The 72,089-nt window shown below is 35.7% G+C and overlaps 3 protein-coding genes across 6 annotated transcripts; 2 read left to right on the top strand and 1 right to left on the bottom strand.

Annotated features, from left to right (window-relative positions):
- The first annotated feature begins 39,286 nt into the window (after positions 1-39,286).
- TPP2 (tripeptidyl peptidase ii) lies at positions 39,287-48,756 on the top strand. 3 transcript variants are annotated; one of them, XM_078971133.1, is made up of 25 exons: positions 39,287-39,742; positions 41,432-41,510; positions 41,602-41,675; positions 41,760-41,869; positions 41,987-42,067; positions 42,140-42,226; positions 42,322-42,464; positions 42,540-42,690; positions 42,764-43,333; positions 43,457-43,578; positions 43,656-43,735; positions 43,844-43,905; positions 44,407-44,567; positions 45,405-46,215; positions 46,303-46,452; positions 46,525-46,610; positions 46,704-46,755; positions 46,841-46,975; positions 47,064-47,141; positions 47,250-47,342; positions 47,422-47,514; positions 47,600-47,698; positions 47,811-47,903; positions 48,007-48,219; positions 48,299-48,756. In XM_078971133.1, exons 1-25 carry the CDS (start codon positions 39,409-39,411, stop codon positions 48,455-48,457), a joined length of 4,116 nt encoding a protein of 1,371 aa, XP_078827259.1. In that variant the 5' UTR covers positions 39,287-39,408; the 3' UTR covers positions 48,458-48,756. The 3 variants fall into 3 exon arrangements, with proteins under 3 accessions (XP_078827259.1, XP_078827260.1, XP_078827261.1); XM_078971134.1 differs by having other exon boundaries at positions 39,288-39,742; positions 48,019-48,219; XM_078971135.1 differs by having other exon boundaries at positions 39,288-39,742; positions 48,016-48,219.
- An 814-nt stretch (positions 48,757-49,570) lies between these two features.
- Positions 49,571-52,893, bottom strand: LOC145008311 (uncharacterized). Of its 2 annotated transcripts, none has more exons than XM_078966932.1 (12): positions 52,737-52,890; positions 52,496-52,643; positions 52,203-52,321; positions 51,871-52,119; positions 51,521-51,676; positions 51,260-51,346; positions 51,011-51,122; positions 50,783-50,926; positions 50,570-50,700; positions 50,156-50,239; positions 49,930-50,076; positions 49,571-49,824 (listed from the first exon to the last, which is right to left on the bottom strand). In XM_078966932.1, exons 1-12 carry the CDS (start codon positions 52,803-52,805, stop codon positions 49,693-49,695), a joined length of 1,578 nt encoding a protein of 525 aa, XP_078823058.1. In that variant the 5' UTR covers positions 52,806-52,890; the 3' UTR covers positions 49,571-49,692. The 2 variants fall into 2 exon arrangements, 1 of the variants encoding a protein (XP_078823058.1); XR_013663356.1 differs by lacking the exon at positions 49,571-49,824 and adding an exon at positions 50,403-50,495 and having other exon boundaries at positions 50,045-50,076; positions 52,737-52,893.
- A 1,927-nt stretch (positions 52,894-54,820) lies between these two features.
- ADF7 (actin depolymerizing factor 7) lies at positions 54,821-56,182 on the top strand. The gene is made up of 3 exons (XM_078969252.1): positions 54,821-55,029; positions 55,360-55,619; positions 55,724-56,182. The coding sequence occupies exons 1-3, from the start codon at positions 55,027-55,029 to the stop codon at positions 55,872-55,874; spliced, it is 414 nt and encodes a 137-aa protein (XP_078825378.1). The 5' UTR covers positions 54,821-55,026; the 3' UTR covers positions 55,875-56,182.
- Positions 56,183-72,089: the final 15,907 nt, after the last annotated feature.

The following is a 72,089-nucleotide window of genomic DNA, read 5'->3' as shown; positions in this document are numbered from 1 at the left end:
CGATTTTGGGAAGAATAATATCTTTATATAGTGTTATAATTAGAGTAAACCCTAATTGTCATGACTTTCCATTTCCTTGGATCCATGGGTTCAAATACACCATGGAGCATCCATGGAGCATCATATGGGTTTTGGCCCAACTAGATAATCCATGGAGCATTAGCCCACTATATAAGTATGGATGATTTACACAATCAACCCATATATTTAATTAGTCTTCTTTTGATCACTTAATTAATCCTAGATTAATTCTTGATCAATACTAATTAAATAATCTTATTATTCTTATTATTAATATACTAGAACTTATAATATATTAATAACCATAAGTGTCTTATTTCTCTCATTATAGTCTATCCAAGTGCATGATGCCATGCAACCCAAATGGACCATGCCGGGTCGGGTCAAGTCTTACCAATTATAGTTATGGACTTAGACATTAATCCAACAAAAGGATCTAGGAGTTTTCATAGATTTAAAACTTAAATTTCTTTTTCGTTTTTCATGGTGGAAATTAGTGAATCGTCATTCACTTACCTTCAAATATTCTTCAATTGGGGTTACGGCATCCCTCTCCCGAGTTGTAGAATATTGTGTTGGGTCCTAACCTTAGTATTTCATTTGGGTGATTTACTAAGGACTCAATCTATCAACTAACTTGAATTTGTTTTCCTCCCGTTTTGTAGATGTCAAAGTTCGACAATTATGGTCTTCCCAAATCCTGTGGAACAAGCATTCCCCATGAAGATGATATTCCACGATTCGATCTAGGAACAAGAAATCATGCTTCACTTCCTCCTCCTCCTCCAATTATTCTCCCTAACCCACACGATTGTAAAATTGAAAGGTTCAATATCACTCAAGCCCTTTTGGCAAGTAAACATAAAGAAGGAAAGTCGGTGTGTGCACACATCTTAGGGATGAAGTCACACATTGATAGGTTAAGAATGATGGGATCCGTTGTCGGTGAAGAGATGGCTGTTGATTGGGTTCTTCAGTCACTTCCCAACTCATATAGTGAGTTCGCAAGAGAGTACTATATGATGAACCACGACGTGACCCTTATGGATCTCGCCTACATGCTTATTGCTGCTGAATCAACAATGGTTTGGCGCAATAGAAAAGCAAAGTTGATTGGTGAGTCTGCCTTCAAGACCTCTATGGATATAGACAATGGTAATGAAAGACATGCAATGATCGAAAAGTTTGATCATAAGAGAAAGGCGATGTCTGAAGTAGTTCCATGTGTTGTTCCAAAAGAGTCAATTTGCTTTTATTGCCAAGAGAAGGGGCATTGGAGACAAAGTTGCCCTAATTACCTAAGAGATCTAAGAGATGGGAGAGTCAGAACGTATGGCTCTACTTTAGGTAAGAATCCACTATATAACTCCATTAAGTTCCTATTCATTGATACATGATGTGATAAGATTGAATTTGAGTGTTTTTTGTAGGATCGGTGAAAAGAAAGGAAACTTGATAAGAGAGCAAGATGAATCTAATCACAAGAGATGGATCTCGATCGCATGGACTTGAAGATTAGATTTTGAGCTTAGAAAGTTATGATAGAGTTGTTAGATTTTTTCTTTTGTACATAGTTTTCAATGGATTTTGCATTGTAATGACAAATTTTTCCGCTGCTTTTATAAATAAAATAAATTTTGTTTGACTTATTTATTTAGTTATTTACTTCCTTGCAATGAAATCGTTATGAAAATTGATGTTTGCATATTTCTACAACGAATGGATATGATTCTTAGTTATGTTATTTATGGAAATGTCGAGAATTTACCAAATAGGGAGAGTTTCTCATTGCCCAAATTTCAATTGGACTGAAATTTGGAATCATGCAACTTGGTTGCATGATGAATGAGAAATTTCATATTTGGAAATTAGACAAATTCGTTGACAAAGTGTCAAGTGAATTACTAGGAGATCGAGTACACAAAGTTGTGTGTTGATCAAGTTCACCATAAGAGTAACAAAGATATTCGTCATGATTTACTAAAGGATTAGTAAATATGATTATACTTACAAGATTAAATGTAATTCTGAATTGATTAAAGGGTTTAGATCAATAGTAGAACGAATAAGAAGAATCAAGTAGGGAGAAAAAATAAAAGTTTCTCCATTCTAAGAAGAAGGGAGAGTAGCTTTTATGTTTTATGATAGATCTTAATGATTAAGAACCATATCTCAATTGATCCTCTAAGTGAGTCTTAGTACAATTGTATGTTTATGAAGAGGAATCAAGGATTGAAGAAATGGTTAAATCAAGAAGTCCATCATACTTCGTTCCAATAACAAGTCTTAAAGTTAAGATTGTGAGAATGAGTGAAAAGTATTAAAAGGTTTATAACGTTAATCAAATGTGGAGAGTTGTGATAAAACAAAGACCAACTAGGACCAATTTATGAAGTGTTTTGATAGAAGCTACACTAACTCTTGAATATGTGTTTTGTCAAGAAATGGTTATTGACAAGAGAATCTTATATGTCAAGGAGTCAGTGGGAGTCTTAATGATCTTGAAAGGTTTCAAGAACAAATCAAATAAACCTTATCGATCATCACTAGCACACGAGTTGAGGTTTTGCAACCTATCGTGTTGACATTATTTTGTTTCTGTGCTGTTCCAATTGAGTTAATTATGCATGTGAGTCCTATGAGTTCTCATTTTGAACGCATAAAAGGCAAAGCACCTTGATCAATGAAAGGTACATTGATAGGAAAAGGTGAGCTGCTTAACTACTTGGAAGACGTGGTGGGCAGCTGTGCTACCATAAGGCAAGAAATCAAGATTAAGAAAGTTCGGTCCATATGAGCTTGAATTTGTCGTAAACTCTGGTTTTAAAAAATTCACATGGATAGGAACAAATACACCGCTTTAAATCTAAGTGTCATAATATTTCCTCCTTCATGAAAATGATTGTGAGGAAATGCTTTCACAAAGAAAGATTTTAAGAAGATAGTGATTGTAAAGTTGCATTCTCGAATTCAATTATGGTTATGGTATCCCTTTCCATGATTTGAATTGTGAGGTTTGGCAATTAGTCTTGATAGTTTAGACACACATATGAACTATCTAAGGAAAAGGTGTATAAGTTCAAGAAGTCTTGATAAAAGATTATCAAAGCACTAAGTATTAGAAACATGGACTTAAGAAATTCAATAGGTGTTGTCTTTATGAAAGTTAAGATGTTTATGAATACATGTCGAAGCTAGTGGGACCATAAGTGTTATGTTTTATAGTAATCATCATGATAGTGGGAGCATAAAAGTTATGATTGTATGATTATTATGGAAAGTATTGCAAGTTGGCAATATTAATTATAGAAAAACAAGAGTTATACCTTGCAAAGTCGTAAGGGTTGTAAAGTTGTTTTGCTATAATTAAGGGAGAGAATATTATGCTTCATTTCAAATTTAAAGGATTAGGTTGTGAAACGTTAATAGATTTAGTCAAAGGTACATAGTGTGTTTTTAAAATTTCGATTATGATTACGGCATTCCTCTTCACAATTCGAATTTTGAGAACATAGCAAATAAAACATTGTGCATCGTGTCCCATATGCTTCGGGTATAGGATCGATTGCAAATGCTTTAATGTTTGACCATTCTAAAATTTTCCAAATGTCTAGCGCATTTAGAGGGAAAAGGGACTAGAATTGGTTTTGACTAAAATAATTAAACAACTATCAAAGGACAATCCAAAGTTCGACGAGGATTGGTCGCTTGTGAGTAGTTGGAAGTATAGTATTGGAAAATATGGAAATGTTTCGATATTGGATGGACCATATCGACATCATTACAAATAGAAAAGATTCTATTGTCATGAGGAAAATATGGAAGCGTGTTCATATTAGGAAGTAAATATTGAAAATCTATGTCTAGATTAGAAACTTTTATGCAAAAGGATGTTCAAAGGAATGTACTTTGATTGAGAGACATCATATCTAAGGAATTATCTTGTAACAATCTCCGATAGAGGACTTTGTAATATCATTGCAATAGTCTTTATGACTTTGGTGCAGTGACATTACGAAAGAATCATTGCATAGGATGTTAGAATCTAGCATATTCTGTAAGTAGCAAGAATTTGATATTCTTTCACTTATGAAAATGGATTTGGAGTTGTGAAATGAGAATGATTGGAAATGTGTGAAATATGTCTATTTCACAAAGTAAGAACCATAGGTAAACATTGTGTGCATGCTAGGAGCATGGGACAAGTGTAATAATTCAAGTAAGAAGTTGATTACCCGAAACGACAAATAATGAGTAATCAATATGGTGATAAATAAAAGGCGTTTTATTTATACTCAAAGGTTTGAGGCCATATGGGATTAGTATTATTCTTGTGTTTCACATTTGCATGTTTTGACTTCAAGAATAATTGAGTTTATTAAGAATCATCGAATTTTTCAAACGGACCACAGTCGTTCATATGTTGGAAGTAGATATGAATCAAGACTGTCGTGAATTGGTGTGTGGATTGTCTAAAAGAGTATTAGACATAAGCAAATGTTTGCTGCAACGTTCATGAGTGCTTATGAATATGAATTTGAGCATTGGATTAAACCCACGCTCACTTGGATCACTCCATGAATTGTATCACGAGTGATTGGTGAGACGATAACATCTTATATTCTTGAAACTGAGATGTGTGAGTTGTATCTTGCAAATCGGTTGCACATTGATATTATGTAAACGCACCAGTAACTTGGTGTTATAAAACATATTGTTGTGTGTAATTTGGTGGGTGAGTGCAAGAAAGCATTGTATCAAAGTTTATCCGTTCCTTTTATCCAAAGAAGGATAAAAGCGATATCTTTGGGCCCCTCGATGGTTTAGTGATGACAAACGTAAATGCTCGGCCGGGCTAGGGTTAAGTTGATTTGTTCAATTAGTCAGTCGTCATAAATCGGAAATCGAGATATAGTACAAAGAGAATGGTTTGAAATCATATCTCATATGATATTTAGAATGGAGGAATATATGATCCCTTATCTTAAGGACACGCGTATCTGATAGGATCATAGTTGACAGCGGCTTTGGAAAGCTACGATTGCACATCAGGATCTGAAGTCATACGCATAATAGTTATTAGACTTATCCAAGTGGGAGACTGTTGGATTAGTGTCTAAGTCCATAACTATTTTGGTATGTACTTGACCCAATGGTGCATGGTCCTTTTGGGTTGCCTTCACCAAAGCAATTTGATTGGAGAAATAAATAAAGAGAGAGAGGATATTATGATTTATTAATATGTTATAAGAATAATATATTAAAGGAGAAATCATATTTGTTTAATTAATATTGGTCAATAATTAATTAGGAATTAATTTTGTGATCAAGTGTAATTAATTAAACTAGAGGGGCTGATTTGTAATTATGTGATAGTTACAAAATAAGGTAAGGATTATCTTAAATATATGGTGAACGAATTTGAGGTGATAAGGCCTTAGAATTCGACTATGATAAGGATTCAAGGATTATCTTATGGGTTGCTTTGTGGATAAGCAACTAGATAAGGATAATGACTGAAACCCTATCTCTACACCTATATAAACACCCCTTGGCTCATGAATTCGTGTATCCCTTCCCAAGGAGTCCTAAGGATGAATTCTAACCTCTCTTCTCTCTCTTTATACCTTCTCCATTTGCTCTTGGTGTTTGTAAGCCATTAGAGGAGTGACACTTGTGACTCTAAGCCTTCCAAAGTCAATTCAAGGAGATTTGTGATTGTTATTGCTACATAACAATCAAGGTAACATTATAAACCTATTCTCATGTTAATATGATTATTTGTATGCTAATATTAGGGTTTATAGTCTTGGATTCAAAGCATGTACAATAGAGAAACCTAGATCCAAGCATTAGGGTTTGTATGAGCACATAGGATGTCTTATGACCAAAACCCATCAATAACAAGTAATCTCCTACCAGCATATAGACAGCCAGACCAATTATATGTCACTAAGCATAACCCCATCCTATCTACCAGGATACCAATCTAACCGATCATACTAGCATATAACCATCCTATCTACCAGGATACCAATCTAACAAATCATACTAGCATATAACCATCCTATCTACCAGGATACCGAGCTAATATATCACAATACTAACAATCACAATTAGCAAATCAAAGGGCCGGCCTTGGTGCCTTAGATCCTTGAGCATTGTGAGGATAACTCACCTCGCAAGTAGTGCTGAAATACTGCAAATCTCTGGCTGTCGTCCTACCGGGAATACTGAACTGTCACATAATAATAATAATAAATACTAGGTTAATACCGAATATCACTCCCTTGGTTAAGTGTCCTCATAACTTATCAAGTCCATCCTCTTTTGTTGGGCCAAAGCCCCACATTAAGTCCTTAACTTGAAGCACTACAAGAAAAAGACCCTTTTACGACGTGCAAACCACGACACTCGCTGATTTGTGTTACGCAAAAGAGAGTGACGTTAAAAAAGTGTCATCTGGTCAAAAAATTTAACGATTTAGGTCACGCTTTATTGCACGCCCTGAAATTAGTGTTATAAGAAAAAAATTAAAAACACGGAGGGCGCTCAATGTTAATTGGGCGTCCTCTATAAGTGTTGCTTTATAAATTTAATGAAACGCGCGTTTAGATACTGGGAAAACGAAATCCCAAAAATTTAAAAAACCCGCTTTTCTACCTTCTTTAATTTCTATCTTTCATATTCACAATCAATTCTACCCTCTCCCTCTTTCTCCCTCTTCTCCGATCTGCTTCTCCCCTCTCCACCACGCCATGATGAATGAGATCTCTTTATCAATCAGAGCTACCATCCGACAAGGACCTTCATTTTCTCCTTCCCTTCTCTCCACCGATCGGAAATCGCTTCTCCTTACAATCCCAACATCCGATTGACGGGTTCGATTCTCCTCAACTGGTTACACAAAGGTATGTTGTGCTTACCATCGTTCATCTACCTTTTCTCCATCCACACTCGGTACCTTTTTGTATTTGGATCCGTTAACACTATACGTCTCTTCTTCTTCTTCCTCTCATACCGACGAATTAGGGTAAAATCTTCACCATCTTCAGTAAGCCAACTATGGAGGCCAACAACACAAAGAACTATGATAAAACACAGTTCAAATTAGATTCTCTTAGGCATGAATGGGTTGAGATGACAAAGAAATACACTAACCAAGTCCGATCGAAGGAAAGAACGAAAATGAAATACCCAGTTGGACTTAAAAACTATATTTTCTATCATTTAGATCTTTGGATCGTTTCTATGTTTTTTTCAAGTAGTTATTAGTCCTCAAATCTCTATTTTTCACTTTGTTTTAACATTGATTTTAGGGCTTCTTCCTATACATGAGTTTTTTTTTTCATAATAACATAACTCATCTATTTTTCTTATCTTTTTGTGTGAGAACGCATCTTGTTTCTTGTTCAATCTTAAGTGAATTCGATTATGTTCTAGAAATTAGCATATTCTTGTTAGTTTTAGAGTAAAAGGGAAAATTGGCATTAATATTTTATTTATTGTGAAAAAAAATGAATTGCAGAGTAAAAGGTCCTGGTTACCCATTCTACACAGATTAATGAAATTCTATTGGTTCCAAAGATCTTATGTCCAACGAAGAAGGTATCAACTTGTTCAAAAACCAAGAAAATGTAAGTGTCATCCTAACCAGTTATCTCTGCTCTAATTTGGTGGATTATACATAATTTCACTGGTAGCTAGTTAATGTTGCACATAAATGCTTTTTCACAGCTTGATGTATTGATATATACCTGCACACGATAGCCAACTTCCTCGAAAAGAGCAGATGAAAAGGGAGACCCACCAGTTCATAAAGGTTCACAGATGATGGATAATATGGACCTCTATGCTCCTGATACTTTGGATCCAGCCTTAGGTATTGAAGTGTGTAAAACTCACTTAGTTTTAATCCTACTTTAATTATCAAATAACACACAAAAGGCAGTGAACCTATCAATTGTGGTATAGCTAAATAAGCAGGGTATCGAACACAGGGAACGGAAAATTAAATTAAAAACTAATTCTATCTAAATTACTTTAGCAAATAAGGGTTTTTTCTCTAGTTTTACAAGACTAGAAACTTACTAAACAAAACTAATGCAAGACTAGAAAAGAACAAATTAACTAGATTCAATAATGGGAAAGAAACTTCTGTTTAGTTCAACTCGGTTAACTTTATGGTTGCTTTTAAGGTAATAGTGCAATGGATTAATTCTTTCGTTGGTTACCGATTCAAGTGATTAAGTTGTGTTCACTACCCTAATCCTTAGCAAATAAACTAATTCAAACAGTGGCCAATTGCTTAACTTAATTATATTTACTAGATTAATTATTCGGGTTAAGTTAGACTTGCAATAGCTAATTAATTCGTTATTCTTAATTAACCTCTTGTTCGATGGTCATCTTACAAGCTTGCACATGAGTTTACTCAATTTCCTTATTAATCCTAGTTTCATATTCATTAATCCTAGACATATGATATAGTGGTCACATATCATATGAGGTTGATAATCAATAGATGTTCATGCTAATCAATTATCTTCTTATTAACAGAAAATAAATTATCATTCATACACAAGGTTCTTTAGCAAGCTAAAATAACAATTAATCACCAACTTAGAATTAATCCTACCAATCAATCAAACCATATTGTCAACTTTGTATCCCCAAACAGAAGTATAAAGAAATTAGTTCATAACTAAGGTAAATAACAGCAAACAAATAAGTTCAAGTTGCTTAATCATATTGACAAAACAAAAGAATTAAGTAGAATGGTGAAATTACGCCTTAATTACTCCCGGAATTGGATTCTAGCTTCCTTGGTCGACTTCTAGGGTTCTTCTGGCTTCTTATTCGCAGCTAAGCACTTCTGAAACTTCCCAGAATTCTCTCTTCTCGCATTATAGAGTTATCTTTATATATGCATCCCGACTCGTCGAGTCATATGGTGACTCGTCGAGTCCCTCTCACATTAGTCGTAACCTGATAACTATCTTGACTTCTGAATGCTTATCTTTCTGAATCCGCGACCGGACTCGTCGAGTCAAGGTGAAACTCGACGAGTAGAAGCCTTTTTTGGGTGTTTTCTTTCTTCTTTCCACTCTTGAGCTCCTAACCGCTTCTCTTGCTTCCTTTCGCTTCCGAGCTTCATCTTTGGACTGAAAAACATAATTTAACACTTTTAAGTACCCTTTTGTCCATAATATGCAACAATTTAGCTAATATATGAATAATAAACTACACTTAATACACACTAAATATGCACATATCAAAATACCCCACACTTGTCTTTTGCTTGCCCTCAAGCAAAACTGAATTTTAACACATTAGAATCACATATAATAACTCCAATCCAACCCAGCCATTATGCCAAGACCGCAACGCATGTATTTGTGTCTAAAATTCCTAAAAACCCCCCCCATACTTCAAATACTCACAATCCTCATAAACATTCGCCCACTCACCCCGAACTATGCTCATTTTATGCAACCCTCCGAATCCATCCTCAGAAAACCTCTTTACCCTCAAGGTATTTTTAATTGAGCAACCCAAGCATACATAATCTAGAATTACAACTTTTCGATACCACTATAGAGCTCTTTGGAATTCTTCACTTGCTTGATAATTTGATCTTGGATAACTTTGAATTCACCACCTTTGTTGTTTGATTTATGGTATCTTCAACTTTTTGGATTTCTTCAGAATTTTCAATCTTCATATTTCATACTTAACTTTGATGCTCCAAAAATTCTTCAAACTTTTTCTTGTAATTCTCTCTCTTTTTTTTTCATGTATACCTCACTTTTTCTCACTCAAATCCCTACATGCTTAAGCAAGGGCGCTCAATCTCAACCTTTATTGGCTAATGATAAAAATCTTCCTGGATACATTTCAGGTTTAGGTTGCTAAACATATTACATCCCTCAGGCTGAGCAAGGTCATGTTTTTGTCTCATGATTTCACTGAAATAAGGAAGCCACAAATGCACTAGAACGTATATAGGCTCAACTAAACATTTGGGTTTTCATGCAATTATTAACACAATTCTAACATGGAATCCTAATTTTTTTACCAAAATTTTCTAAATTAAATCCTAAATAATCCTTTTGGTATGCAAAATTTTTTAAAATTGACTATTATGTAACCAACCCCCTACCCCACACTTATGTGATGCAATGCCCTCATTGCATATTATGCATAAAAACATAAAAATAAAGAGGGAATTGGAACAAACTCCCCTAGGATAGCAGTGGATAGGTTGATCACTCTCATTTAAGCTCCATCTTCAATCAACTTCATACATGGGAACAATCTCATCCATGTATCGTGTGGGTCGCTCTAATATGCGAAAATCGGCATAAGATCTTCAAGAATGGATATGGAATTAGAAGGATGCAAGTGGTATAAGTATTAGCATCAAATCAGTAGTCGTTCGGCTCAAAAAAATGATTGACTCGTCGAGTCTGATGATGGACTCGCCGAGTAGCAGCGCGCATTCTCAAAATATCTGGAAATACAAAGCGACTCGTCGAGTCAGCTTAGTGCACTCGACGAGTTGGCACCTGAATGAAAAATCTTGGTATGTGGCAACTGTTTTAGCATCTAACAACTCTGTTAACCCTTCCTCACATGCGGACTCAATCGCTCATACCCCTAAGACCGGACTTGACACTTTGACGTTAAAAACTCGCTTCCTTGACTCGCTCTCACACGTAAAAACATCCACGCTTTACCTCATCCTAAGCAATCAAAATGCAATCCTGAAAATAACTAAAGCAAACAACTATTAAACAAAATAATATCTTAAAGCATACACACCAAAAACAAAACAAAATAAAAATTGCAAATTGTTTGAACACAAAAACACAAAAATCAATCCTCATCCTCCTCATCATCGTCGTAGGCTCCACTTCCCCCAGCTCCGCTTTGGCGTGCACTAATCCTCTCGTCCCACGATGGAATGTATGGATAATTCCCACCATCAATATGTGGAATATTGAAGTGGTCAAAAAGTCGTATGTGGGATTGATTGCTAAAATTTAGCCCCCTCGCCATTTGGTCTTGCATCCGCCTCATCTCTATATTGTACCAATCCATTGGTACGTCTTCAGTCTCTATCGGAATCACTGGCGGTTCATCCTCCACATCCCTTTCCCTTCGCGATCTCACCCTCCTTCCCGGTGCCTCGGGACCTACAACTGGGTCATCATTTGGGATAGCATAATGGCCACCACCATAGTCTTCAATGATTCGTGCTCTACGGAAAAGAATGGGATTAAATGGGGGTGTCGGGATCAATGTCATGAGGTTCCAGGCACCACGGTTCATCAACCCGAATGAATTAGCCAATCGAGTGACAAACATGCCTCCATTGATACGCGATGTTTTGCGATCTTTGACCGCACCCACTGAGAGGTATGAAGCAATGCACCACGGGATGTTGCAAAAGACGCCGAGTGTGATAATGCTCCAAAGGTAGAAAACATCAAGGTTGGAAACCTTGTCATCGTCCTTCCTTTGGTTGATGGTGGAGGAAATAAGGCGGTGAATGAGGCGGTGGGTCGGGGATCGGATGCTCCCTTCCTGCGCAGACTTCGGGATATAAACTTTATTCCCTATAGTGTTCCACCAACCCGTGCTAGTAACCCCATCGGGAAACACCATGTGAGTGGTTGCCAAAAAGGCCCGAAAGAGGTTCGTTGAAACCAAAGGTTGATCATAAATCCCTAGCCGGCAAGCAAGATCCACCACCGAGCATTGATGATACTCGCCCCCAAGACAAAACGTGAAGCTCGCCGGATGATATAAATCCACTCCACCGGTAAAAGATACCGTGGAGAAGAACTCCAAGCAAAGCTCCAAATATACCGGCTCTTGCATGCGGAAGACCCGGCTCCACCCATCACATATCATTGACTCGCCGTCATGTTGAAACTCCTTTAAAAGGTATGGAGCTAATTCTTCTTCATATCGCACATTTTGCAACCATTCCCAATAAATTCTGTTCGGGACATAGACCTCCTTCTTTTTGATATCGGAAAGCTTCTTCTTCCACTTCCGCATTGTTGAAGCGGATTCGATTTGCGGGAAATTTAACCATGGAAATTCCCCTTGGCTACCCCTTGAAGATTGTCCTCTTCTAAACATGATTTCTGCAAAACATATAGACCATACCCAGAAAACACAGAATGTGAAAAAAAAAATGAAATGTTTCTGCAAATCGACTGGACTCGTCGAGTCCATGCCCGACTCGGCGAGTCGCGCGACCTGTACGAGTCGGTCGACGGGTCTCACAAAATTGAACCATGTAACCTTTAAATTCTTGCAAGGGTTTTGTTCATGGACTTCCTACTAAGTAATAAGGCCACAATAAACGTTCAAAACAACAATATTCATGACGAAATCGAAAACCTAGAATTTAATCACTTTTTCAAAAACGGGTTTTTTCATGAAATTGCAAGTGTAGATGACCTTATAATCACATTCTATCTAGAAATCAAGAAGAAAGTTGTTACCTTTTGAGTTTAATTCTTGAGAATTTGGAAGAAAGGTTGAAGAGCACTTGAATGTTTGAGAGAAAGTTGTACCCGGCGAGTGTAGTGTGGAAACTGAACTTTTAGGGTTAAAACCCTATTAGATGTAAAAGTAATTTCGAAAATGTTTATTTTTTTTTTCTGTAAATAAGTTCGACTCGTCGAGTCAGGGTGAGACTCGGCGAGTCCAATCGCGTACTTAAATTTTTTTCTGAAATCAGTATATACTCGTCGAGTCCGGGTCAGACTCGGCGAGTCCCTTGTAAAACATTTCTAATTTTTAAATTTTTGTTATTTATTCAAAATCTTTTCACCCCACTCTTAAGCCAGGCGCTCCCTTAAGCAGACAAGTCCGATGATTTGGAAGATTAAAATTAAAACACAAAACAAAAATAAATAAAGAGTAAAAGAAAGCAAACTCTAACGACGGGTTGCCTCCCGCCAAGCGCTTCTTTTTGAGGAGTCATTAGCTAGACTCCTTCCCATTTACGTTTTGTCATCTTCAAGCATCGGGAATGTACGCCTCACTTTTTGTGGTTTATACTTAGTCTTGTAGGCGTGAATCTTCTTCTTGTAAGCCCTTTTTAATTCGTCTCTTCTCTTTTTCGCTGTATCATCCTCAGCTGTTTGGGCCTCTCTTTTCCTCTTCTTCTTTTTCAACCCATGCTTTTTCACCAATTTTTGAACCTCCTTTTCTTTAAATTTGATAACTTCATACTTCATAGCGGTCCGTGCTCTAGGTTTAGTTGTGAATTGGTGATCAGCTTCTGCTCTGCTTCTATTTATGTCCTCATCCTCTTTTGTGCTCGACTCTTCTCCAATTGGCATCGTATCAAGGCATGCCACATCGGCGTGTTGGGCCTCCATTCCTTTTACTTCTTCTTGCTTGACCTCTGGATTAGCTTTAAACATCACCGACTCATCACCCACTCTTAATGTCAAAGTGGACTCACATATGTCTATTAGGGCACCTGCGGTGTTTAAGAATGTTCTTCCCAAAACAATTGGTATTTCGGGGTCTTCTTTCATCTCCACCACCACGAAGTCTACTGGGAAAATGAACGTGTCTACCTTGATAAGGAGATTTTCACAAATGCCTTGGGGGTGAATTATCGTTTTATTTGCCAAATGGATTCTCATATTTACCGGCTTTAGTGTTGGTAAATTCAGCTTCTTAAAGAATGAATAGGGCATCAAATTAATGCTTGCCCCTGAATCAGCCAATGCTTGTGTAAAAACTTCATTACCAAATTGGCACGGGATTACTATGTTACCCGGATCACCCTTCTTCTCAGGCAGCTCACTCATCAATATCTCTGCGACTTCAGCAAGATCTTTCCTAGCAGCAAACAGGCTTTTAAGCAAGTTAAAGTATCTAGGAGTTTGGAGCATTGTGTCTACGAATGGCATATTGACTTGTAAAGCCTTGACATGCTCCATGAAGGTTCTATAGGCTTGAACTTTTTCTGAAGGAATGGCTCTGGATGGGTATGGCAAAGGAGGATTGTATGGCTTCAGAAAACTGGCTTTTTCTTCATTCCCGACTGGACTCGTCGAGTCCATTTTGGTGACTCGGCGAGTCGGATCGAGTTCTTCTTGTTCTGGTTTTTCTTCTTTTTCTGCCTTCCCCTTGGAAACTTTTGGTGTTTCTGCCAATTCTTCTTCACCGCTGGAGGTTATTACGCTCACGTTCTCGTTTCTTGGATTGGGTTGGGTGTCGCTTGGAAGTTGGCCCGGTCTTCTTTCATTTACTTGATGTGCAAGTTGGCCCAGCTGTTTCTCGATGTTGAGAATAGAAGCTTGCTGATTCCTCAACATGTTTCTGGTTTCTTGCATTGCCACATCATGATCATTATGTCTTTTCTTGGACGCGGCTATGAATTTTGTAAGTATTTCTTCTAAATTAGTCTTCTTGTCCGTCACCGGTTCTTCCTTTTGATAATACCCCCTCTCCCTATGTTTATATTTCTCTTCCTTAGCCTTTCTGTACTCTTCGTATGGGAGCCATTCCTTCTTCGGTTTCCTCCAGTCTTCATCGTATCTATCGCCGCTGGAGTAAAATACTTGAGCCTTTTTATTGCCATTCTCGTCTCGATCACATTCTTTGGTAAGATGGGGACCGCCACAATTTTCACATCCAACTCTAATAGCATGGATTGTTTGATCCATTTTTGTCATTCTTCGGTCTAGGCTATCGAGTTTAGCTATCACCGCCGCCATACCATCGTTTACCGAATTTACTGCTCCGCGACTCACTTCATTCCTCGGGTTGTGGTATTCTCTAGAGTGCCTGGAGAATTCTTCAATTAACTCTTTTATTTCCGGAGGTGGCTTTCGGGTGAGTGGGCCTTGTGAATCGAGTAGTTGCCTCGTGGTGACATTTACCCCATCATAAAAGATAGAGACCTCTTGTTGGCTATTGAGATCGTGGTGGGGGCAATTTCGAAGTAGGCTCTTGTATCTTTCCCAAGCTTCATAAAGGGATTCACCGGGTTGTTGCTCGAAGTTGGCAATGGCTTTCTTTAGCTTGGCTATCTTGGAAGGTGGGCAGAAGTGATCTATGAATTCTTCTTTCATTTTGGCCCATGTGGTAACTGATCCGGGAGGGAGTGACTTCAACCAATCCTTCGCAGCTCCTTTAAATGTGACAGGAAGCATGCGTAGCAGCTGGACCTCGCGGGGCACATTAGGTACATTGAAGTAATCCGCCACATCATTTACTTCATCTAAGTGCTTATAGGCGTCTTCATGATCTCTCCCGTGAAATGGTATCTCCTTGAGTTGAGCGAGAATATGGCCCTTTAGTTCAAACGTAGCGGTAGCGGGGATTGCGGGTTGCACAAGCCCCGGGCCGGTGTCATCACGCATCCTTTTCTTCCATTCCCCCATGGGGATTTCGTCAATATTAGCCATAGCGGTGGCTAAGTCTTCTTCAAACTCGGATGTGTGCTCGCTTTTTCTTCGGTCTCGTAATCGGTGTCTTTTGGGATCGGATCTTCGGTTGTCAACGACGCACTGGATGCTCCTATTTTGCTGCTCCTCTTCTTGCTAAAAACGGATTTGAAGTTTTTGAGTGGTGAGTTCTTTGAAGAAGCGGTTTCTCCAACGGTTTTGCCCTTGTTTCTTCTTAATGCGGTTTCCGGATCTTCAAGAGGGGGAATTAGAGGCGTAGCAGATCCTCGGGTCATGAACCAACTCCAAACTAAAACAAAACAAAACGCGTAAAAAAGAACAAAAATTTAATCTGATTCAGCGTCAGACTCGCCGAGTCGGGGCGAATGCACTCGGCGAGTTCACGTTAAAATCAGTGTTTTTTTTTTTTTTTTTTTTTGTTTTTTTTTTGTTTTTTTTTTTAACTAAAACTTAAACAAAAAAAATGAAACAAAAATTAACTTTGTGTAAGATGAATCTTACACAAAGGATCGATTGAATTAGAATTTTAATGCTAATTTTAGAACCGTTCCCCGGCAACGGCGCCAAAAACTTGATGTGTGTAAAACTCACTTAGTTTTAATCCTACTTTAATTATCAAATAACACACAAAAGGCAGTGAACCTATCAATTGTGGTATAGCTAAATAAGCAGGGTATCGAACACAGGGAACGGCAAATTAAATTAAAAACTAATTCTATCTAAATTACTTTAGCAAATAAGGGTTTTTTCTCTAGTTTTACAAGACTAGAAACTTACTAAACAAAACTAATGCAAGACTAGAAAAGAACAAATTAACTAGATTCAATAATGGGAAAGAAACTTCTGTTTAGTTCAACTCGGTTAACTTTATGGTTGCTTTTAAGGTAATAGTGCAATGGATTAATTCTTTCGTTGGTTACCGATTCAAGTGATTAAGTTGTGTTCACTACCCTAATCCTTAGCAAATAAACTAATTCAAACAGTGGCCAATTGCTTAACTTAATTATATTTACTAGATTAATTATTCGGGTTAAGTTAGACTTGCAATAGCTAATTAATTCGTTATTCTTAATTAACCTCTTGTTCGATGGTCATCTTACAAGCTTGCACATGAGTTTACTCAATTTCCTTATTAATCCTAGTTTCATATTCATTAATCCTAGACATATGATATAGTGGTCACATATCATATGAGGTTGATAATCAATAGATGTTCATGCTAATCAATTATCTTCCTATTAACAGAAAATAAATTATCATTCATACACAAGGTTCTTTAGCAAGCTAAAATAACAATTAATCACCAACTTAGAATTAATCCTACCAATCAATCAAACCATATTGTCAACTTTGTATCCCCAAACAGAAGTATAAAGAAATTAGTTCATAACTAAGGTAAATAACAGCAAACAAATAAGTTCAAGTTGCTTAATCATATTGACAAAACAAAAGAATTAAGTAGAATGGTGAAATTACGCCTTAATTACTCCCGGAATTGGATTCTAGCTTCCTTGGTCGACTTCTAGGGTTCTTCTGGCTTCTTATTCGCAGCTAAGCACTTCTGAAACTTCCCAGAATTCTCTCTTCTCGCATTATAGAGTTATCTTTATATATGCATCCCGACTCGTCGAGTCATATGGTGACTCGTCGAGTCCCTCTCACATTAGTCGTAACCTGATAACTATCTTGACTTCCGAATGCTTATCTTTCTGAATCCGCGACCGGACTCGTCGAGTCAAGGTGCAACTCGACGAGTAAAAGCCTTTTTTGGGTGTTTTCTTTCTTCTTTCCACTCTTGAGCTCCTAACCGCTTCTCTTGCTTCCTTTCGCTTCCGAGCTTCATCTTTGGACTGAAAAACATAATTTAACACTTTTAAGTACCCTTTTGTCCATAATATGCAACAATTTAGCTAATATATGAATAATAAACTACACTTAATACACACTAAATATGCACATATCAGTATTGATATTCATTTCTAATTTTGTTATATTATTTTTTGTTGTTTTTAACCGAATGCTTATTCTTCAGCCTTGTCTAGTAAATAACAACATTATGAAAACAACAGATGAAAAAGGTGACCCACCAGCTAAAAAAGATTCACAGATGTTAGATAAGTTGGACCTCCACGCACCTGATATTAGTTTATTTTGAATTTGATAAAAATAAAATAAAATAACATGTTTTTGTTTTTGAATAGAAACCTACCTGGTTAATTCCCACTAGAAATTCTGTTTTGAGATTAAAGTGGTCCCTGGACAACAAATATACCTTCAGCGCCTCTGCATATTTTGCATTCTCTATTCACAAAAAAAACTAATATTATTATTATCATTGTTTTTAAATGGTTTCACAATTATATTTAACGTAAGTACATATATATTATAATAATATAAACGTTTACTAAGAAATTCATATAAAAAAGGACCAAATGAGGTTGACCTGAATATAAATTACGGATTGCTTTATTGTTAAATGCTAAAGCTAGACATTCTGACTTCCTTATAAAAAAGGAGCAAATAACACATGTACTTATGATCAACAGATACAAGTTTAACAATGTCAACAATGTTGACATCAGACAATATTAGTGATGAAGGAGCCATGGAACACTCGCACAACAGGTTAATTCTTTTTTTTTTTTTAAATATACAACCCTTATCTTTATTATATACATATATATTTGTTGCAGGATGGAAGTGATTGGAAAAATGATCATGTATCATCCTTCTCAATGATTGATGCATCCTATAGCTTGTCAAACAACACATCTATTATAACTCTACAGGTATACTATATCTAATCATTATACTTGGTGGACTAGTTGTTTGTTCATTGGGGGCTATATTTCTAGTACACATGAAAATTGTTGCAGATCATTGAAGAAAGGAACGACCATTAAAGAAAGGAACCTTCATCTTCTTAACCTGGCTTGATTCCTCCAAAATTCTGGTTCGTTTATACTTTTATTTGAAGGAAAATCACTAACATGGATTTACTTGATTACTTATCCTATTCAAAGAAACTGAGCATCTTCTTCTGATTTTTTTTTTTTTTTTGGTTTTTCTATTCCTTCTTCTTCCTGATTAAGTGAAAGTCGCTTGAAATTGAAGCTTCAGAGAATGATATATATATATATATATATATATATATATATATATATATATATATATATATATACCTTTAAATACAGGGATATCATTTGGTAAGCTAAACTCTATTTTTGCTAATTGTGTTTTCCTTTATTCCTAGGTGAAATATAACTAAAGAAGTAATTCGTTTTAGGAAATTTTGACTTGTGTGTCTAGGTTGGTTGTCACACAAAAAAAAAGGAATATGATAACTAGATGATTAAAATTAGGATAGTTAAGTAATTCTACATCTGTCTTATTATTAGTTTTCCTGCATGAAATATCATTCTAATTAGTTGTTCAGCTTATTTTTGATTAAAAACTCTTGTTTTACCAGCAAGAAACAAAGAAATCGAAGCATCACTAGCAGATGCAATTTCAAAAGGCATGGAAGCCAAAGCTGCTGCAAAACAAGCCCAAAAAGATGGAGCCAAAGCTGCAAAAATGGCACCCCGGAAAGCTAAACGGATCATTGGCCCGATTATTTCTTCCGGGTGGGATTTCTTTGAAGCCATTTATTATGGAGGAACTGTAACTGAAGGGTTTCTTAAGGGTACAGGAACATTCTCTAGGACTTATTTTGCTGGGTATTTAGGGGAAGAAAGGTATGGGCGTTTTGGGTATTTGGTTGGAAGTGAATATTGAAGTTGGATTGGTGGAAGGATTGGGCTTATGGTTTATGATATTGCTAATGGTGTTTATTTATTGCTTGGGATTGGTCAATTTGAGGAGAATGTTTGTATAATACTCATACAGGTTATACACCTGACCAGATGTTCCCGACTAGTTTGTGTAATTTTTCAAAATTATGGTTGGTGGATTGAGCTGACAGATATTTATTTACTAACTTACACAGGGGAATTGTCAAGGAACACAACTTATCCTAGTGCCAACTTCAGCCATGATCAACGTTCAGAACCTCAATCAAGAAACCGTCAAGATGGATTGAGTGTGGCAACTACTGGCACTGTTTCAGCAGCAGGATATGCAGGTTAATATAGTAGTAGCTATCAGCAGCAGCAGCTAAATCAATCATACCCTCAACAGCAGCCAAATGTGTCAAGTCAAATGTATGTTCAACCTAGTCAAACATATGTTCAGCCAGCAGGAGCCTATCAAAGTACAGGTGCTCCTCATCAACCTATTTCCTCATTTCAGAATACAGGGTCCTATCCTGGGCCTGCAATTTATTCAACAACTTATTAAAATCCTGGTGATTATCATACATCTGGTGGTTACCCAATTGCAAATTAGAATACTCAGACAAATTCATGGAGTCAAGGTAGCCATCCAAGTTACGCTCATCAATATCCAAATTACACTACTGATTCTAATGTTGCTATAAGAAATTTGGTGAGTAACTTATTTGTTTTATTATTTTTCACTTTTGAATTTGCATTTATTTATTTATTTTGCAGTACTTACAACAACAACCTTAGCAAAATCAATGGTTGCTAGGCAAGGTCCTATAGCTATGGCTGCTCATCAGATATGTTTGCAAGTTTGGTTGGCTGTTTCTCTGATTACAGATGTATTGGCAGCATCTGGTAAGGTATAAATTGACCAATTGTTGACTTAACAAATAGTTTAAGGAAAATGTTTGACTATTTGTCAGATAGTTGACTTAACCATTTTTTTTGTTTTGTTTTAGGTGTTGATTGCTACTTCGGTTTCAGAAGGGGATTATAGATCCGTGAAGGATATCACATACTTCGTGTTGACTGTAATGTTAATTAATAATTATTCTCTTTATATATAGATGCAAACAGTCATACATAAAGTTTCTTTGAGGTTCTCTCCACTATACCACCTTGTCAAATTCAGGATAAAAGAATCTTGTGGTTTTCACTTTTGACAAAGCATCTAAAAGTAAAACCACCATAAACCATTTCATCTGCAGGAGGATTTTGATGAGTTTGAGGATGTTGATATGTTATACAACACCTTATCACTAGACAAACTAGAAGCTCTAGAAGATCTTGTTATCATGCAGCCCTTGGTCATGTGTTTGTATTCACTGGTCATGTGTTTGGGTGAAGGTTTGGATGGTGGTCTGAATGGTGCATGCACCAAAGCCTGCAAATGGATTTTGGATCATGGCAGTGTCACCACCATCCCATCATGGGGAAAAACATGGCATTCTGTAATACATCAACTTTTTCTTTTTTCCTTTTTTCGTTTTTGTGAGTGTATTATATAGAATATATGCTTTAGTTTATATTTGAAAAAAAACTTAGAAATTTTTATTTGTTATTAGATACTTGGTGTGTGCGGGTGGGAAGGAACCAACCCAATGGCCCCGGAGTTTTGGCACCTTCCATCTTTACTTCCTATGTATCTAGGTTAATCTACTCGTATTCTTTTCTCAAAGTGTGTATTCTAATATCAGGTATCATGATTTGTGTATTTACAAAATTTTGAAATAGGGTCTTGTTCAATGCTTTAGCTGTGTTTGATCTAAGGGAGATCAACTTATCATAAGTAAGTTATTTTTTTCACCCTTTTATTTAATATTTTTGTGATTGAATGAATGTCTTAATGAAAGTAATTGACAACCCTTTTTCTGTAAATGATGTTGTGATTGTGGGAGAGGTGTTGTATTTTTCTCTGTTGCTAGGTAACCTTCTCAACAACAGCATTCTACTTAAGCAGGTGAGTAATCAAGATTAAGGGAGACTTGTAATCATGTTTGGCATTCCTTTCCAGTAAGAAACAGAGTTGTATGATTATTTGTTAGTTTTATAGGAATGTATAACCCATGTTAGCAATGTATTATTTTTGTTTAACATTTGAATGATTCTTTATATGACATTATGATTTGTGCAATTTATTTTATTTTTTGAGTACGAAATTTTATTTTATATTATTTAATGGATTGTATTTTTTGTATATGGTATTTTATTTATATTATGAGAAATTAAATGCAAATTTAATTTGAAACTTAATAAATATATATATTTTTTTAAAATATTTAAATTTACGATACGCAAAAATGTGTGTCATCTTCATTTATGACATGGCCTTTCTTGATACGGGCTTTCTTGATGCGCATTGCGTGTCATTAATACGCACGTCGTAAGGTTACGACACACGAATGCATGTCGTCTTCCTTTATGACAGGGCCTTCCTTGATACGCATTGCGTGTCATAAACGCGCGTCGTAAATGCGCGTCGTCTATAGACGACGCGCAAAAGCGCGTCATCTCTCTTTATGACAGGGCCTTCCTTGACGCGCATTTGCGCGTCGTCTGAGCCTTTTACGACATGCAATGAGCATCGTAAAAGGCTGTTTTTCTAGTAGTGAAGGTCAATATACATAAACCTACTATTGGCCCAATTTACTAAATTGGGCCCTACCTCCTTATTGGGCCTAATACCATGATCCACCACCACCAACTGGCCAAAAACATGTCTACTCAGGAAGTCCAATAAGGCCCAACCCTACTAGCCCAAAGAGTAGCCCCACCCAAAGCCCACAATCACAAAAAGTCGCATGAAGGCGTACGTTGGGTGTACCCCAAGGCTACACGGGGCGTACATGGGTTTCGCATTGACTGGAAAACGGGCCATTGACTTAGTACGTTGGGCATACAAAACCTTACAATGGGCGTACGCAGGGTTTCACCAAAATCCTAATAAGTGCTTAATCGCTTAAGCACTTAAGCCCAAATTCCAGATCCAGTGACCAAATGTGCCTATGACTCATAAAGTCTCGAACTTTATCAATTTGGACGTCCAGAAATCTCTTAATACAAGGTCTAAATCGATTAAGACCCTTTTACTACGTGCATGGGTCATCTTAAGCCATTGGGTCCTCATCTTTATCACGTAAGACCTCTTCAAGGTCTAGAAAGAAAAGCTTATCTTGTCTAAAATGTATCATGCACCATATTGGGGTTTTAGGACAAGAAATGGTCCCATAATTATAGAAGGGTTAGATCTATGACCTACAAGCATAAAGTTGGAAGCTTTTTACCTCTTGGAGATTCTATGGCACAACACAACTTCAAATCTACAAGCCAATCTCTTTCTTCAACTATTTGTTGTAATGGTTTCCCTTTCAAGAGCTCAAAATACCCACTAAATTACTCTTGTTGGAATAGTGTCTAAAGATGTAACTATATTTAGCAAGTATTTGACCCAGTTGAGCATGGTCCTTTTGGGTTGCCTTCACCATAGCAACTTGACAGGATGATTTATAACGAGAGAAGAAATATTGTTAATATATTATGAGAATAATATAAGGAATAATAATATTGTTATTTGATTAATATATGTCATAAATTAATTAGGAATTAATTTGGTGACTTAAAGAGGTTGATTGAATAAATGGGGCATAAACTGTCAAATGTGTGATAGTTGTATTTTGGGCTATGAATCTTTATGGATGTGAGGATGGACGATTTTAGGGTTTGGAGAAACCTAGAAATCGTCCAAGGCCTAGTCTATAGGGATCATTGGATTGCTTAGGGCCTAAGTTGTTCAATTAGGGTTTAAGGTGTAACCCTAGTAGCTTATAGTATATATAGACCCATTGGGTGGAGGAAATCGGCAATCATGCAAGACAAGAAACCCTAGGGCCGATTTTCTCACCCTCCTCTCTCTTTATTATCATCCTCTTGCTAGTTGGTGTTTGTAAGCCATTAGAGGAGTGACAATTGTGACTCTAAGCTCCAAAGACAAGAAGATTCAAGCAAGCAACTCAAGGTATTCCTTTAGATCTGATTTCACATGTTATGAATTGAATGTTTATACTAGATCTATCAATTAAAGTCTTCGATACATTGCGTGTTCAATTAGAGAAACCTAGATCCAAGCATTAGGGTTTGCATGTGCACATAGGAAAGTTCTTATGGCTCAAACCCATCAGTGGTATCAGAGCCTTGATTGGTTTCTATTGAATTGATGCATTGGTTGATTGCTTATTGAATGCAAAATTCAATTTTTGTCCATCTTCCTGATGAACTCAGCGAGTTCCATAATGGACTCGGCGAGTAGGCCTTAACTCGGCGAGTCCATTGTGGTACTCGGCGAGTTCGAGCGTCAGATGGAGCTAGTTTCGGGATTTCTTGTTGTTTTTCTTATGGAAACTTGCCTTAATCTTTATGGGTCAATAAAATTTGAATTTTAACATATATGTGAGTATATTCTTGACCTAACAAAAGATATTTACCAGTTAGTTGAATAATAATTTCCTTATATGATATTAATTGATTATTTTAATTAAATTGGTGAATTGTTTTGCAAGAAACATTTAAATAAATCAAATATGGATAATTATGAGATTAAATGGTTAATTTAAATTATTTGTTATTTGATCCCTTATGTTTTGAAAAGTTTAAAACTAATCCTCAAGTTTTGAAATTTAGTTTTGTGATTAAAAGTTTAATTTGAACAACTTAAATTTTAAACCCTAGAATTTTACAAAGTTTAAAATTCAACCCTATACTAATATAATATTACAAGACTAATATATATATATATATATATATATATATATATATATATATATATATATATATATAATTAAAATGCTAGTCTTACTGGTTAGTAGGCCTCATTCACGAAGCCGGTCTATAGGTTGTTGCCTATAAAATGGTGCCTAATGGGTGTAAACTCACACCCACCGCTTGCTTGACCGGTGGAGGGTCGTTAGCCGAAAGGGTAGGATAGGGCAACCCTATCTCCTCATTAAAAGTATAATGTTAAAATACAAAGTAACTACATGTTTTTCAAATTCCCAATCCTATTTACTTTAGGAAAAGTGAATTGATGCAAACCCATGAAATTACACTTTGCACCCTTGCTAAGAAGTTAGTGGAGCGTGTGTGGTTTACTGGCACACTAATTGGTTCTAAGCAAAGGTAGCAAAGGGTGATTCATTGTTTATCATAGTTCGGAGGAGCGTGTGTGGTTTACCAGCACATCGAATAGGTGATAGTAACAATGAAGGCACCGTGTAGATTTGCATGGTTATTCACACCCACTTTGTGATCCTCGACATCCCAGTCACAAACGAGAGGGGCATATCGAGATTTAAACATGCCATTGAAAAGTTCAATGAATCTCATCGAAATCTAGGAATTCTAAATGCATTTAAAACTTAAGGTTATGTTTTCATGGTGGAGAATTAGTGAATCGTCATTCACTTACCTTCAAATTGTTTGCACGTTGGATTACAACATCCCTTTTCTAATGTGTAAATAATGTTGTTGGATCCTAGCCCTAATTTTTCATATTGGGTGATAATTAGGGATTCAATTCTAATCAAACTTTTTCCTTTTCTATTTGTAGATGTCGAACGCAAACAACGCTACTGCTAGCTCATTCACGTTAATGAGCCTTTGCCAAAAAGTGACTTTCGATGGAATGAACTTTAGCGAATGGATATGATACATTCGCACGATTGCTCGCTACAAGGACAAGGAGTATGTCCTTGACGAGAAGCCTGAAAAAGTCAATCCAGAAATCGCTACTCCGACTGAAATGACTGTCTTTGAGACTCATGAGCGTGATGCAACGAAAGTTCATTGAATCATGATAGCCACAATGAACGTCGAATTCCAAAAGTCCTATGAGGACATGTATCCGTACGAGATGCATCAAGACTTATTGGAGAGATACCATCAAAACGCGAGGCATGAACGTTACGAGATATTCACTAACATGATCACTACTAAAATAGGAAATGGAGAATCTCTAACCATACACTTGCAAAAGATGCAAAGGTATGTCGATCGTCTTCACAAGTTGAATGTCGACTTTGGGGAAGACTTGGCTATCGACATGGTCCTTCACTCCTTGCCTCCGTGTTATAATCAATTTAGGATGACCTACCACATGAACAAGGAAGAGGTCACCCTAAGCAAGCTCCAAGGGCTCCTAAGGGTTGCTGAGAGCAACCTTAAGGACAAGTATGTTGCACAAACTCCCAATCCACCCACTACTCCTGTTTTGGCTATAGGGCAAGGAAGGGGAAAAAAGAGGAAGGCTCCGTCAAAGATCCACCGCAAGGGAAAGTCCTGAGATGGTTCCTCTTCTAGTGGGACCAAGGTTGATCCTGCTAAACCCAACCCTAAACCGAAGGAGGCAGAGTGCCACCATTTCCACAAAATAGAGCATTGGAAGAGAAGTTGCCCAGAATATCTGCAAGCCATAAAGGATGGAAAGATCAAGCCATCTTTCGCAGGTATTCACACAATTAAATCTAATGATTCATCTCATGCTATTTCTTGGGTTCTTGATACCGGGTGTGGTTACGACATTTGTTCTGAATTGCAGGGACTAAGAAGAAATAAGGATGTGGAGCATGGAAGAATAAATCTAGTCATGGGAAACAGAAGATCGTCGCCTGTTACCAAGATTGGAGTGTATTCTTTATTACTTAGTAATGGATTAACTTTAGATTTGAATAATTGTTGCTAGTCGCCAGATATGACAAGAAACATCATTTCATTTCATTGTTTGTTTAGAAAAGGATTTAGATATTCGTTTAATAATGAGAATGGTTCGATTTATGCTTATCTAAATGGCGTTTTATATTTTGAAGCAATGCCTTGTAATGGAATTTATGAGACTGTTATGATTGTAGATAACCTAGGAAATGATGTTTTATGCATGGATTCTTCCAATAGTATGGATAAACCTGATGCGTTTTGAGTATTCTAACACTTCCTAAGTTTACATGCAACCCTAATAAACCTTGGATCTATGTTTGTCTAAGATACATGCAAATAATTATTTTTCCAAGGTTCATATCCTGACTAGCATGACATGGGGAACATGAATCAAATAAAGCTAGTAGAAATACTTACCTTGTAGTAGTAGTTGATTGCTTGGAGTTTTAGAGCCTAGCACCAATAGTGTGAATGCCTCAAATGGAAATCACAAATCACCACAAACTTGGAACTTTGAGAGAATAGTCACTACTATCTTGAAATCGGCCCTCACCTCAACAAGTGTCAACTAGTGTGTTTTCAAGAACCAAAGCCTCCTTTATATAGTGTGGTGGATTAGGGTTACATCCATGTAAACCCTAATACCCATGTCTCTTCATTTCCATGAGATCCATGGGTTAAAGCTCCATGAAGTATCCATGGACTTTTCCATGCAAGCCTAGCCCATTCCAAATAAGCATTAGCCCACACTATATAAATATAGAAGCCCATATTTAATTAGTAATATCTTTGATCTCTAAATTAATCCTAGATTAATTATAGATCAATACTAATTAAATAATATGATCTTATATTAATATATTAGAACTTATAATATATTAATAAATCATAACTTGTACTATTCTCAAATATTATCCATAAATTGTTCGGGTGAAGTGCAACCCAAATGGACCATGCTGGGTCGGGTCAAGTACATACCAAATATAGTTATGGACTTAGACACTATATCCAACAAAAGCATGTTTGTGGCATTGTCGTCTTGGACATGTCAACAAGAAGCGCATAGCCCAACTCCAAAAGGATGGAGTATTGGAGTCATTCGACCTTAGGGAAGATGACACGAGTGAGTCTTGTTTGCTTGGAAAGATGACCAAGTGACCCTTCACTGGTACTTGTGAGAGGGGTGAGGGCTTATTGGATCTCATACATACCGATGTATGTGGACCCCTTAGATCCACCACAAAGGATGCGAAACGCTTCTATGTGACTTTCACGGATGATTACAGCAGATATGGGTATATTTACTTAATCAAGCACAAGTCAGAAGCGTTTGAAAAGTTCAAAGAATTCAAACATGAAGTGGAGAATCAATTGGGCAGGAAAATCAAGATGCTTCGATCCGATCGAGGAGGAGAGTACCTAAGTCTTGAATTCCACGATTATCTCAAGGAGTGTGGAATAGTTTCGCAATTGACGCCTCCTAGGACACCGCAGTTGAATGGTGTGGCAAAAAGGCGTAATCGAACCTTGTTAGACATGGTTCGTTCTATGATGGGTCGTGCTTCACTACCTATCTCATTCTGGGGGTATGCCTTAGAGACTGTCGCCCATATCCTTAACCGAGCCCCTACTAAGAAGGTTGCCAAAACACCTCACGAGATGTGGACAGGGAAAGCTACCTCGTTGGCACATATCAAGGTTTGGGGTTGCGAGGCTTTCGTAAGACGAGATACTCACAACAAGCTCGAACCTCGTAGTGAGCGATGTATTTTCATCGGCTACCCGCAGAATTCCTTTGGATATCTCTTATATAAACCGAATGACAATGTTGTCTTCGTTGCAAGGAGAGGGGTTTTATGAGAGCGAGAACTCATAAGCCAAGGAGATAGTGGGAGGCAGATCGAACTTGAAGAGATTCAAGAATCGAGTGATGAAGGAACCTCTACCGCTGGCACTCAACGCGGGGAGGAAACTCCGGTTGAACCAATTGACGAGTCCTTACCTCTTAGATGTTCCGAAACAGTTAGAGTTCAACCCCACTTTTATGGTTTTCATATTACTACCGAAGGGGACATGTATATTATTGATGGTACACTAATAAAACTAGATGAACCTAATAACTATAAGGAAGCCACGGCAGGCCCAAAGTCTGCAAAATGGAAAGAGACAATGGAAAGCGAGATTCAATCCATGTATGACAACCAAGTTTGGAATTTGGTTGATAATGTGTCCGGACTTAAGACCGTTGGGTGCAAATGGATCTTCAAGAAGAAGACCGACGTGGATGGGAATGTACACACATATAAGGCGCGATTAGTTGCAAAGGGCTTTACTCAAACTCCCGGAGTTGACTATGATGAGACCTTCTCACCAGTTGTGAAGATAAAGTCTATTAGGGTGATGCTAGCTATTGCCGCATTTCATGATTATGAGATATGGAAAATGGATGTCAAGACCTCTTTTCTTAATGGGAAGTTGGCTAAGGATGTTTACATGGCTCAGTCGGAAGGTTTTGTTAATCTGAAGCATCCAAATAGAGTGTGCAAGCTTGAGAAGCCCATTTATGGGCTTAAGCAAGCGCCTCGCAGATGGAATCTTTGCTTTGATGAGAAAGTCAAAGAGTTTGGATTTGTACGAAGCGAAGATGAATCATGTGTATATGTCAAAGCCAGTGGGAGTATAGTTAGATTCCTCGTTTTGTATGTCGATGACATACTACTCATAGGAAACGACGTCCCGACACTACAGGAGGTTAAGTCTTGGCTCGGGAAGTGCTTCGCTATGAAGGACCTCAGAGAGGCTTCCTATATCTTGGGAATAAGGATAGTGAGAGAACGAAGTAAGAGACTAATAGGACTTAGTCAGAACACTTACTTAGATAAAGTACTGAAACGTTTTAGTATGGAAAATTCGAAGAAAGGAGAATTACCGATACAAAGTAATGCCAAGTTGAGTAAGACTCAAGGTCCGAGTACTGAAGCTGAGATAGCAGAGATGAGCTGAGTACCTTACACTTCCGTAGTTGGCTCAATCATGTATGCTATGACTTGTACTCGCCCTGATGTAGCCTTTGCTTTTAGCATAGTCAGTAGATATCAAGGGAATCTGGCAGAGCCTATTGGATTGCGGTTAAGAATATCCTTAAGTACCTTCGGAGGAACAAGGAATGTTTTTTAGTTCTCGGAGGGAGTGATGACTTAAAGGTGTGAGGGTATAGTGACGCCAGCTTCCAGACCGACAGGGACAACTACCGTCCGTAGTCGGGCTGGGTCTTTACCCTGAATGGAGGAGCAGTAACTTGGAAAAGTTCCAAGCAGGAAACAATAGTTGATTCAACGTGCGAATCAGAGTACATTGCAGAAAGCGAAGCATTGAAGGAGGCAATATGATTGAAGAACTTCATTGGTGATCTTGGAGTTGTACCTGCCATAAAGGAGCATGTGGAAATTTTCTGTGATAATGAAGGAACGGTTGCCTTGACCAAGGAATCGAAGGATCATGGTAGATCTCGCCATATCGATAGAAAATATCACTTTGTTAGACATCGAGTAGAAGAAGGAAATCTCGTGGTTAAGAGGATATCATCAGAAGATAACCTAACAGATCCGCTTACAAAGGGACTGAGTAGGGTTAAGCACTTGCAGCATGCTAGGAGTATTGGGCTGAAGGATGATATTAGTCTAGATTAGATAGTCTTAGAAAATTGTAATAGACAAATGTAATTGACATTTGATGATTAAATAAAGGAGTATTATTTATAAGTAAAGTTACTGTCTTATGTTAATTGTTTAACTATTGTTTCACTTTGCATGTTTTGACTTCCCGAATAATTGAGTTATTAAGAATAATTGAATTATTCGAATGGTCCACAATCGTTCATATGTTGGAAGTAGATATGAAAGAAGATTGTCATGAATTGGTATGTAGATTGTCTAAATGGTATTAGACATAGCAAAGATTGCTGCTATGTTCATGAGTGCTTATGAACTAGTTTTGAGCATTGGAACAAACCCGCGTTTGATGGAATCAATTTAAGGTATATATATAAGTGATCGCAAGATGATAATATCATATGGTCTTAAAACCTAGATATATGGTTTGTTATTTGTTAATTGGTTGTACATTGATGATGCGAAACCGCATCAGTAAATTGATGTTATAAAACGCATTGTTGTGTATGATTGATTGGCGAATAAGTAAATGCATATAAGTCAAAGTTTATCTGTTACTTTTATCCTAAGAAGGTAAAAGCGATATCTCGGCTGCTCGATGATTTGATTTGACTTATGTGCCGGGCCCGGTCAAAACTAAATTGATGTGTTCGATTAAGTTCTATGTCGAATAAATCTGAGATCGAGAAACTAAACGTTGGACTATGATTGTGTCAGCATGATATCTGAACAAAGGACTGTACGATCCCTTATCTAAAGGACATGACTGATAAGATCAGAGTTTGACAGCGTCTTTGAGAGCTACGATTGCTAATCGGATTGTGCTTGTATATATATAGTTACTGGACTTATCCAAGTGGGAGACTGTTGGAATAGTGTCTAAGGTTGTAACTATATTTAGCAAGTATTTGACCCAGTTGAGCATGGTCCTTTTGGGTTGCCTTCACCATAGCAACTTGACAGGATGATTTATAATGAGAGAAGAAATATTGTTAATATATTATGAGAATAACTTAAGGAATAATAATATTGTTATTTGATTAATATATGTCATAAATTAATTAGGAATTAATTTGGTGACTTAAAGAGGTTAATTGAATAAATGGGGCATAAACTGTCAAATGTGTGATAATTGTATTTTGGGCTATGAATCTTTATGGATGTGAGGATGGACGATTTTAGGGTTTGGAGAAACCTAGAAATCGTCCAAGGCCTAGTCTATAGGGATCATTGGATTGCTTAGGGCCTAAGTTATTCAATTAGGGTTTAAGGTGTAACCCTAGTAGCTCATAGTATATATAGACCCATTGGGTGGAGGAAATCGACACTCATGCAAGACAAGAAACCCTAGGGCCGATTTTCTCACCATCCCCTCTCTCTATTATCATCCTCTTGCTAGTTGGTGTTTGTAAGCCATTAGAGGAGTGACAATTGTGACTCTAAGCTCCAAAGACAAGAAGATTCAAGCAAGCAACTCAAGGTATTCCTTTAGATCTGATTTCATATGTTATGAATTGAATGTTTATACTAGATCTATCAATTAAAGTCTTGGATACATTGCATGTTAAATTAGAGAAACCTAGATCCAAGCATTAGGGTTTGCATGTGCACATAGGAAAGTTCTTATGGATCAAACCCATCAACTCTCTCACACAAGAACTAGGGTTTGGGAACGTTTCTAGAAGATGAAGGCGGAGAAGGAGGAGAGAAAATGAGACATAAGGATTTTTATATAGCTCCCAACCCGAGATATTAGGGTTTTCATCCTTTATAAGTATGCCCAGCGTACACAAGTGTACGCCCAGCATACTGGCGGGCGCCCTAGTACGCCCAACGTACCCTTATGTATGCGCAGCGTACTCCTCCTGGTCCTAAAATTACAGTTTAGCCCTTAGGCTTTTCATGGATTTAACCTTCCATCCATAGGGACTACAATCGACAAATTTAGGATGTTACAACTCTCCCCCACCTAAATTTGATTTCATCCTCGAAATCATTCCTTACCATCCCTGGAACCCGACACCCTGAGAGGCACCGCCACCACCATAACCTCCGACGACCTTCGAAGGAGACTAAACCAAAATGGGTTCTTTTCATTCTAAAGTAGATGATTCTACAATTCCCATGCGGCACACAATCATTCACCATATAAAACCCGCAATTTGGAGACCTGGATTCGGTCTGACCCCCTGGCCGGCCACTTGAACTATCCATTGCTAGCTCTCTTACATTACTTTTAAGACTATTCCGCCCCTGAGAACCTGAAGTTCCTACCCGAAATAGAACCATGGGTCATGTTTTGCTGAACCCCTGCGCCTACAACTTATCGCTTGCCCGCGCCGGTTACCTTGTCTACTGCATAGAGCAAGACCGCCTACAATATCCGGATAAGATGTCCACAACTACCAACGATAAACTACCTTGTTGCTTCTTATTGTCCACCACATCCATAGAGCACAGCCTCGCAAGCGATTACCACCAACAACATGCCTACCACTACCGGCCAACCAGATAAAATCCTGATGATCCAAAGTATCAGAAACCCATCTTTTCCTCTTTCTGAAGCGAACCGTTTGTGCTGACAGGGTAACATGTCCTTTAGCTCCCAAAATATCATACATAATCAATCCACTTATAAACACAAACACTCATGCCTGGCCTAATCAACCTCGAGCTGGAATACCAGACATGCCTACGACGGGTCCAATCATCCATAGGATGGAATACCCTCGTATCCTACACATGTTTGGCCCAATCAACCCTCGGGTTGGAATATCAAACATATTAGGTCCAATCAATCATAGGGTCCAGTCATCCTCCGGATGGAATACCCTATACTGGAATACCTCTACAAACATAGATCTACAACAAATACAGAGTCTTCAGCTTGACTGCTTTCACCCAACTTCTACTATCAACAACCGAGAAGACGTGATACACATGCTGGGGAGTTTTACCGAACTCTCAACTCACACCACCCTCAAACCAAACGGCCACTTGGGTTGTCTTCCTTCCTGACATTGTCGAAATTAGGATTTGGGGGTTATCCAATTTTAATTATTTTATTTTAAGGATTTTAAAACAACAATTAAGAAAAAGATCGAGGTAGTTGTCTTGGTAAAAAATAAACCTTATACACACAATAATAGATAAGGTAAGTAATAGTGGAATCCACGAGGAGTTTGTAGTCAAACTTTGTGTTAGAATAGTAAGAAATAATGAATAAGTACTTGCAATTGTCACAAAAAATATTTAAGCTAATATTTAAATAAAAACCAAAAACTTTATATTCTAAAGGATTACTAATGAGAAAAATAAGGTCACTTTTGGTTTAGTGTCGGACATATTTATCTTCCCTTAAATTCCAATTTAATTATGAAAACATAACTAAGGTCAATTAACATGCAATAAATCACTTTCGGCACACAATATTTTATTTCGACTAATTGTCTTACTCAACATGTCTAATTGGATTAGGAACAATGAGTGGTTTAGCGATATAGTGTCTTATGGTTACCAATTACAATCTTTATCATTTGAAATCACAAGTTTGGAATAGTGTATGGTTATTCAACCGGTCCTCTTAGTTCCTAAACTATATGAACTCGACACGATTAGTGAATTGACAATATATCATCTTAATTATAAAATCAAAACATGAATGAAACCCAACTTCAATTACCATTAATAAAATTATAACTTTAAGAACAAACAACAACTAAAGTTGATTGGAATAGAAGCAATAATCAAAACACATTCATGAAATCATCCTAAACATTCCTCGGAAGTAACCCTAATGGTTTAGCCTTCCATACAATTCACAAAACAAACAACTCGAAGAAAAAATAATGGAATTCATACTAAAATTCATAAAACAACTTGAAATTATAAAACTAATGAATCCTAATGATAAACCAAGTATGAAACGATGAAACCTTGGGGAAAGAGTAACCAAATCTGGAATTTGATGAAGATCCACCGGTTGAACGACTTCAACTGTTGAATGCTAATAAACTTGGTGATTTGTAGTCTTGGATTTGGAAATTAATTATCAAAAAATGCGTTTGGATAATGTTTGAATGTGTTTGGAACCCTCCAAAACTATGGAAAATTGCAAGGGAAAGTTCTTTTTCGATTAGGGTTAAATCCTCTTTAAGCGAGTGCTAAAAACTGATTTTCGGAGCTCTTTTCTGCGTCGATGTCTGGGCATCCTTCGAGGTGTTTTACATGTTTTTTTTTTCCGTCCTTGATTTACACTAAAAATGGGTTAAAACGGCTTGGCATCCTTGTTGACGTCCTTAACTTTTGATAGGCGTCCTTAATCTCCCGTGCTCCTTTTGGTGATGAAAATGGCAGAATCAATAGAAACTCAAAACATGAAACTTATAGAAACTTTTGTCTAGTTTCTAAAACTTCTTAATTTAGGTAAATCAGAGCTCCAAACTTGAGATATTAATAAAACATTAAAGAGTGGTCAAATTTCCCAACACCATTTTTCTTAATAACTCTGTGTAATTCGTCCCATATGATTGTTAGCTTCCTTTTGTCCATTTGTCTTGTAGGTTCCTCCCTCTTTTAGATTATATAATTACATGCACATAATGGTCAACATTCCATCAAAGTAGGGTTACTATTGGGCAATCACACATCAATTCAACATATTTAGTATAATTTATTGTATTATAAATATAGATCGACTAGGAAACTAGAAAACCCTAAGAAACCCTAGCCATTTTCAAAATTTAATTGGGGGGGGGGGGGGGGGGCTAGGGTTTCAAGTACCCTAACCTTATGCGAAATTCAAGCCTTTTAGGGTTTAATTTCTATAAACCATAATTTTGATCTATTCACTATTATTCACAATCAACTAGAAAACTATGGCTCTGATACCACTAATAAGTTTTATATGTTATAAATCTTTGCATGAGGCAGAAAAATACTTGACTATTAAGTTCACATGCAATCTATTTGGATCGATGTTTTCTCTATTGATAACAATAACCTATGAACATCAAGAACCCTAAAAATACTCGAAAATAGACATAGAGTTAGATTTTACATACCTTTTGATTATTATAGTGAATAACCAAAAAAATTTCTTATTGAAAGCCTTGGAAAACAAGCACCAAAAATATGACACGTCTAATGGCTCACACCCAAAACCCTAAAAACCCTAGAATGAAGATGAGATATATATATATATATATATATATATATATATATATATATATATATATATATATATATATATATGAGAGAGAGAGAGAGAGAGAGAGAGACGAGACGAGACGAGAGAGGATGAAATTTCATTCTTATGCTTGTAGGAAAAAGCATGAACGAAAACTGATGGCCTAAGTTACTTGCAGGCAAATGCATATTTGAAGTAGTTAAATAATATATTTAATCATAATTCAAATCCTTTCGTTTTATACAATCAGCAGTCTTCCAGAAACCCTAAAAGAGCCTCCAAAACCGTCCATGCCATAGAGGTTTCTAGAATTGCTTTTTTTTTTTGTTCAACTATTGAACAACTAAAATTTATCCGTGCACTTTTAATTAATTCTAATTAATTTCAAGTTAATTCCCAATTAATTCTGATTAATAATGAACTAATTCTAATTAATTTCTTATTAACCATATAAATTAACAAAACAATTATTTAACTATGGATCTCGTGTTAATTTATTAATCACATAACAAGTTAACATATCAATTATCTATTTCCAATTAATATATTAATTACATAATATATTATTCTCTCTTCCTCTCTCTCTCTCTCTCTCTCTCTCTCTCTTTCTCTCTCTCTCTCTCTCTTAATATCATTTGTAGCCATTTCTAGTTATGATGGTAACATAAAAAGGACTTTGTTTCTATTTGCAAGTTTATACCAATTTAGTTATGAGCTTAGACACCTTAATCAAATAGTTATGTCATTTCATTCTCACGACGTGACCAAGGAATGGTCACAATGTGACGTTGACTGTGACTAAGCTGACCATTGACTTTTTGACAAAGTTTGATTTTTTGTCAAACTTGAGTAGAATTTAGTATTTGACTAAGGATTGGTCTCGGTTTGGTTTTAGGAAGTTTGGGTTGGCTACTTTGATGTTGAGGTAGCTATTGGTCTTCTGTTGGGTAGTTCATGTGAGTCTTCTCATTGTACTTGTGGGTCGAAGGCACCAATGCCGACCTACTGGATTGTACTATATAGGATGCTAGTTGTCTTTGTAACTCTTGCATGTGTGATTGGGTTGAAATACACCTAGTGCCAGGCCCGCTATTGCTATGTATTGGGTTCAAATTTACCCTAAAGTTGGGCCCACTATTGATATATATATATTGGGTTGAAACATACCCCAAGGTTGAGCCCATGATCATATGTTGGGTTGAAATATACCCCAGGGTTGTGCCCATGATTGTGTGTTGGGTTGAAATATACCACAAGGTTTGGCCCACCGATTTGTATGGTATGTAGTATTTTAGGGAACTCATTAATCTTTGTGCTTACGGTTTATGTTTAAAGTGTTTTCATGTACTTCTGGTTTCAAAATGAAGGGTCCAGCTTAATCGCAACATTCCCTGGAGAATATTCTGCAATAATTGTTTATAATTTTACTATGATATTTTGAGAATACTTTTACTGATCGTCTTTTGGAACAATGAATGAATGTTTTTGATTTAATTAAAATGAGAATTTTAAATAAACTTCTTATTACAGGTTAATATATGGTCTAGGACGTGTATTATCGAAACAATTATTGTAATATGAAACTATTTTAAATTTGTAAAATCAGCTTATTACAACTACATGTAAATATTAAAAAACAAACAAATTTCTTATTACAAGTTGCAACCGTTTGTCTATAAATATATTTTTTGTGTCACATTGTCTATAACTAAATATTAATAACTTATAAAGTTAATCACTAAATTACCAAATCTATTGATGCTAAGCGAAAAAATAACCATCATCTTGGAAAATTTAACAAAAGGAACATTTTTTTTTGAGCTAAATTAACAATTTTATTTATCGTTATTTAACAATTATTACTTTTTTTTATATAAACGTTTTTAAAAATCATATCATCACAATGATCTTTATATTTGATTCACATATGATTAAAACTAAATAAAATTTTGAGTTAGAAATATTTCAACGAGGGAATATTTTTAGTTGAATTTTATTTTGGTTTCAAATTTAATAGTTAGTGATTAAAATTTGAAAAATCATATAAGAAACATTTGAATTGGTTTTATTCGATGTGACGTAGATAAATAATATCAGCAAAATGACTTCTATATTTGCTCTAAATACATGACATGTCTTATACGTTAAACAACAATTAGGTTAACCACCACAAAATTAAGCATAGGTTAAATGAATAAATATAATATGTTTAACAAAAAAACAAGAATTCATTTGTAATATATGATCTAGGACGTGTATTCTCGGAACAATTATTGTAATATGAAACTATTTTAAGTTTGTAAAATTAGTTCATTTAAATTTCAGTTTATTGCAACAATATGTAGATGTTAAAAACCAAATAAACTTCTTATTACAGATTAATATATGGTCTAGGACGTGTATTCTCGAAATAATTATTGTAATATGAAACTATTTTAAATTTGTAAAATTAGTTTATTTAAATTTCAGTTTATTGCAACAACATGTAGATATTAAAAAACAAATAAACTTCTTATTATAAGTTGCAACCGTTTGATCTACCTCTTCTGTTGGAGAAGGTTGTAGATATAGTTCGCTGACTGTAGACGTTTTTTTTTTCTAAAAAAAAACAAACAACACCTAAATAAGTAATTTAGACACACTTTATTGCTTAAATATGAAAAATCATTTTCAAAACCATTAGGGCATACATGCATTAACGAGCATCCATGGTCGGTTCAACAAGTTTGTGGGCCCTAAACGAACCAAAAATTTGGGGCCCTTTGACATTTACTATACTTGATGTTATAAACCCTCATTCTTTATCCGGACTTGGGACTGACAATAATAAACTAAAAAATTTATAAATAGTAGAGTTAAAAAAAAATTATGTACTTACTTATTATACTATTAACTATGAGCTTATCTTAATAAGAGCACCATAATTATTGAAAAGGCTGTCATTGTAAATTTATAAGTTTTGAATGGAAGACTCCCACTATAAAGAACAAACTTTTCTTTATAGTTTTTTGGAAAAGAATTTTTAAAATCCATGATATGGTGTAAGGTTTCAGTTTACATATATTTCATCATGTAGCTAAACTAAAAATGAAGCTAACTAAAAAATAATCAAGTGAACTAGATATTGTATGCAAAAGTTATCCTAAAAACTATTTCACTAAGAATGGATAGCAGGCCTTAGTTTGCTTGGTCCAAGTGATTTATCAGGGAATTTTCATATTTACTTGCTTTAGTCAAATATTTTAAATGAAAATAAGCTTATTTTTTCCATGAAGTTCAAGAAGTATGTGCTCTTGAGGTACGATTTATATCTGTATGTGTAAATGATGATTAGAATGTGAATTCAAGTGTTCTTATAATACGGGTGTATCAAACAAATTTAACTTTATCAAAATAATTGTAATCTATTTGGTGTAGTGCATCAAACAAATTTAATTTCATCAAAATAACAAATTTTAACATAGATAATAAATAGACTATCATTTTTCACAAATTCACAAATCACAATCATAGATAACCTAAGAAGATCAAGAATGGAAGAAGAACTTACTTTTCAAAATTTAGGAATCACCAATTCAATTGAGTTCTTGAGTCTTGACACTTGATAGCCTTTCAAAAAGAAGAATCAATAATAGAATCAGCACTTTTTCTGATTTTCAAAGAATCAGAAAATAGAATCAATCAGAAATTCAAATGACAGAGAAAGAAGAAGAATTGAAGAATAAGATCAAGTAATCAAATTCAAATGACAAAGAAAAAAGAAGAATTGATGAACAATCGTTGAGTTGTGAGTCACATTCAATAGATAGTCGTTTCTTTTTTTTTCTGCCGATTAGATGTGTGCGAATGAAAATTGGAGAATTCTAATTGACACTTCATTATTCTCTAATTGAGGTTTGGATTAAGTGGGATCCCATAGAAGTGGAGGCCCTAAGCAAGGGGTTAATTTTTTACAAACTAAACCGGTCATACGAGCATCCCAACATCCATATAGAATAGATTTTTGTAGAAATAAACATAGGCAACTTTGTCTTAATGATTGATTACATATTTTGATTAGTACTTGTAACCTCTTAGCATTGATAATGCACTCAACAACTACTCATTGCGTGTGAACACCAATTAGAAAAAAGAAAAAAGACATACTTGCGGATTTTGCTTTTCTTGTTAAATTAGCCTATTTGTTTATTGTTACATTTCAAAAGACAAATGATAGTGTGTTGAATTTGATAATACAAATGTATTTGGTGCATAAGAACAATTAAAAAAAAATCATAAACTTATAATCATTTGATACCTTTGATAATAGTTGAAATATTATCGGATTAAATTATTTTTTGTTTAGAGGTCGAGGTAACGTGGACCCAATGTAGCAAGAGATTGGATGCCACACGGAAACTTGAATCGTATTGAACTGGTAATTTAACGATATCCAAAGCCACCGCAACGAACCCACCAACCCCGGCGAGCGTTGGTTCGTCGCCTTCCACAACCGGCATCCTCCGTCACCACACGCAAAATTACAAAAACAACCTTCTAATAAAGTAATGCAAACGGCATGCTTATTTAAAGGACCATACGTGTCAAAATACCAATCATTTTCTCCGCCGTTTCTCTCTCCTCCTCATCGAGGAGTACTCATCACGCCCAAAAGTAGACCCAGAACCAGTACCACCAGTGGGAAGACTTTTGTAATTAGGGCAATGCCTGATTCTTCTTCTTCTTCGCCTGAAATCGATAACAATGGCGCTTTGCGTAAGTTCAAACTGAACGAGTCGTCGTTCTTGGCTTCTCTCATGCCGAAGAAAGAAATCGGAGCCGACCGATTCATCGAAGCACATCCGGAGTTCGATGGCCGTGGTGTTGTTATTGCTATATTTGGTACTCCTATAACCATCTCCAATTTTTTTTTTGTTAGTTTTCATTATCTCTGACTGCCGAAATGAAAACTGAATCTGTAATTTGTAATTTGATTAGTAATATCATAGCGAGTTCGGACATTCGAGAGAATAATTGAATCCACATGATGGCTTTTCACGATTCTAAGAAGATATTTAGTTACTGATTATGTGTATGCATGTGAAAAATAAGATTAGATTGATGCAATGCAAAATCAGAACAAATTATCATAAGCAAATTTAGATCATCACATTTCTCATAGCAAATCGACTTCTCACATATACTGAGAGAACTATCTAAACTGAAGATCTTACTTTCTAAACATATGTAAAACTGAAAATATAATCGACTGAACAAAATTACCTACTATGGAGAGTTACATAGAAGTCCCTATACCGCTTTTGTTACAGCTCCAGTTAGTTGATTGCTCTTGTAATCACCAATATCTTCCTTTGATTATCTTCTTTAGTTATATGTTCTCATCAGTATAATATGATGTCTACAAAGATGATAAGATGGTCTCTGGTTGTATGAACTTAGTTCAAATACAAAAACTCCTATGGAGTTATTTGGTTTAGAGTATGATCAAGAGCAGGCATTAAATGCATGGCCAAACATGTTCAAGGAGATGGATTTTAGGTAGTTTGGGGGTACACAGTAAATGAGAATAAAGTGCTGTATGAATAAACATCGTTTCTTTTTTGGACCAAACGAAGGTTTTGAATGGGATTAAAAGACATTTTACCCTTCTGTCTATAAGTGATGTTGAGTATGAATGACTGTTTATTTGTAAACCGTTGTAAATGTAAAGTCTAAAAGACAAAATCTAACAAAGAGTCGAAATACTTATAAGGGTAAATGTGTGAAAAGTGATGTCTGAATACATAAGCCCACCAAATTTTATTTTCCAAATTAAGGGACTGTTTCTTCTTTTCCCCCATACAATCCTGTATGGGCAGAATGGATAATGATGTCTGTTTGGATAAAGTGCTGTATACCTAAGTTCTGTTTCAGTGTTTCTTTTGTAACTGAATAAACTGTCTAAACAATACTAAATGACCATGTTATCTTTACATTCTAAAAAAAAATCACAATATTCATCTATCTTAAACAATAGTTGGGATGAAAAAGAAGGGCAAATAGGTAAAGGGTTAGTGTCTTAATACATTGAGCCAAGTTTTTGGCTTAAATCATTAAGTCAATCTGTCTAAATTAAGTAAAAAAAACAACCATGTATTGCTATCGAGATTAAGTGCTTAATCCATAAAGCTCATTAAATAAAAAAGAAACAACCCCTAAGTTTTTTTTATACAAGTAAAAAAGAAACAATCCTATATATATGTGTCTGGATTAAGCCCATTAAGTAAAAGAAAGAAACAAGTACCAATTCTTTCTTGGTTGACTTGAACCATAGGAGTTGTAGTGGCAAATAGCAATAGATGTTTTTATTGATAGATCCTATAGTTAAGTCATCTAAATCAGTGAATGCAATTAATAAGTCATAAATGTTATCTTTTCATAGACTTCATTTGTTCACTTGTCTTGAATTGAACGAGTCTTTTTCTCTTCATGGTATAAGATTTTGTTTTGTTATAATTCTTATGTTCTTTTCTATAAAAGCTTATTGCAATAACTAATGTATTTCCACCTATTCAAATTTTCTGCTTTCAGATTCTGGTGTTGATCCAGCTGCTGCTGGATTACAGGTGACCTCAGATGGGAAGCCAAAAGTTCTAGATGTTATTGATTGGTATCCATCAAAATCAAATCAAATTTCTTAATTTCTTCATGTGAGAATATTATATATACACATTTATTTCATACTTATTCTTTTCCCTCAGCACTGGGAGTGGTGATATTGATACATCAACTGTTGTCAAGGCTGATGCAAATAATTGCATCCGTGGAGCATCAGGTTTGTAGTCATTATATTGATCTAGATGACTAATTACTTGTCGAATATTTCTTTCTTAATTTTTTACTTATGATTTCATATTAGGGGCATCTCTCATTATAAATCCTTCTTGGAGTAATCCTTCTGGAGACTGGCATGTGGGATATAAACTAGTGTATGAGCTTCTTACAGACACACTCATTACTCGTTTGAAGGTGGGCCCTACTTTATGTGTCATTTGAAAAGCAACATTTCATATGCTAATTTGGAAGTTATCAAATCGGTTCTTATAAATATTTTTTTTATGTATGTGAATTTGTAATCTGAAACAGAAAGAGCGAAAGAAAAAATGGGATGAAAAAAATCAAGAAACAATAGCTGTAGCTGTGAAGCAACTTGAAGAGTTTGACAAGGTTGTCCAAGTTTATTCTCATATTTACCAATCTGCCCTTTTCTGAAATCTAACAAGTTTCCCCTATCTTTAGAAGCAAACAAAAGTCGATGAGTTGGTTTCAAAAAGGACTCGTGAAGACCTACAAGATAGAGTTGATTATTTAAAGAAACAATCAGATGTGAATGCTATATCTCTTCTCTTCGATTAAAGTTATTCTTTTTATTTTTATTTGTATGTGGTTATACTTATTTACTTGTTCTTTACACGTATTAGAGCTATGAAGACAAGGGCCCTGTTATTGATGCTGTTGTATGGCATGATGGAAAAGTCTGGAGGGTTGCCCTTGACACACAAAGTCTCGAGGATGATCCAAAATGTGGAAAACTTGCTGATTTTGTCCCCCTAACTAATTTTAAGTATACATTCCTTCTTCGCATATTTGATTTTAATTTATTTCATACATATAGATATACTCATAATTTATTTTTCAGGATTGAACGAAAGTACGGTGTATTTAGCAAATTAGATGCGTGTACTTTCGTGACCAATGTTTACAATGAAGGTAATATTTTGAGTATAGTTACTGATAGCTCGCCACATGGCACTCATGTAGCTGGCATTGCAACTGCTTTCCACCCACAGGTATTTTCTGTTACAAGTTACAACATTTTTTTTTTCTTTTTCAAATTTTGACATGTGTGAATTCACATTACAGGAGCCATTGTTGAATGGAGTTGCCCCTGGAGCGCAAGTAGTTTCATGTAAAATTGGAGACTCAAGATTAGGTTCAATGGAAACTGGAACTGGATTAACACGTGCACTAATCGCGGTTGTGGAACATAAATGTGATCTTATCAACATGAGTTATGGAGAGTCAACAATGTTCCCAAATTACGGGAGGTTTGTTGAGCTTGTTGATGAGGTGGTGAATAAGTACCGCGTAGTGTTTGTTAGCAGTGCGGGCAACAACGGGCCCGCACTGACAACCGTAGGTGCCCCTGGTGGGACCTCTACCAGTATTATAGGAGTTGGTGCTTATGTGTCTCCTGCAATGGCTGCTGGTGCACATGCTTTAGTTGAAGCTCCTTCTGAAGGGCTCGAGTACACATGGTCTAGTCGTGGGCCCACTGCTGACGGGGATTTAGGTGTGTATGTGAGTGCTCCTGGTGGGGCTGTGGCCCCTGTGCCTACGTGGACTCTTCAAAGGCGTATGCTTATGAATGGTACTTCCATGTCTTCTCCTTGTGCGTGTGGTGGAGTTGCTCTTGTCATCAGTGCCATGAAGGTATCATTTATCTTATTATTTGGATTATGATTTTGTTGTGAAGTTATATATATATATATATATATATATATAATATATATATATATATATATATAATGTTAAAAAAAAAAAAAAACTATGTAGGCTGAAGGGATTCGTGTGAGTCCATATAGTGTGAGGAAGGCTCTTGAGAATACTTGTGCTCCGATTGGTTGTTTGCCAGAAGATAAACTATCAAATGGAGAAGGCCTTATTCAAATTGACAAGTTAGATTTTTGGCCTTCTTATTGAATTATTTTAATGTTTATATTATGATGATCTTTTACAAGTGATGTCTTTTTAGGGCTTTTGAGTATGCTAAAAAAGCAGCTGACTTGCCATGCGTTTGGTATAAGATAACCATTACTCAGGCAGGAAAAACAAGTGGGTTCGCTATTTTTCTTTTATACTTAGAGGCTGACAATGCAATGCACTTTTTGGTATAAGATAATAAGATATTGATTTTGATGATTCACTATTTTCATTTTGCAGCAGCATCAACATTGCGAGGCATATACCTAAGAGAGGCTAGCTATTGCCATCAGTCTACTGAGGTGATTTACAGTTTGCAATGCCAATCAAGAAGAATGTTGATACTTGATCCTATGTTTCACTTTAATGTCTTTTTTTTTCAATGAACTGTGATAATGTATTTTCCTCAAATGAGATGGTTGCTCATGTCATTCTAATTGTTGTATTGACCCTCAAGAATAAATGCCAAAAAGGTGCATGTTGTAGTTCTAGTGAAATAGCAATATCCAGATTATAGAATAGTATAATGAAGACACACAATGCACACATTAGGTTTATCAGAAGTGTCTAATGATTAATTGATCGAGAGAATTACAAATCTGAGACAGTTCTGTTGCAGAGCGAATGAGCAAAAGTAGTAAACACTAAACATTTATGTAACAGATAGTTAATGGGTGGTTTTTTCAAAGGTTAATAATCTTCAAAACATAACATGATCACTTAGTTAGATAAGTTCACATCATTGTGTTGTAGAACTAAATATCTTCATAATTGTTGTATTGACAAAATTCTAATCCAAACAGTGGACAGTGCAAGTTGAACCACAATTCCATGAAGGTGCAAGTAATTTGGAACAATTGGTTCCATTTGAAGAGTGCATTGAGTTACATTCTACTGGAAAAGACAAGGACGTGGTGAAGGCTCCAGAGTTTCTTCTTCTCACTTATAATGGTCGCAGCTTCAAGTAAGGGCTTGTTTCTTCTTTTTTCTCTTTTGACATAATGGGCTTAATAGGTCAAGCAATTAATCTGGAAAGCTATACATCATATATGACTGTTTCTTTTCTTTTGACTTAATCTGGACAGCATGACTTAATGGTTAAGCCAAAAAACTTGGCTTAACGTATTAAGACACTGACCACTTACCTATTTGCCATTCTTTATTTCTCCTTACAATTCCTTTCATGTTAAATTGATGAATATTGTGATTTTTTTTTGGAATGTTAGGATAAAATGTTCATTTATTCTCATTCAGATAGTTTATTTTGTCCAGAGAAAGAAACAAAAGAGAGCTTTTGTATACGACACTTTATCCAGAGAAGCATCATTACCCATTCAACCACTTTACTCATATAGGACATAATGGGGAAAATAAGATCTTTTTTTCCTGCATGTGTAAAGGTTAAAGTGACTGAATGTGTAATGATTTTTTTTTTTCTTTTCTTTCTAGACTAAATAAACCGTCTGAATGAAACTAAATGATCATTTTACCCTTACATTCCGACAAACAATTTTCTTCACATTTATCAGTTCTTACAATATTCATCAGTTTTAATGCGAGAGGAAAAAAGAAGGGGAGATTAGGTAAAGGGGTAGTGTCTTAATTCACTTACGCCAGATTTTTTGGCTTAACACATTAGATCGCTCTCAGTCCATATTAAATTATTAAGTTGGTAAAAAAGAAACCAACCATATATAGCTGTCGAGATTAAGTAGTTAATCCATTAACCCATATAAGTCTGCTTCTCTTCATCATACAATAATAACATTTGGTAATTCCTTAATTTCTTTGTTGTTACCAGTGTGGTTGTAGACCCTACAAAGCTTAGTGACGGTTTACACTATTTTGAAGTGTACGGGATAGACTGTAAAGCCCCATGGCGGGGTCCGCTTTTCCGTATTCCAATCACCATCACAAAGCCAAAAATTTTAACAGCTCGGCCTCCATTAATTACATTTCCTGGATTATCTTTCCAGCCAGGCCATATTGTTCGCAAATACATCGAGGTCCCATATGGCGCCACCTGGGTGGAAGCAACCATGCGTACATCAGGGTTTGACACTTCTAGAAGATTCTACATAGACGTTGTGCAGCTCTCCCCACTAAGAAGGCCTATAAAATGGGAAAGTGTTGCAATATTCTCATCTCCATCCACAAAGAGTTTCACCTTTTCTGTAGAAGCTGGTCGGACAATGGAATTAGCAATTGCTCAGTTCTGGTCAAGCGGAATCGGAAGTCAAGAAACTGCTGTTGTGGAATTTGAGATTGCATTCCATGGTATAAATCTTAGCAGAAGTGAAGTGATCCTTGATGGAAGTGAAGCGCCTGTTAGAATCGAAGCACAAGCTCTGTTATCATCTGAGAAACTTATTCCAATCGCAAAGCTAAACAAGATTAGGGTTCCTTATCGGCCTGTTGATGTAAAAATGAGTGCTCTTTCAGCAGATAGAGATAGATTACCCAATGGGAAACAGATACTTGCGTTGACTTTGACTTATAAGTTCAAATTGGAAGAAGGAGCTGATGTGAAACCACAGATACCTTTACTTAACAACCGTATCTATGACAATAAGTTTGAATCACAGTTTTATATGATTTCAGATTCTAACAAGGTATTTTTTTTAATCAAGTCATGTCCTTAATTGCTATAGATGTCATATTTTGTAATTTAAAAAAAAAAAAAAAAAAAAATATTACAGCGTGTGTATGCCATGGGTGATGTGTACCCGGAGTCAGCAAAACTGCCCAAGGGTGAATACAATTTGCAATTGCACTTGAGGCATGAGAATGTGCAGTACCTGGAGAAATTGAAGCAATTAGTGTTGTTCATTGAGAGAAAATTGGACAAGGTAATAATTAATTTGTTTCTTCATACAAAACTTAAAATCCTTTTATTATATTTTTACTTATTATTGTGGCAGGAGGCTGTGCAATTGAGCTTTTATACACAACCAGATGGTCCAGTCACGGGTAGTGGCAGCTTCAAGTCGTCGACATTAGACCCTGGGTTTGTTTGTTAACCATGACTCTATGTTTTCCCTTCTTTTTCTACAAATTTCCCATGTTGTTTATATATATATGTATGGTGTTTATGTTGTAGGTCAAAAGAAGCATTTTATGTAGGGCCTCCGACTAAGGACAAGATTCCAAAGGTAGGTTTAACATTGTTGGGTGATTTATGCAAATTGGGTGTAATTTTGTGTTTGAGTTTGACATTATGTGGTTGGTTGGTTATAGAACTCTGGGGAAGGATCTGTATTGGTTGGTGCAATTTCATATGGAAAGCCTTCAGCTGAGGTTACAGACCAAGGAAATGACCCTGAAAAGAATCCTGTATCATATCAGATATCTTATCGAGTCCCACCAACTAAGGTTGGTTTGTTTCCTTTTTTTTTTTTTTTTTTCTTTTAGTAATGTTATTACTTAAGTTAAATTGTTGTTTTGTTGTTTTGTTTGACAGGTTGATGAGGATAAGGGAAAGAGTTCTAATTCTAGCAAGGCATCAACAAAAAGTGTCTCGGAACGTTTAGAGGAAGAGGTATGCATATGCATAATGAAGGAAATTTCAAAGTTCAAACTTAGTTTTGGTTCCTATCCTCTCCTCATCCTCCTAAATACTATATATATATTTGGTTTTTTTGTAAAGGTGCGTGACACGAAGATAAAGGTTCTTGGAAGTCTGAAACAAGGTACAGAAGATGAACGGGCAGAATGGAAAAAGTTATCTGTGTCACTCAAGGTATGTAGTAGTGGAGTCATTTGATTTGAGGCAAAAATATGGTATATGAATATTTGATGTAATTTATACTTGTTGGAAGGCGGAGTATCCAAAATATAGTCCATTATTGGCGAAAATATTGGAGGGATTGGTTTCCCAAGAAGTGGAAGATAAAGTACATCATTATGAAGAGGTAATTACTGATTTAGCAGCAGCCAGGTTTTATTTGAAAGAAAAGAGAGATAATAGTGATAGTGATATGGTATTTGTTTTATCAGATAATTGGTGCAGCGAATGAGGTAGTGGAGAGTATTGACAGAGATGAATTGGCACGATTGCTTTCCATGAAAGGTGACCCTGAAGAGGAAGAATTTGAGGTAGGTTTATTAGTAATTAGTATTATGTTTGTGGTTTGGTTTTCTTGATAAAAGTTTTTGCAAAGAGAAGAGAAGAGAGTGATTGTTGGTTATTAACTTATTATGTGTGTAGAAAACGAGGAAGAAGATGGAGAGTCGAGTTGAACAGCTGGTTGAAGCACTGTACCAGAAAGGTTTAGCCTTAGTGGAACTTGCATCCCTAAAGGTACTCTACTCTTTACATATTTTATATTTTTATGTATTAGTAAAACCTTTATAAAGTATATTTTTATAATATGTATATGTATATGTATGTATTAATTATGAAGACACTACAGCAGGGTGAGATGGCGGCTTTGGCTGCAAACTTAGGTGCAGAAGTTGTGGACAAGCCTACTACTACTACGACGACTGCTGATGGAGATCTGTTTGAAGAGACTTTTAAAGAGTTGCAGAAATGGGCGGACAAAAAATCACCTAAATATAAGACTCTTGTCATAATACGGGAAAAGCATAGTGGAAGGCTTGGCACTGCACTCAAGGTTGAATATTTAATTATAATATAATACTAATTTATAATTCTATCTTTTTACTTAAATTGGACTTGGACTGTGTGTGTAGGTGATTGGTGAGATGATGGAAGAAGAAGGTGATCCCCCACAAAAGAAGGTTTATGAAGAAAGAATATGTTTGCTTGATGAGATTGGATGGGGCCATCTCGTGACATACGAGAAACAATGGATGCTCCTTCGCTTCCCACCAAACTTACCCCTTTTCTAATTCTACCTTCCTCTCTCCTCTCTCCACTACTACTACTACTACTAGATGATGATGATGATATATGTACTTGCCGACTTTCTTTCATACAGATGAGACAATTTAATAAATAAATGCGTGCGCATATGTATGTATGTATGTATGTCTTTATCATTGATTAAATGTGTGGTGTTTGTAAAAAACTAAAAAATGTCATGGACAGGAGTTCACCATATTTCCTTACTTTGGGTAGGGGTTGCTGTATTTCATTTTCAACTGTAAAGGAAAATAACTACTACACTAATCAGTAGTCATTGGTCCCAGCCCTCTCTTCTATTTAAATTTTAAAAACAGTAGTGTATTTTGTTTTTCTAGATCTGCAATAGAAGATGTGGGCTAAACATTTGAAGAAGATTTTGTTTGTATTTTAATGTCTGTTGACTGCTAAACTAAACAGAGTGGTAAACTACAAATTTTAATGACGATAAAATAATTAAGTCATTTTTAAACATTGTGTTGTAATATAAAAAATCGGTATGAATTAATGGATATATATGTTTTATAATATGCAAGAAAATAGAAAATTGTATTAGAATAGAGTTTATTATTTATTAAAAGAAACAAATCATATCAATGGATGAGAGAATATTAATATAATTAATGAAAATTTCCAATAAAGTTTTAATATTTTAGGTAAATACACAGTTTAATCTCAACTTTTATTTTTTGAATAGAAAAATCATAATTGTTTTATTTTTTGTTCAAATTAATAAAACAATTTTTATTTTTCTTTCAAATGAAAAATTATCCTATAAATTTAGATAATTGGAACTTTTGTGTTCAAAAAATAAATATATGGATTACACTAAACTGACTTAAAATATTAAGACTTTATTATAATTATTAATAGGCTAACAAACACTTTATTACAAATACATACAAAAATTATTAAAGGGACTATTTATGATCCCAGGCAATTTTTACAATCTTAGTCCAAGCCATTTACTTGCAACAAAGATCCAAAACATTAGGACAAAAATAGCAAAAACAAAACCCTTTGGGACGAAAATCAAAGGGGGACTAATAAGGAAATGACAAATTTAGGAAAGCTAAGAAATTTGTAAATGGGACTTATAGTTCATAGTTATTATATCGATAATAAAATTCTTCAACGAAATACCAGAAAGCACTTGTATCCAAGTTTCTTATTCAAGATGGTTTAAAAAAAATTAAGAACAATAATACTAGAGTAGCCTACTTTAAAAGTCATGAAATTGCATAATCGCATCATCAAGAATCATGAGAGAAGAATCTAGAACCTCCCATTTTTCTCCAACCTTCTTGCGTTTTTCCAACACTTTGTCTCCTACACTCTTTCCTTTACGAAGGATCTGTAACAAAATAATAATCACAAATTAAGCAACCCTATAATATATATATATATATATATGGTAATAAAGCAAAAATATATAAAATAAAATAAAATTGTATCATACTTGTTTTGCTTGTTCAAGCTCATGAACAAGGCGAAGCTTTAAGTTGAGTGCAGCATGATACATGTCATCTAAAACTTGTTCCCAAACAGAAACCTTAATCAACTTCCAACACAAACTTTCCAACTTCTGTCCTTCATTTGCAACTCTCTGTACCATACATACATCGTCATCATCATCATGGTAAACATTAATTCTCAACAACCCTAAAAACAGAAACAAAAAGTACCTCCATATGCAACATATCGTCGTTCCATAGCTGAAATAGAATCTTCAACGCATCTTTCTTATCAACAAATGTAGCCATCCATATCTACAAAAACCCAAACATAAGGAAAAAATGAAGGAAACGAAATAGCAGCCTACTTTACTCTTTTTTAACCAATATAGGCAATGGACTTTATTTCTTTTAAGTTTTACCCATAATAGCAACTTACTTCATTATGTTTTTTGGCTGATAATAGCAACATACTTACATTTCTTTACCAATGATAGCAATATGTAACAAATAACTGAATAAAGTACATTGCCCATAGAGGAAAGTCGGTTGCTATTCTCTGCAATTTGCCCTATATATAATATGAACAGTAGTTAAACACTAACAAGTTGTTGAAGATTAAAAAAAAGAAAAAGATTTGACTACCTGATCAGTTTCACATAGCCTTTTGGATTGTAATAATAATCTAAATATCCTATAAGCCTCCCTGCCATATTTTTTCAGCACAACAGATTCAACCTCCTGAGCTTGAGCCTCATCAATGATCTTCTTCAAATCTGTGAAACAATAACTAACAATTTAAATAATAACCCAAGTTTTAATGGATCATAAATAAATAGGTTATAAGCTTTGACTTACCAATACTATATGTTTCATCTATCCCAATTATGGCGACTTCACATCCCAATTGGAGAAGTGAATCCCTAACACGCTCTAAACTCAAACTTCGACCTTCTTCCCTTTTTATTGCTTCCTCATATATTCTATCCATGGGAAGAGGAACTATCAACCCAAATTATTAAAAATGTTGTTAGAATCCCAAATATAACAAGAAAAAAGTTTAAAAAGATGCAATCAGTATCATACCTGTTTTTTCCATTTTCACTTTAGTTTCATCTCTTCTAGTTGCCTCAAAAATTGCACTTAGAACAATGCCGGCTACATTATCCATACATCTTGTCACATGGGTAATACAACACTGTAAACCACAATATATATATATTATATATATATATATATATATATATATATATATATATATATATATAATCATGCTATTATTATCGAATCAGTTTAAGCTAAATATGTTTTTTAGTGTAAGGAAAAAAAAACAACCTTGTGGCGAAAGTGTCGTACAAATTCCTCAAAATTGACGCGCCAAAGGATTTCTTTATTTTCAGGTTCCAAGAAATTTTTCTTGCGCTGTGAAGAACAGTATATCCATATGAGATATGTCACAACATTTGTAGCACTTTTTTTTTTTTTTTTTTTTGATATTTCAAGACACCATTTTCAAGTTGTAAATTTGAAACCTTAGCAACCACTGATATACTTATTACACAAATAAGAGAAAGAGAAAATAAAAACAAAACGGACCTTTTCTCCGACTATTTCTGTAGTAGATGTTTTTTTGGTATTTTCATCAGGCGCAACATTGGTAAATGTATCTGCTTCAACTAAAAATCTTATTGATTCCATAGGAGTTGCAGCAGCTAATGCACGTGCTTCAAGGGTTTGTGATGGATCATTCATCTGAAAACAGGTTATATTTAGTATCAGTTTCTTGAAATCTACATTTGAGGGAAAATCAATGGAAGTTGGTTTAAGCATAAGATCAGAATCACCATAGTTATTATCAGTTAGCTCTTTTTCTTTTTCACTATTTCTATTCATTGTGAGGATTAAGGCAAGAATTATGTAATAATGGTTGTAGAAATACTTTTTACCTTAGACTTGGCAATTTTTTTCTTTCCAGCAGTATCATCTTCTTTTTCTGATTCAAGATATGGTTCACGAGCAGGGCATCTTTCAATATAGTGTGCCTGAGCAAGTTTATTGAAGTTTTCATGTGCCACATTAGCAGCAGTGCTATTTTCTTCACTTGTATGTGACTTATGCTTATCTTTATACCTGTCCACGATCTGATTCATTGATAACCTACCATGTTGAAGTAATCCTTCAAAAATCTCCATGCACTATCAGAAACAAACAAGTGATCCTGTTAAGAAGAAAGTTGTACAATGATGATAGTTACATAGAAGGAACCGATCCAATTTACCTCTTGTCCAAATTCATCTGATATGATTGCCAAAAACTTACTGAACCTCATAAGGTGGATGATGTTGTCATGTAAGGCCATATAATGAGTCACCATCTTTGGTTGTTCCATAAATCCACCTGTATTGTCATATCATATCTAAATTTACTATTGAAACAGCACAAATATCCGTACGTTAAAACAAATTGAGCACTCAATTAACACTATCAATTGCAAAAGCACTGTGACATTGAAGTTGATGTATAACATAAAAACCAATGAAAGAAAAAAACTGATGAGAAAGGAAAGAGTACCTTGTTGTTCAATGCTGAAGGCTTGAACGCAATTATGCTGAATCAACACAAGTAAAGCGTTGGTAGCATTTTCTTTATTGAGTTCTGTGAATCGTAGCACTTGCTGTAGTGATAGTGTTCCTTTACGTAGAAGACATTCGCATACTTTCTGCAATCGTATGTGATTGTAAACAACTCGGAGATAATTTCGACGGAAAAACACTGATGGAAAGTAGGAGATATTAGGTTAATAGGAACTTACAGAAACGATATCGCCGAAGTAAGCGGAGATGAGATGCACCGCCAGTTTGATTCCGTGCGGCGACACCATGATCGGCGTTTCTGTTAAACCGGAGCAGAGGGGGAGGGGCGGGAAGATGAAAGCAACAAAGGTAACCGAATAAGGTAAATAAATCTAATTTTAGGGTACCTATTTGTAATTGTTAGGCGGCTCAGTTGTAAATTACATGAGTTGGGATGGGAATAAACGGTTACAGGTTCGAACCCTTTTTCCTACAAAAGGTATGTTTTTCCAATAAGTATTTATTAAAATTGGTTCTTATGTATTTTTATACGTACAAGTGTATATGACTTCACAAAATCTGATTTGGGATACCAAAAAAACAACAACATACTCTTCGAACTTTTCTTTTCGTAGGTTAGATATTTAAAGCAAAAAATGTAAAACAACTTTTACACTTCGTGGATGGTAGTATGGTACCTATGTTGGGGAGTTTCACTCTTCTGGAGAAGTTATCTTTTTATGTATACATTTACGTTGATTATCAAGACTAAATGTTTAGGGATGAACAAAACCGAAACAGAAAACCGATAAAACTAAAACTAAACACAACAATATAGGGGCATACCATATAATAGGTTATTTGAATACCTTTTTGTATGTTCATCATCCGACCATTTTGGATCGAAGTTTCTTTTTTTAGGTCGGTTACATCTAAACTAACATCTATCAGATCCCCGTAACGTGCTAGATTGACATAGCTCATAAGTGGAACTTCTTATTGGTATAAAGTATCATCATGTTTCCTGACATGATTAAGTAGAACTTCTTATCGGTATTCAGTATTATCATCTATACTGACATCATAAAGATATATACCGATATCATCTTCATCAACATACTTCAAATTTCCAGGATCCACAAAGTAAATCGGTGATTATACTAAGTTTTCGAAAATAGTACCATATTCATGAACACTATAATACTGAGGTAAAGTGTGAGAGATAAAATTACTTGTTGGGTTGTTGCTTCTATTTATGCTAGATATGTTTTCACAAGAGCCTTTTCCTCTCCCATTGTATTGGTTATCACCATCACCTTCAACTAGGTCACATACATATCGGTACATCCAACCTCTTGAATTACATTGATCAACGGACAAACATCACTATCATCAATTATGTATACAAGCAAACTTAAAAAATAAAAGATTCACAATATATTGTATATGATAACTGATATCTATTAGTATTATCTTAAAATATATTTATTTTTATTAACCACCTTCTATGAATTTATTTTTATTTTTATAAGTTATCTGATGAAATAATAAAATAAACAATAATTTTTTGATTTCTTTTGGAGTTAATTAATTATTTAAATATTTTTGTTCAATGGATCTGCTTATGTCATGAGTTATATGCGGTCGCCCATGTGACACATCTTTAGACTACTAGGAGTGGGCAACACCCACTCCTATTATTATAACGTGACACCCTAAAACGTCTAAAAACGTAAGATAAGAGCCGGAACACCGCCCTATCTTTGTGCTATTAGATGTGGTAACGGAAACGAGAGATAACACCCAATCAAATCATTTTTTTTCTCTTTTTCTTTCTCTCTCTCATCTTAACACAATATTATAACATTTAATAACATGGAAACACAACCCTCATTTCATGTTATAACATGTCATAACATGGAAACACCGTTGCCCACACCCAATAGTCTTATAGACACCCGTAATTACGAATTTATGATTATTAAACATCAAATGGTTTGAAAAGATATGGAGTGAAGGTTTAATTAGTCATGGACATAATATGCTTGCGCGCACGATGTAAGTTGTTTTAGTGCGCAAGTTAACCCTTCATAAACTATTTATGACTTTCCATGGAAGAAAATAACAATATAAAACATAAAAAACAGTTAAAATATTCCGATATCTATGAATTATATTTTTGTTTGACAACCAAACATGTTTATTCTTGTGTTATTAGTTAAAAGTATTGTAAATATTTAACTATATATATTAATTAATTAAGGAGATGAGATGTTATTAGAAAAATACTATCCATAGAATGAAATAATGGGAATAGGAGTGGATGAGTGGTCAGGCAAAAGAGGCTGAAAGACGAATTTCTCAACCTTCAATTTTCCCCCTTAAGATCTCTACTTTCCCCGCAAATTTCTTTCATCTAATTCCTTCACTAAAACTTCTCCAGTTTTCAAGCATCTCTCCCCCATACTTTCTTTTCTTTCTTTCTTGCAATTTTGTTGTCAATCTAATTCCTCCATTACTCCAACAACCATGGTACGTATGCATCTCTTTCCTCCCTCTATCATATCAATCCATCTCATTTACATGAAAAAACGCAGAAAAAAAAAAAACCCTCAAAGATTTGGATTTGTTTAACGTTATCGTGTGTTTCTACATGCATGATCCTTTCCCATGGTACTCGTTCTTGAAAAATATGCCACAAATTCATGTCTGTTGTATCAAGAAACAAGAGTATTTTGTTTGTTTTCATGTTAATCATGATTAACTTTTACGTTATTTTCTGCATGATCCATGCACATTGTAATGATGAACTTTATATTTTTTGTTTGTTGTGATGATGATATATATATGTTTGGGCGTTAGGCGAACGCGGCATCTGGCATGGCTGTGGATGACGAATGTAAGTTGAAGTTTTTGGAGCTAAAAGCAAAGAGGAACTACCGATTCATTATTTTCAAGATCGAACAGCAGCAGGTGATTGTGGATAAGATCGGAAGCCCAGATGAGAGCTACGAGGATTTCACAAACTCTCTCCCTCGTGACGAATGTCGATATGCTGTCTTTGACTTTGACTTTATCACTGATGAGAATTGCCAGAAAAGCAAGATCTTCTTTATTGCTTGGTTGCTAACCAATTCTTTTTTCTTCTTCTTCCAATAATTAACTAGATTTTTGTTTATATTCCATCTGAAACTTTGAATATGTTTATAAATAAAAAAAAAAACAGGGCACCAGATACAGCGAAGGTGAGAGCAAAGATGGTGTATGCAAGCTCTAAGGACAGATTCAAGAGAGAATTGGATGGAATCCAAGTCGAGTTGCAAGCCACGGACCCAAGTGAGATGAGCTTCGACATTGTAAAATCACGAGCACTCTAATCACTTACGAGAAAAAGCTTCATCTGATCATGAGCTTTTCCTTATTGTTAATTTGTCTTCATGATGCATACGCATGCATGAACGTTGTTATTAATTATGTCTGATTTTTTTTTTCTTCTCTTTTGCTCTTTTCGCCAATAAATATACATCCATCGTTGTAGTTTAATGTAACATTACCATGCCCTCGTATTGCAATCTTGAAGAAATTTGATTTCGTTTATGTAAAAGGATTCTTTATTTGTACCACGGGCCATACGTGTATTTATGTATGCATTGTTTTATTATAGGGAGTATGACTTACAAGCCAACATCTTTTCCAAACCGTTTAAAAAACTTTAATAATGTTTTGTTTGTTAAAAAAAACCCAATGAATTTAGCATTTAACATTTTGTCTAAAAAAAACCCCACTAACTTACATTTTTGTTTAACAATGGAAGTCAATCATGTTTTGTCTGTTCAAGAAAAAACCCAACGAATTTAACATTTTTGTTTAACATTTTGTACAAAAAACCCCAATCGTCTTTTGTTTGTTCAAAAAAACTCAATAAACTTAACATTTTGTCTAAAAAAACCCCAACGAACTTATGCTTTTGTTCAATTCTTATTAGAGGTAACCAAATTCATTCGGTATACAATTAGTTGGCAAATAAAATAACATTATATTTATTGACATGGAATAAACATATTAGAATTACCTTTTATATATCGATTTAGGGTTTGGAAAAGAGAGAAACGAACGACGTCTATGCTCGATCTCTTATAGTGATACTAAGAAGGAATTTGTGGATTCACAAATAATAACATCTTTTCGCATTTTTTCAAATACCTTACGGGAAATCATATCATCGTGATATGTTTTTGTCTTCTCTTTGTAAACGACTTCATTCTCATAAGCTTCATTTCTGGTCTCTTCAAGTTCATGAATATCAAGTTTTCTTTTCTTTCCTGACTCATCTAAATCCATGTTGAAGTGTTTGGCTACCCAATACGCTTTATATTGCAACTCGACGGGTAATGAACATGGATTTCCAATGATAATGAAGTATGGAGACATCCTTATAGGAGTTTTGAATGTAGTGCGGTATGCCCACAAAGCGTTATCGAGATAAGCACTCTAATCTTTCCTGTTCGGATTCACCGTCTTCTCCAAAATACCTTTTATTTGTCGATTGCTCACTTCAGCTTGACCATTTATTTGTGGATGGTATGATGTGGAAACTTTATGAATGACTCCATATTTTTTCAAAAAACTCTCCAGCATACAATTGCAAAAGTGTGAACACAATCACAGATTAAGGCTTTTGGAGTCCTAAATCTGGAAAAGATGTTAGCATTCACAAAATCTATCATAACTTTTGAATCGTTAGTAGGATTAGGTTTAGCTTCCACCTATTTAGAAACATAATCCATAACCAACAATATGTAAGTAAAACCCAAAGATAATGGAAAATGACCCATGAAATCAATACCCCAAACATAAAAAAAACTTCACAAATTAAAATGGGGTTAAGGGGCATGTGATCCTTTGAACTTAAAGATCCAGTCTTTTGACACTTGTCACAACTTGCATACAAAACATATGAGTCATGGAAAATACTTGGTTAATAAAATCCACTCACTAAAACTTTTCTTGCAGTTCTTTGAGGACCAAAATGCCCTCCGCAAGCATAAGAGTGATACAATGCTAAGATAGAAGATACCTCATGTTGTTCAACATGTCGTCTGATCATTTGGTTTGCATAATATTTCCATAAGTCTGTTTCGTCCCCTTCATATCTCTTTGCTTCTTTCTTAATCTTATCTTTTTGCCATCAATTCTTTCTGGTGGAAACGATTTTGTGACGATGTAGTTCACAATATCGCCATACCACAGGGAAACTTTGTTGAAAATAAGTGTTCATCCCGAAATGTGTCACATATGGGAGTTAAGTCATCAGGAGAGACAATTCTACTAGATTACCAGCGACAGGATTCTCTTTTCCAATCTTATCCTTGATCTCAATGTTGAATTCTTGGAGGAGAAAAATCCATCTTATGAGTCTAGGCTTCGAATCCTTCATGTCAAGCAAGTTCCTAAGAGTTGCATGATTAGAATAAATAATCAGTTTAGAACCCAACAAATATTGACAAAAAATTTCTAAAGCAAACACAACTAGACAACAATTCCTTCTCAGTTGTGGAATAGTTGGTTTATGCACAATCGAGTGCCTTGGAAGCATAATATATGACATGAGGTACTTGATCTTTTCTTTGTCCCAAAACTGCACCAATTGCATGATTACTAGTATCACACACGATTTCAAATGGTAAAATCCAATCCGGTGATTGAAATATCAGTGTTGTGTAATAATTCCTTCAACTGATCAAAAGCTTGTTTGCACTCTTTGAAAAATTCCATTTTTGCATCTTTTTGTAAGAGTTCACACATAGGGCGAGCTATCTTGGAGAATTTCTTAATGAATCTTCTATAAAAACCTGAATGGACAATAAAGGAACGTACCTCACGAACACAAGTGGGATAAGGTAAAGAGTTAATGATATCAATATTTTCTTTATCGACCTCTAGACCCTTAGAAGACACAACATGACCAAGTATGACACATTTATCAACTTTAAAATGACACTTTTCATAATTCAAAACTAGGTTGGTCCCAGTACATCCTTTCAAAATCCTCTTTAAATTTTCCCAGAGTTCTTTAAATGAATTATCGCACATAGTGAAATTATCCATAAATATCTCAATGATATCCTCAACATACTCTGTAAAGATACTCACCATGCACCTATGAAAAATGGAGGGTGCAATACAAAGCCCAAAAGGCATCCGTCTATATGAAAATGTTCCAACAGGACATGTAAATGTGGTCTTTTCTTGATCTTCAGGTGCAACAAGTATTTGGTGAAAACCAGAATACTCATCCAAGCAACAATAACGAGTCTTTCCCGCTAATCTTTCTAACATTTAGTCGATTAAGGGAGGTGAAAATGATCTTTTCTGGTTGAGGCATTGAGTCTTCTATAATCTATGCAAACTCTCCACCCGTTTTGCACACGAGTGGGTACTAACTCACATTGGTCATTCTTAGTAACGATAATACCTCTCTTCTTGGGTACAACTTGGACTGGGCTTACCTACTTGGTATCTGATATATGATAGATCATTCCAGCATTCAACAACTTCAACATTTATTTCTTCACAACCTTCATCATTAGAGGGTTCAAAGGCCTTTGACATTCTCTGGAAGGCTTGTAGTCCTTTTCTATAAGGACCTTGTGCATACAAAGTGAAGTACGTAATCCTTTGATGTCAACTATGGTTCACCCAGTAGCTTCCTTATATTGCTTCAAAGTTGTAACAAGCTCTTTCTACTGCATTACATTAGCCCACTATCCCAGTTCTTCTCCATATGATTGTAGGCCTAAATATTCTTCAAGATTGCTTCAAATTCATCCCAATTTGCCTCATTTTAATTGTCCATAGCTCGAACACCCACTTGAACAACCGAATCCATAAACTCAAATGTTGTTTCCATATTCTTTAAGTTAAAGGCCCATATTTTCTTCAATCTTCCATTCACCAACTAGCCCAATTTGTTTCATCTCCAAAAGTCACCAAGCCCAAGATTCCTCAATCTTCAAGTCCATTTTATTCCCGTAATCCTTGATCATCTCCGCTCCACGTTAGTCTTCTAAAAATCTGAAATTATACTCAAAGATTAGAAAGTTTTCGATATAGAAGAAAAATAAGAAAAAGGAAAATATGCAATAATGATTAACTAAAATTGAGATGAAACATACTAAAATATAAACTATAAAAATAAGTAAATCAAATGAACATGTCAAAACACCCTAGCTTGAACCTTACTTGTCCTCATGTAAGACAAGACTAAAATGAGCTCGAGATGAACTAAGATAAGAATAAAAAGAATGGGCGGAGCCATATAACTTGGTCAAGGTTAGTCAACATGGTCATAATTAATATCATTTGAACCCCATAAACTTTCTATTTGGTTGCTTTCTGAAACCATAAACCACAATCCAAAAAAACTTCTTCGAGCGAGTAAGGAGGGAAAGTCAATTGAATTCCGCATTGGAAAGTCCATACAATGAAAAACCTTTGTAGATAGGAGAAAGTAGATGTATGGGATCACCTAGAGCTCTTTTTTAAGTGTTCAATAGTTATCAAAAAAGGTGTGTGATCTCACGTTTGATCGTCACTCTCAAGATGTAATCGGGTTTCATCGCTCTAGCATCGGTGTAGGAATCAGTTCTCTAGTGTTGACCTAAAACTCCTGTAACAATCTGGCTCAATAACCTTTTATAACCTCACCAAAATTGTGAAAAAAAAACAATAGGAAAAATACAACTCAATATATTACAATTTAACCTACCTAACATCTATAACATCCGTCAGGTGACGAATGGTTCAGGGTAACGTAAGACAGTTTGAGCGGTCCGGACAGACTGAGGGCCGAAAGGCGTACCAGTCAGACCAAAGGCTCGGGGAACGGTCCAGACAGGCTGAAGGCCCAGGAGGGCGGTCCAGATATGCTGAAGGTTCCGAGAGTGGTCCAGATAAGCTGAAGGCCTGGTAAGGCGGTCCAGTCATGCTGAAGACTCTGTACGTGTTAGTGGATCAGTACGAGGAGAATGAGGAAAAGCATCACCAGGGGATGATAATTGATATGGTCTGGCCCTAAGTATTGATCATGTTAGTGGAAAGCAGTGCATGGACCCGAGAGTCCTTGCGAGCAGATTCAAGGTATATGGAAGTTCGAGAATAACAGTTTCTCTACATGGATAACGTAGAGTGAAGTGTAGCTCAATGGCATGTGTAGGTGCAGTAAGGGTTGTTGAGTAGATTTTCTGGAAAGGAAAGGCATGTAGCTCCAGAAGGAGCGTGGGTACTCCAAGAGAGGAGGAAGTGGAGTAGGTGGATTATCGACGGTGCTTCAGCTATTGGTGTTAAGTACTGGGATTGTACCAGTGGTATGGAAACACATCCGGATTGGGTGTCTGTTGAGGTTGCGGAAGGATTTCCGGTAGTGTAGAACCAAAGGAGTTCGGAGGGGATGCAAAGGGGGAGCCTTGGATTTTCTGTATGGTTGTGATCAGGAAGTATGTATGTAGCGGAAATTCATCATGGGGATGTTTGAAGGTATCGTCAGTGTGTCGAGTTTTTCCAGCCCGAGGATGTTAGAGCAGGTTCAGAATGCGTATGTGACTGCAGGGGAGAGCTCATGGGAGTTGCTCAGGAGCTGAAGGATGTGCCATCCTGTCAGTTCGGAAAGAAATGAGTTGGTTTCGGAAAGGAAAGAAGGATGAGTCCTAGAAGTGAATTTGATAAAGGATATGCCAATCGAGGAAAGGGGTAGCAGCTTGGTACCGGGTCAGGACCCGGTGGTTCAGGGTGATATCTAGCTTGGTAAGCGTCAAGTGATTGTTGTGAATTGGGGTGATGAAAGTATCATCGGGTGATCATTGGTTAATAAGGGTTGTTTTCAGAGAAAGAAGCCGGTGGCCGGCTTGAATCAATTATCGTAACTCTGGGAGGGAAGAGTTGGACTTTATAGAGGTCCGATAGCAGTGTTCGGAGGAACCTGGGTCGGTTGAGACCAGGAGCTGTATTGAGTGAGTGTCATTTGGGATGTGTTGCTGTAGGCTTCGAGGGCGAATCCTAATTTAAGTGGGGGAGAATTGTAACACCCCGATTTCAGAAGTTTAAGTTCAGGGTGCTTGGTGTAATTAAGGAGGATCGACTCGGCGAGTCCATGGATAGACTCGGCGAGTCGAGTTGCGATTTTGGTCGCGTGTTAAGTGACCAACTCGGTGAGTCGGCAGCTGGACTCGACGAGTTGGTGCTGAAGGGAGAAAAACCCTAATCTGGGGTTTGTGCCATATATAAAGCACATTATAGACACCCTCAGCCTCTTTACCTTCCCTTTTAGTTCCAGAAAACCCTAAATCGTGAGAGGCTCCATTGTTGAGAATATTAAATCTTGGAAGGAGAAATTTGTGTAGAGAAGTTGGAGGACATTGAGGATAGCATCAAAAGGGCTTGTGGATCTGAAGTCTATATCAGTTTAGACTCATCTTTGGGGTAAGAAGCCACTGCCTTAATCCTTTTTCCTTATTTTCATCCATAGTGGTTGTTTTGGGGGATTCTTTAGCTTGGTTTGGATCCATTTCGGGTTTAGAGGTTAGATCTGGAGTTGCAACTTCAGATCTAGGTTGTATTGGAGCCATAAGGGCAGAAAGCATCAGTCCTTGGGCTTGATTGAGAGTGTCCTTGCCTTAAACCTTCATTTTTAGCTTGTTGGAGCTTGTTGAGCCTTGCATGCACGTAAAGTTGGAAACTTTACGTGTGAATCTAGCCTAGGAGTTCAAATCTATGTATTGATCAACACAAGGTTATGTGTTGATCAAGTCCATCACAAGAGTCACACAGATATTCTTCATGATTTACTAAAAGTTTAACAAATATGATTATACTTATAAGATTAAGTGTAATTCTGAATTGATTGTAAAAGTTTAAATCAATAAGCAGAATGAATAAGAAGAATCAAGTATGCAGAAAGATAAAAGTTTCTCCATTCCAAGAAGAAGGGAGAGTACCTTTTACGCTTTATGATAGGTCTTAATGATTAAGAACCATATCTCAATTGATCCTCTAAGTGAGTCTTAGTACAATTATATGTCTGAGAAGAGGAATCAAGAATTGAAGAAATGGTTAAATCCAAAAGTTATCATACTTCACTCCAAAACAAGTCTTAGAGTTAAGATTGTGACATTGAGAAATAAGAAGGTTTATAACATTCATCAAATGAGGAAAGTTGTGATGTCTCGGATAAGAAAAAGACCAACTAGGACCTATTTATGAAGTGTTTTGATAAAAACTACACTAACTCTTGAATATTTGTTTATCAAGAAATGTTTATTGACAAGAGAATCTTATATGTCAAGGAGTCAGTGGGAGTCTTAATTGTCTTGAAAGGTTTCAAGAACAAACCAAAATAAACCTTATCTAACATCACTAGCACACGACTTGAGGTTTACAACATATCGTGTTGACATTATCTTGTTTATATGCCATTCCAATATAGTTAAATATGCATGTGATCCCTACGAGTTCTCATTTGAATGCATAAAAGGCAAGGACCTTTATCAATGAATAGTACATTGATGAGATAGGGTGAGTTGCTTAACTACTTGGAAGACATGGTGGGCAGCTGTGCTACCATAAGGCAAGAAATCAAGATTAAGAAAGTTCGGTCCATATGAGTTTGAATTTGTCGTAAACCTTGGTTTTCACAAATTCACATGGATAGGAACACATACACCTTTAAAATCTAAGTGTCATAAGATTTTTTTCCTTCATGAAAATGACTATGAGAAAATGTTTTCACTAAGAGAGATTTTAAGAAGATAGCAATTGTAAAATTACATTCTCAAATTTGATTATGGTTACGGTATCCCTCTCCATGATTCGAATTGTGAGATTTGGCAATTAGTCTTAATTGTTTAAGACACATATGAGCTATCTTGGATAAAGGTGTATGAGATTAAGAAGCCTTGATAAAGGATTATCAAAGCATTAAGTATTAGAAACATGAACTTAAGAGATTCAATAGGGATTGTTTTTCTGGAAGTTAAGCTATTTTCTGAATACATGTCAAAGCTAGTAGGAGCATAAGTGTTGTGTTTATAATAATCATCATGATAGTGGGAGCATAAATGTTATGATTGTATGATTAGTAAGGCAAGTATTGCAAGTTAGCAATATTAATTATAGAAAACAAGAGTCATACTTTGCAAGTTGTAAGGATGGTATAGTTGTTTTGCTATAATTAAGGGAGAGAATATTATGCTTTATTTCAAATCTAAAGGCTTAGGTTGCGGAATGTTAATAAATTTTGTCAAGAGTACATAGTGCGTTCTCAAAATTTCGACTATGATTGTGGCATCCCTCTTCATAGTTCGAATTATGAGAATGTGACACATAAAATATTATGGCAAAGGATTGATAAAGTATCTTTATGTAAGACATTATGCATCGTGTCCTATAGACTTCAGGTATAGGATCGATTGCAAATGCTATAATATTTGACCATTCTAAAATTTTCCAAATGTCTAACACATTTAGAAGGAAAAAGGACAAGAATCGGTTTTGACTAAGATAATTAAACAACTATCAAAGGACGATCCAAAGCTCGCTAAGGATTGGTCGCTTGTGAGTAGGTGGAAGTATAGTATTGAATGGAGTATATCGACATTATTATAAATAGATAAGATTCTATTAAGAATAAGTTGTCATATGGTATGTATGGAAAGGTTTCATGTTGGGAGTTAGATATTGAGAATCTATGTCTAGATTAGAAACTTTATGCAAATGGATGTTCAAAGAAATGTACTTTGAGTGAGAGACATCACATTATGAAAGGATCATTGCATAAAATATTAGAATCTAACATATTCTATAAGTGGCAAGAATTTGATATTCTATCACTTGTGGAAAGGATTGGGAGTTGTGAAATGAGTATAAATGTGTTCATTTGATCTATTTCACAAAGTAAGAACCATAGGTAAACATTGTGCGAACGCTAAGAGCATGGGACAAGTGTTGTAATAATTCAAGTAAGAAGTTGATTACCCGAAACAACAAATAATGAGTAATCGATATGGTGATAAATAAAAGGTGTTTTATTTATAATCAAAGGTTTGAGGCCATATGGGATTAGTATTATCCTTGTGTTTCACTTTGCATGTTTTGACTTCCTGAATAATTTAATTGGTTAAGAACAGTCAAATTATTCAAACGGGCCACAGTCGTTCATATGTTGGAAGTAGGTATGAATGAAGACTGTCGTGAATTGGTGTGTGGATTGTCTAAAGAGTATTAGACATAAGCAAATGTTTGTTGCAACGTTCATGAGTGCTTATGAATATGATTTGAACAGTGGATTAAACCCACGCTCACTTGGATCACTTCATGGATTTTATCACGAGTGATTGGTGAGACGATAACATCTTATATTCTTGAAACCGAGATGTGTGAGTTGTATCTTGCAAATCAATTGCACATTGATGATATGTAAACACACTAGTAACTTGGTGTTATAAAACATATTGTTGTGTGTGATTCGGTGAGTGAGTGCAAGCGAACATTGAGTCAAAGTTTATCCGTTCCTTTTATCCAAACTAAGATAAAAGCGATATCTTTGGGCCCCTCGATGATTTAGTGATGACAAACGTAAATGCTCGGCCGGCCTAGGGCTAATTTGATTTGTTCAATTAGTCAGTTGTCATAAATCGGAAATTGAGAAATAGTACAGAAAGAATGATTTGAAATCATGTCTTATACGATATCTAGAATGGAGGAATATATGATCCCTTATCTAAAGGACACGCGTATCTAATAGGATCAGAGTTGACAGTGGCTTTGGAAAGCTACGATTGCAGATAAGGATCTGAAGTCATACAGAGAATAGTTATTAGACTTATCTAAGTGGGAGACTGTTGGATTAGTGTCTAAGTCCATAACTATTTTGGTATGTACTTGACCCGATGGTGCATGGTCCTTTTGGGTCGCCTTCACCAAAGCAACTAAATAGGATGAATTATGGAGAGAAAGGATTAAATATGATTTATTAATATATTATGGGAATAATATATTAAAGGAGAAATCATATTGTTTAATTAATATTAGTCAAGAATTAATAAGAATTAAGTTTGTGACTAAAAGAGATTAATTAAACTTAAGGGATTGGAATTGTAATTATAAGATAATTGCAATTGGGCTATGGATTACCTTATATTATAAGGTTGGATGAATTCTATGGGGAAACCCATTGGAAATCGTCCAAGGCCTTTAATTAAAGGAGTCTATGGGTTGCTTAGGGCTTAAGCATCCAAATTAGGGTTTCCTTGTTAGATAACCCTAATAGCCTCACTATATATAGAACCCTTATGCCTCAAAAACGTGGACAAGCTTCCTTTTAGGGTTTTGGACGATTTTGGGTAGCCTCCTTCTCTTCTCCTCTTCATCCTCTTACTCTTGGTGTTTGTGAACCATTAGAGGAGTGACATTTGTGACTCTAAGCTTTCTAAAGTCATTATAAGAAGGAATTGTGATTTTTATTGCTACATAACAATCAAGGTAATATCTTAAACCCATTATTATGTTAATATCGATTATCATATGCTAGAATTAGGGTTTATAGTCTTGGATGAATTGCATGTACAATAGAGAAACCTAGATCTAAGCATTAGGGTTTGTTTGAGCACATAGGATGTTCTTATGATCAAAACCCATCAACTCTAGGGCGAGAACCAATATCATCCTCTTGGGATTGAACTGGGGGGAGTCTCCTCGTTGCTGTGAATCAGACTCACTTTCTGAGTCCGAGAGGAAGAGGATCGTAGTATCAAATGGATGTGCGGGCATCCCAAGGACTACCGGAGCCTGTTAAGAGGCTGAGGTATCAGTCCGGTCACGCATATGGCTAGAGGGATCGGTTTTTTGCTTCTTGAGGATTGAGATAGGTTGATCATCCTCGTCTGAATCACTACTGGAGTCATGTTGGATTGGTTCTTCACTGGTGATTACTGGTGGTGTTTTCTTTTTCTTGGAGGGCTTGGAAGCATCCTTTTTGGGGGTTCCTTGCTTTTTGGTGTTGCGGGGGCCATGAAGAGCAGAAACTTTATGCTTACATCTTTGTGAAATATTGGAGAGAGTTGTGGAGGAAGGGGCTACGGTACCTTCAGGGTTAACGGTTGCGGATGGATTTGGAGGAGGTAGGGTAGGAAGGTATGGGTCAATACCTTCCGTAGCCTGAATGTGGTCTAAGACATCAGCAGTCTCAAGACCTAGGGTAGAGAGAATGTGGGTCAGGAGTCTGCGGATTGGTCCAAAAATTGATTGATCGGATGAAGGGTTGTACCTTTTCAGATCCTTGGTGACAAAGAAGTTGATGTCACTGCCCATGTCGATTCCTCCATCCACATGAAGGTCTGTAATGCAAAGGGACCAAAACCTTGAAAAAGTGAGTTCGGTTGGGTTCTCCCTTGGGCTCTCCTTGGGAATGTATTGAAGAAAATCATCCCAAAGAATCTGTCTGTAGTTCACATCGCGACCTGTGAAGATGCTCCATACTAGTTCCAATAGCTTGAGGCCCATATTATCCGTTCCTCCGGTTCTGCCGGATAAACTGCGAATGACGAAGTGGCACACGAATTGCCAGACCGCAAGCAACTGGTTTTTCTTGAATTCACCGATACCTTTGATCCTTTTATGATATCCCATTTGGTAGAGAGCTGAGGTAATGTCTGCCATTGATGGGGAGAAAATCTTGATGGAGGGATGAACAAGGAGGTTAATGGCGGTGAAAAACTTTTCTTTGGACAGAATAACCAAAGAATCATTAAGTAGGTTAAGATGAACTTCTTGGGGGTTATCGAGTGGGTGATATGCCGAGAAGGCACATTTGAATAGGCTTGAGAACAACATCTGTGAAAGCATCGAAGGGACCAAACAGAGGGTGATTCTTCAGGAATTTGATCATGAGTTTCGTGGGAGTATTGTAGAGAGGGTGTTCTTCAAAGACAACTCTGAAATTTCTTGAAGCAATTCTAGGAGAGTCTGAACCAGTAGGGTTCACTGATCCAGAAGCCTTGGATTGTTTCTTCTAGACATTTCATTTCACCATTGTTGAGAGTTTGAGAAAGCTTTGAAGAATGCAGAAAAAGGTTGAAGGTTTAGAGAGCGTAAACTGATTTTTGTGGAGAAGAAGGGGTTTTATAGTGGTTTAAGGGAGCGGGAAACGTTTTTTACCTAAGTAAATTTGGGTAAAGACGTTTGGGTTTACCGTTTGAATTGGGGTTTTTAATCTCAGCCACATATGAATAAAAAGGGAATAAATCTGAAATTGGGATTTACCAAAGAGCGTTTGCATTTAATGAAATGTCAGATTTAACATCATGTCTGGTGAACATGTGTATGGGGAGAGATTAATCCGTTGGGTAAAGTGGAAGTTGAAACGGATGTAATATTTTGGGTTAATAGGAAAAGACATATTAAAAGGATTTGATTTGGAAAATCTATCTTTTCATCATCATACGTAAAATAGGTCTGACACGAGGTTTAGAGAAAAAGAATGAGACAGTTTCTCAAGGAATGTTTTTATTTAATGTTTTATTTAATGAAGGATCATTGAATAGCACACCATTTTTTTATTTTAAAATATATTTTTTATATTTTTTGTTATATAAAAGAATGAACAGTCTGAAAACCAATTAATGTGACTGCAGATGAGCACATCATTGCGGATGGATCCTTTGCCATTGCGGATGACTACAGTGGAAGAAACTGAGAAGAGAACTTGTACTATAAGTTAGTAATAACACACAATATAGACCAGTGAAAGATAAATATAATATATGGTTGCGGTACATAGACTGCGGTACACAAAATATACCAAAACAATTTATTATAAATAACTTTCAGTTAGGACCGCAATGGAGACCAAGGATGGTCTGCGGTACTTATCAATTCAAGAAAAATTGAGGGTCCGGATTCATCATTCCTAATATTTGTAAGAATGCGTTGAGTTTGGTAGAGTCAAGTGCTTTTGTTAATACATCAACAATCTCTTCATGCGTAGGGACAAAGATGATTTCAATGTTACCTTTCAGAATGTGGTCTTTGATGAAGTGATACCGTAGTTCAATATGTTTCGTCTTGGAGTGCTGAATAGGATTATGAGAAATCGCTATGGCACTTTCAGAGTCACAGTAGATTGGTATCCACAACATTTTGTATTCGTAGTCTAACAGTTGTGTCTTCATCCATAGAATTTGAGAACAACAGCTGGCTGCGGCCACATATTTAGCTTCTGCGGTAGACAATGATACGCAACTTTGTTTTCTTGAGGACTAGCTGACGAGTCTTCCTCCCAGAAATTGAAATCCACCTGAGGTACTTTTTCGATCAAGTTTGCATCAGGCATGATTCGCATCTGTAAATGCTTGAAGACTGAAGTCATCTCCTGCAGGGTACCATAGACCAAGAGATTTCCTTCCTTTCAGCTACCGGAGAATTTGTTTAGCTGCGGTCATATGTGACACTTTTGGGTCAGCCTGATACCTTGCACATACACCAGTTCCAAAGACAATGTTTGGTCGGCTTGTGGTGAGGTACATTAGAGAGCCAATGATACCACTATAAGTCTTGTGATCCACAAATTTTCCAGAGGGATCAGCAGAGATCTTATAAACGAAGGCCATGGGGACCTTAGCCGAGGAACAATTATCCATCGAATATTTCTTCAATAGTTATGTGGTGTATTTCTCTTGATGAATGAATATCCCTTGTTGAATTTGTTTGACCTGGAGACCTAGAAAGATATTAATCTCTCTATTCATGCTCATTTGGAATTTGTTAGTCATGAGCTTAGCAAATTCATCCACCATTCCTTGATCCGACGATCCGAAGATGATATCATCCACGTATATTTGTACAAGCATAAGGTGGTCACCATTTGCTTTTCTAAATAAAGTGGGATCAATCACTCCTCTTTTGTAACCTAAAGAGACTAACATCCAATAATAAAAAGATTGTTTTTTTTTCATTTTATTTTAAAATAGGTTGGTTTTATTTATAGTAAAAAACTCACGCTCTTTCCTTAGATGATCTTGGAATGAAAAACATTTTGATAAAAACATCTTTACAATAGAGTGTTTTTTTAGGAAAATTGTTAGAAAAATCTCAATATTTTCGGAAAAAATTCACTTTAGTCCTAAATTTTGCTTTTTAAACAAAAAAATCTCGATTATTTCATTTTAGCTCAAATTAACAAAAAAAAATCATTTTTTATTTTAACATGAAATGACATATTATCATGTAAAATCAAATAATCGAGACTTTTCTGTTAAAAAAATAAAATTTGGGACTAAAGTGAAACTTTTTCTAAAATATTGAGACTTTTCTGACAATTTTCCTGTTTTTTTACACCAAGTATTGAACAGTTTGGAAAAATTCTTTCGACAGCGACGTGAGAGTCAATGTATATATTTTGCTTATAAAACTTAAAATACCCAATATAATAACCAATATAATAAGTATAAAATTACAAATTACAAACACATAAACAATTAAGTTAAAGTTTTTTTAAACAAAAAAATCCATAAATATTATAAAGATAAATAATAGTAAATTTTTAGTGTAATGATTTAAGTTTTAAAAAGATGGAATCACAAAATTCAATGGAGTTGACTTCGATAAAAAGAAATATGTACACGCTATTTTGCAACCCAATTAATGGAAATAATTAGATATAAATGTTTAGACTATCTTATTTAGATTAGGGTTTATTGAGTAAATAACAACACCTTTTAAAATTACCCTTTTCTATTAAGTTGTATGAGATAGTTTTTGTTACAACCGTCCGATCATATCTTTGTCATTTACCCCTTTCTTAAGCGTGTGTGCCTTGTAACAGACTACAAACTGCTATCATACGCTATGTACTATAAATAGATATTTGGTAGTAGTGATTCATACTACTCTTTTACCTACCATGGATCAGAGTGACACCATCTACGTTATGTATCAACGCAAGGTGAACACGGAAGTGCTAGCTCTTGAGAAGCTTCAAACTCATGCCAAAATGTCGGTGTGATGGATTGGTGAGCTTCGGTGTGAATCGAGATAAAGGAAAATACGTTGTTGATGTAAGTTTGATCATGTAAATTTATGTTTTCAATATTCAGGCAAGCTTCGATTTCAATATATATTACCAGAAAGGAAATGAGACATGAATCATTGAATTGATTAGAATGATTTCATTAGCTATTGGTAATCTCCTCTGTATGTTTGATAGATGTGATTTTCAATATTTATCGCAGTGCTCTTCATGCAAACAAACCTGTAAGATGGCTGATGTTAACTTCAAAGAGGATCATGTGTCTGGATCTGTTGGGGAGATACTAATTAACGGTCAATTTGAGTTGACAAAAAGAACTCTACTGGATTATGCAATTCAGTGGAGGTGCAATTAAAACTTATTAGACTGCTGGTCCAGTTTCACTTAAAACAACCGTAGCAGGATGTTGGAATACTCCGTTTAACAAGATCATCAACGATAAGGAAGCAATCGATAAGCCCTATGTCGATCCAGAGTATTGGAAGGATGTAGGTTTTAAGCCTTACTACATACCAGAAGAACCAGATGAAGTGTTCCTCATTGAGGAGGGAGAAGAAATTGAGGAATCATGGATTACTGGATTGCACCGGTACTTCTTCTGAGCTTTCATTCAAAGGAGATGGAGGTCTAGTACTATGCTACCTAAATAATCTGCATTCTATTTCCTCTGTTGTAAAAGAAGGTATTCTCTCCCTTATCCTTTTAATTTTGAGAACTTTTGATGATATGATTGTTGATAGATAATTCTCAGAACTTATATTGATGAATGATTGATAATAGGAAATTAATATGATTGATGTTAATTTGATTAATGATAAAATCTCAAAGTAGCCTTGTGTTCTTCCTAATTCTTTCAAACCAACATCAATTCAATTTTAATAGGGGCGATTATTAAATTATTTAAAAACTTTTCCACTTCTTATCCACCTGCGCTTTTGGTCCCATGAGATTTGATAAATTGAGGTGATGGTGACTAAGGTTAGATGTCATGGGATGACTCGCTCACCGTGTGCCACTTGGTGTAACTTCGACTAAGTCAGGCTTCTACACTTCCAAGAGATGTATAAACGATTAATTAAGCAATATAATAAGGCTTTCAAGATTTACAAACGAAAGAGAACTTCTATTATGAGAGCTCGAGAGAATACAAGGAAGCTTTCCGATGATTTGGGAGCAAATAAGCTCCTCCCTATTTATACTTGTCCTCCCCCTTCTAGGGAAGTTTTTAGATATCACCACATTATTCCTATAATCATGACTAATCTAGATTATTCTACAAGCTACATGTATTTACAAGTTTCCATGAAATGTACTAAATTATTCTTCGATGTCCTAGAGAAATCTAGGACGTTCCAGGATCTCTTGGTCTTTACTTGCAAGTTCTCCCACGTTCTCGATTACTCCGGAAGATTCTAGATATTGTCCGTGACACCCTACCTCACCAAGGTCCTTGGCGTCCTCGTCAAGTTTTAGTTTGGTAAGCGTCGATCTTGTCACGGAACTACCATAAATCTTG

This window comes from Lactuca saligna, chromosome 8 (assembly GCF_052625555.1).
Source record: "Lactuca saligna cultivar CGN05327 chromosome 8, ASM5262555v1, whole genome shotgun sequence".
Classification (NCBI taxonomy): Eukaryota; Viridiplantae; Streptophyta; class Magnoliopsida; order Asterales; family Asteraceae; genus Lactuca; species Lactuca saligna.
Note: the sequence above shows the minus strand (reverse complement) of the source record. Positions and strands in the feature narration are given on the sequence as shown.

Bases quoted from the DNA above. Each gene is read 5' to 3' on its own strand.
- TPP2 (XM_078971133.1), top strand. From the start codon at position 39,409: ATGCAAACGGCATGCTTATTTAAAGGACCATACGTGTCAAAATACCAA. The intron at 44,568-45,404 runs GTAAGGGCTTGT...TGTTGTTACCAG, and splicing joins TATAATGGTCGCAGCTTCAA to TGTGGTTGTAGACCCTACAA. The intron at 47,904-48,006 runs GTACTCTACTCT...TTAATTATGAAG, and splicing joins TGGAACTTGCATCCCTAAAG to ACACTACAGCAGGGTGAGAT.
- LOC145008311 (XM_078966932.1), bottom strand. From the start codon at position 52,805: ATGGTGTCGCCGCACGGAATCAAACTGGCGGTGCATCTCATCTCCGCT. The intron at 52,644-52,736 runs GTAAGTTCCTAT...ATACGATTGCAG, and splicing joins ACTTCGGCGATATCGTTTCT to AAAGTATGCGAATGTCTTCT. The intron at 51,347-51,520 runs GTCCGTTTTGTT...TGTTCTTCACAG, and splicing joins CAGAAATAGTCGGAGAAAAG to CGCAAGAAAAATTTCTTGGA.
- ADF7 (XM_078969252.1), top strand. The intron at 55,620-55,723 runs GTTGCTAACCAA...AAAAAAAAACAG, and splicing joins AAGATCTTCTTTATTGCTTG to GGCACCAGATACAGCGAAGG.